Raw genomic sequence first — 72,089 nt, forward strand, 5'->3', positions numbered from 1 at the left:
CTGCAGACCAAATTGTCAAATTTAGTAAAGGTGATCAATTTATTTCCAAGCAAAGTGATTGCCTTGAACTCACCCACATGTTTAATCCATAGTGCTTATCTTAAAAGAAGTTTTCCTAAGTCATCTACTGCTGTGAAGTGCTCCTGTAGTGGGCTCAGCAAAGCTGGTGGAAAGCTACTGTTCCTCATGTTGGGACCTCCCCAAACCTCCTGGCCAGTAACCTCCAGACGCCTGTAACTGTGAAGGCCCGGTTGCAGAGTGCTGCTCCTCAGACTCTGCCGCAGCAACCTGCTGGCACTATGACAGGTACTGGTTGGTAGGGTGATGAAAGAGAAAACATGCTTATATCCTTGGAGAGGAAAACGTGCTGCTCCCCTGTGCCTGCGGCTGATCACCTCCAATGATCTGCGGGACAGCAGACTGCAGAAGATGAGTGGTCCTTTCAAAGTCACTCTCTATTTGGTTCACCAATCAGCCCAGTGTGGAGATCTTGGACTTTCTAATACCTCATACAGCTGCTTGTGTGATACCAGCAGTTATCTTCTCTGGCTGGACCCCTGAAGTCATCACCTGCATCTTGAGCAGAGTTGGGATAGATTGCACTATCTGGTGAGCTCTCTTCTGTGCTGTTGCTGCTATGAGTACCTGCTGCCGCTCACTGGTGCTCTATGACTCACCATGTGCAGAGCTCACAAATTTACTGTCCAACCCACGCAGTGTGTGACTGTGCATGGTGCGTGCATGGGAGGGTTAGGGCACTTGATGAGGCATCCTCCTAGGGATTGTTCTCCTCCAAGATGTCTTTTAGTGCTGGATCCAAAAGAAAGATAAAAGATAAAAGGGAGATGGAAGTTACACATGAGACTCTATCTTGAGAAAACAGCTTGTTGTACAGCTTGCTACTTCTTTGCTGTGGTGAAGGAAGGTTTGTAAGTAAGATGCAGATACTCTGCTTTGGAAAGCTGACTGCCTTCCAGGGGGTCCTGCTCTGCTTTGCTTGGGTGAGTCCAATCATGCTCGATGCTTTTCCCTTGGACTTGTCTCTCTCCTTCATATTGTGTCCTGTTGTGTTCTGCAGAAAGAGAGATTGTGAGTTAGTGAGTGGCTGTTGGAAAAGTATGTGATGATGTGTGGGGCTTGTGCATAAAGCAGATGTGTTGAGAGGCAGGGAAGATGCAAGATGGAATGAGGATGGTGAGGTGCTGAATTTAAGAGAGAGTTGGAGAAATTAAACACAGCCAAGCATCACTGGCTGCTCTTGTGAGCTCATGAAAGCCAAGTCCTGGGGTTTATGTTGGACTCTTTCAATTACTCTGTTCACATCAGTTTCATCCTGGTCTTGGAGTCACTCTTGTGACTTGTGGAGAAGATTTGCTCCCTCCTTTCCCTCACTTCCTCAATTGAAATCTCCAGAGAGGCATCAGAGAATCATGGACCAGCTTTTCTGCTCATTCTGGTTGCAAGAAAGCATTTTCCAACAGTTTACAGCAGCTCAGCAAAAGAAAGCGGGCAATGAAACCTCACTTTAAAAGGTGCCTCTCCACTTTACAAAGAGTTGGAGGTTCTGCTGGAAATTGTGCCAGCTGGGGGAAGAACTGTCTAATTCTGCAGGCAATCAAGAGGGTAGCCCATCCTTAATATTGCACTGAGACCGCAGGGGGCTGGGGGAGTGGGTGTTAAAATGGTCCAGACCTCACACTCAGTTGTCCACAGGCTTCCTCACCCTCTCTGCATGTGCTCCAAGTTAAAATTGGGGCTTACTTTACAGACAGGGAAGTACTTTTATTCTCACTATTCTTTCATGGAGTCCTTACCATGGAGTTCATGATGGCCATTCCTATATACATTTTCATGAGGAAGGAAGAAGTGAGAGAGGTATGCACTATAAGGCAACACCACAGGAGAAGACAACTAACTCAGAGATGTAGACCGGAATTTTACCTCACCCCCCCCCACCCCGGCAGGAGTGGCCTGGAGGCGGGAGGGGTTGTACAATTGAGTGGGAGGTGAGTGGTGCCGCTGCAGTCGGGTTCCCACCCCCTGCTGCAATTTTACGAGTGGCGGCAGCAAGAAACGGCCAACCTGCCCCAGGCCAATTAAAGCCCTTAAGTGGCCAAATGACTGCCACTTAAGGGCTTCCTCCCGCCACCACTGGTATATTACCAGTGGCAGGTGGGTGGCTCAGGACTCCCAGGAGGCTGCCAAGTAAAACCTGGCGGCCTCCTTGCAGGCTGGGTGGGGAAGGACCCACCTGATCAGGCACCCTGTGCCCCACAGAGGGCCCCTCCACTGCACAAGTTGCCCCCACTGCACTACATTTCCTCCCTTCCAACCGATCCCCCTTGCCTTGCCAGGGCCCCAGTGAGGCCCCACCTTCATTCCGGGTCTGGCGGCCCTCTTGCCCTTCAGGCTGGGTGCAGTCCCAGCAGTGGCCATCGCTCCCAGTGGCGCTGCTGGGACTGAGAGCTGCCAGCCTGCTGATTGGCCGGGGACCTATGCCTCAGAGGGGTGGAAGTCCCATCTGAGGCCAATTCAGTGCCTGGGCCACATAAAATCATAGTGTGGCTCCCAGGCCTGGCGGAGGCAGGCTCGGTTATTTGGCCAGTGGGCAGGGCCTTTCGCCCAATGTAAAATTCCGGCCGTAGTTCCACTTACAGACTGTTCCGCTCTCTGGAGCGCATGTTAGAAGAGAAGTGCTTAAGGAAGCAACAGTTTATTAAGAAGACATTGAAGGAGCTGCATATCCCATTGAAAATGACTCCCAAAAGGTCTCTTAAGCTGAAAAATCAAAGTATCTCACTGATCTTCATATTACGAAGAGGTTTTGCTATGCAAAACAGATTCACAACAGGTAATTTCTTGGACTTATTCCACTGGTGTACTTGGGGAAAGGTACATCTGTTCCAATGTGGTGAAGCAGCTGCCAGGTATTAAAGGCAGCTCCTGAAATACAAGAACTTGTAGATCTTTTATCAGAATTTCTGAAGGTACCATTCTGGTAAATTTCCTCTGCACCCTCTCTAAGGCCTTGATATTTTTTCTAAAGTGTGGCACCCATAAATTGGAAACAGCACTCCAGCTGAGGCTTAACCAGTAATTTGTAAAGGTTTAGCATAACTTCCTTGCCTTTGTAATTTGTGCCTCCATTTTCAAAGCTAATCATCTCATAAGTAACATTCGCGCCACACAAGTGCCAGGCAATGACCATCTCCAACAAGAGAGAATCTAACCATCTCCCTTGACATTCAATGGCATTAACATCTCTGAATCCCCCATTATCAACATCCTAGGGGCTACCATTGCCCAGAAATTGAACTGGAGTAGCCATATAAATACCGTGCCTACATGAGCAGGTCAGAGGCTAGGAATCCTGCGGTGAGTAACTCACCTCCTGACTCCCCAAAGCCTGTCCACCGTCTACAAGGCACAAGTCAGGAGTGTGATGGAATACTGTCCACTTGCCTGGATGGGTGCAGCTTCAACAACACTCAAGAAGCTCGACACCATCCAGGACAAAGCAGCCCGCTTGATTGGCACCCCATCTACAAACATTCACTCCCTCCACCACCGACACACAGCGGCAGCAGTGTGTACCACCTACAAGATGCACTGCAGCAATGCACCAAGTCTCCTTAGACAGCACCTTCCAAACCCACGACATCTACCAACTAGAAGGACAGGGCAGCAAATGCATGGGAACACCATCACCTGCAAGTTCCCCTCCAAGTCACACACCATCCTGACTTGGAACTAGATCGCCGTTTCTTCACTGTCGCTGGGTCAAAATCCTAGAACTCCCTTCCTAACAGCACTGTGGGTGTACCCACCCCAAATGGATTGCAGCAGTTCAAGAAGGCAGCTCACCACCACCTTCTCGAGGGCAATTAGGGATGGGCAATAAATGCTGGCCTGGCCAGTGATGCCCAAATCCCATGAATGAATAAAAAAAAAGCTTTTTTAACAGCCTTATCATCTTGTCCTGCCACCTTCAAAAATTTGTGCATGTGAAGCTTCTGCACCCCTTTAAAATTTTACCATTTAGTTTATATTATCTCACCTTATTTTATTTTCTTAAATACATCATTTCACACTTCTCTGCATTTAATTTCATCTGCCACGTCTCGTCTTTAAGAGTGATGTCCCTTTAAGATCTTAGTATGCGAATGAGCTAAGTTCCAGGATGCAGTCACGTGACAAGCCAGCCACTCTGCAACTGTAACACCTAGAAGAAGGTTCTGTAAATAGTTTGCCCTGTACTGTGTGTAATACTTTAGCTGTAATAAACCTATTTGAGATCTTCAACCAACTGGACTCCACGCATCTCATTTATGTTGCATCAGACAACACTACGAATTCATTATATGGTGGCAGCTGTGGTGAAAAAACAAAGTCTAAGTTGAAGACCACGGGTAAAACAGCTCTGAAAATGACCTTTCCTACAGCCACAAGGGGGAAATTTCAAGAGAAACACTGGCCCAAACAGTAGAAAGAAAAAAGGAACTTACCCTCAGCCGTAGTAGACAGAGCACAGAATGACGAGCTGCAAGTAATTTGGATGAGTCCTTGTGCTGACGGTCAAAAGATACTGGTTTTAAAAAAAAACAAGCTTTGAAGTGCTTAAAGATTGATTTTTTTCTAAAGACTTCATGAAAAAAAAGAAAGGTTTTTCGAGGTCAGCATCATTACAGGAGGCGTCCGATTGCAAAATGCGTAGGAAAACCCCCAATCTCTGCAGAGTCTCCCTCCACCCAGCCGAAGCTATAAAAATACCATTAAACCACTCGAACTTGAAGAACATAAACAAACTATAGCAGAAAAAGCAATTGAACTGCCTATTGAAAAGCTATGTAAACAGACAAGCTTATATGCTGCAAGCAAGATAAACACAGAGCACTGTCAAACATCTGCTCCTCTCAATCCAAGCAGCTAGTCTAAATAACAGAGAGTTTCTTAAAGGGGAAACAGTGCAGAGTCATAGAACAAGTCTTAAAGCAAGTTTTAAGCAAAAGAACAGCTGTAAAATCTCCCAGCATCAACTGGAAGGCCATTAATATCATATCCGAGTTCCAACCTTTCAAACAAAGAATACAGTTATGCTTTACAGACCAAGTGATTGTCGAACCAGAGAAACAAGCTGTGAAAATACTAATAGCAGTTGTAATGAGGGGTTGCAGAGAATCAACACCTCTGGCTTATCTGAAGAAGACCAGAAAGATCCTGCAAATAGAAAGTGCTAGAAGATCAACTACGATTAAGAGTGAATTTTAGACTTTACAGCCTAGAATTGATGTCCTACAGGCAACAGCCACAGGAGTCAATAGATCAATTCATCACTAGATGCTGTGGTAAGGGCAAAAAATGCAATTTCTCAGAAACTGAGCTGTCAGCGTGACTAATGGAGCTGATGATTGTATCAGCACCCAGTGAAGCATTTCAGAAAGACCTCTTGGGGAAAATGAAAGGTCACAGCATTGATGCACTGCTCAAAGATGGCAGGAAATATGAAGCCATTGTAGCTGGACAACAGCACCTGCAAGCACTAGGTGCAGCCAACAGTATCGGCAAGATAACCAGGTCGAGAAAAGCAAGCAAGCTGTGTGGTAAATGTGGTTGGTCCCACTCACCGCAAAGTTGTCCTGCATTTCAAAAATTACGCAAGATGTGTGGTGCGAAAGGACACTGGGCCTGCCTATACAAGAAATATGGCTCAAAGACGCAGCCAGAAGTCACAATAGGATACAAGCCAACAGAAGACAGGCGCAATAATATGGCAACAGCAGCAAGAAAAGCATCAGAGACCTGCGTAAATGCAAGCCGATACATGAAGTCCACAATGAAACAGATCTGAGACAAGACTCAGAGAGGAGTAATTCTCAGTCAGAAGATGAACAGGCATTTCACATTGTGAAGCTGAGACATCTTGTTGATGAAGTCAAACAACTGGAAGCTTTCGCCACTATTAACATCATGTGCCCAAAGAAATCTGGCAAACATACACTCAAGGTTAAGATTGACACTGGAACCAGTGCAAATATCCTACCAGTCCGAATCCTGAAGGATATGTACTGGAGTCATTGGAAATCAATGATACAACCAACAAATGCAAAGTTATTTGCATACAATGGGTCACCCATCCCTTGCAATGGCACACTAACAATGCAATGCAGCTATGGTAAGTTCGCATGGAAACCACAAATATTTTACCCGACATACATGAGCGGACCAGCAGCGGCAGCACTACCAGCGTGCAAGTACTTCAACATCATAACTATCCATGAGATCACAAGGTACCCATTACAGCAGAAGAGACCAAGGGTACCTACACTGAGTCACAGTGCCTCCAGGATCTCAGTAGTTCTGGTTTGGAGAGTATCAGCCTCTTCTCAGAGATACTACATCAAGAGGATGAAGATCCAAACTCAGATGGTGAAAGTTCTTCGTCAATGGGCAGTGTTTCTTTGCGCTCCAGCGACTCAGAAGAAGAGATTGATATTGTCACTACTGAGAAGAAAAGGTTGGCAGTGGGGATCATTCCCAAGAGAAAATCTTCAAGGACCGGAACCTGCTTACAGACTCTGACCAGCATCAAACGGTGCAATCTGGAAATCCAGCAACAGCACAGCTATGCCGCGACTTCTGCTCTCCAGAGAATCGCCAGCACCACAACAAGCCAGAACAAACAGGTACCTACCTCCATGTGACGAAGTATTCCTCCCCCAACAAGTCCTCGACCCTGAGCCCCAAGCTTTCAGGTGAAGGACATGCAATGCCCTGAAGAGGCAGAGGAGGAATGAGTTGAAGCATTGTCTGTTGGCTCTTCGAGATGAGGTGCCAGAACTTTCCAAGAATGACAAGGCCTCAAAAGTGGTCATCTTGAGAAAAGCAACAGAGTATGTTCGCAGGCTGAAGGCAGAGCGACAGAAACAGAATGCAGAAAGGGAGAAACCTCAGAAAAAACAGCAACAGCTAAGACACAAATTCTCCGAGCAAGAGTTGTCAAACCACCAAAACGATATATGGGCTCTTATGTCTAGTTCCCTGCAGTTTGAAAAACAACTGTTCACTATACTCTCTGCTTTCTGCCTCTTAGCCAATTTTATACTTGTAAATTTTACAATGTAGATCCCATATAACTAGTTTTGATGTTATCTAATGTTATGTGTTTTTACTTATACGTTACAAGGCATCTTTGTAAAGCAAGGGAAGGTTGTGTGATTACCTTTAAGAGCGATGTCCCTTTAAGATCTTAGTATGCTAATGAGCTAAGCACCAGGATGCTGTCGGGTGCCTACAAGCCCGAGTCACTCTGCAACTGTAACACCTAGAGGAAGTTTCTGTAAATAGTTTGCTCTGTACTGTATATAATAGTTTAGCTGTAATAAACCTATTTGAGATCTCATTTATGTTGCATCAGACAACATTACGAATTCATTACAGTAAATTTCACCAGACTGTGCCCTCTTTAAGTCTGCTATTTTCTTCCTTACTTTTGGCTATATTTCCAAACTACGTGTCATTCGCAAACTTGGAAATAATATCCCCAAAACATGATTCCAGATCATGAATATATGTCAAAAAGATCAGTGGTTCTAATATTGACCTGTAGGGAATGACTGTCTAGTTCCCTGCAGTCTGAAAAACAATGGTTTACTCTACTCTCTGCTTTCTGCCTCTCAACCAATTTTGTTTCCACACTATCACTGCCCCTTTAATCCCAAGGGCATCAATTCTGCTAACAAGTCTGTAATGTGGTACTTTATCAAATACCTTCTTGAACTTCTATACGCACATGAGCTGCATAACCTTTATCGACTGTCTTCGTAAATTCTGACAAATTTATTTGCAGCAGAACATGCAAATACCAAAATATAAATTCCCAACAAGAGCTCATGAAGACAGAATTTCAGCATGTAATTTCAACCAGCTCCTTAACCATTCCGTCTATCAAAACATATGAGCATGAATCAAACTTTCAGGATTATTTCAAAATGACACCTGAATGCTTCTGTGAATCGTTTACCCTATTTTTTCATTGACTTAATCATTCTTATTTCATTTAAACAATTTTTACTCATTGCCTTCCTTTACACTCAGCATCCTAACTTGAAAGATTTAGTCAGTCAAAATCTTGCAAATGCAACTGAAGATTCAACCTTGAATTGTTAATAAATGTTAGAATAGAAAAAAAGGGTTAATTTATCATAGTGCTCTATAAACTATCTTAAACAGCAGCAGCACAGGGACAATGACAATTCGGGATGGGCAAAATCAAATAATTTGCACCCTTTAAGGGGAGAGAGGTCACAATCAAGTTGGTGGTGGCGGGGGAAGAGAGGCTATGATTGGGAGGGGGGACAGGGGATGTGATTGGGGAGGGAGAGGCCGTGATTGGGGGAGAGGGAGAGTTTTTTATTCGTTCATGCGATGTGGGCATCGCTAGCAAGGCCAACATTTATTGCCCATCCCAAATTGCCATTGTCGTGGTGAGCTGCCTCTTGAACTGCTGCAGTCCATGTCATTTAGGTACACCCACAAGGCTTTTAGGAAGGGAGTTCCAGGATTTGGACCCAGCGACAGTGAAGGAACTGATATTTTTCCTGGTTAGGAAGGAGTGTGACTTGGAGGGGAATTGCAGGTGGTGCTGTTCCCATGCATCTGCTGCCCTTGTTTATCTAAGTGGTAGAGGTTCCCATTTTGGAAGGTGCTGTCATATGAGACTTGGCGAGTTGCTGCAGTGCATCTTGTTGATGGTACTCACTGCCGCCACTGTGTGCTGGTGGTGGGGTAGGAGTGAATGTTTAAGGTGATGGATGTAGTGCCAATCAAGCAGGCTGTTTTGTCCTGGATGGTGTAGAACTTCTTAAGTGTTGTTGGAGCTGCACTCATCCAGGCATGTGGAGAGTATTCCATCACACTCCTGACTTGTGCCTTGGTGACAGGCTTTGGGGAGTCAGGAGGTGAGTTACTCATCCAGAATTCCCAGCCTCTAACCTGCTCTCATTGCCACGGTATTTATATAGCCGGTCCAGTTAAGTTTCTGGTCAATGGTGACCCCCAGGGTGTTGATAGTGGGGATTCAGCGATGGTGATGCCGTTGAATGTCAAGGGGAGGTGGTTAGATTCTAGAGTAGCCACGATCGAGAGGAGGAGAAAGGCCGTGATTGGGAGCTGTGAGAGAGGTTAGTAAACAGTACAGCTCTGGGTGTATGGATATGGCTGGCAATCAGATCGGAAGGAGGCTGAAGGCGTCCTTGAGAGGCTGAAGTGAGCATGCTTGCCTCTCTTGGTCTGCAACGATTACTGAGCATTTACTTTGTGGAACCGGGCAGCTCCTGCCTTTCTTTTTCTGGTGGTTTTCTGACACCCACAAAACCTGCGCAGCAACAGTCAATTTTAAACTGGGCTCCCAAATGTACTGTGAGGTCCTGATTTAAACATGTTGATAAAATGCCCTGCCTGTCCACTGTGACACACTGGGATGCACCAGTGCGCAATGTTTTGAAGACCTGTTCATCGTATTTAACTTTTTAACAACTCCCCCACTACCAGGCCCTCTCTCACCCACCATCAGAAGTTAATATTAAGGCCCATTAGTTGATTGATTACTTTATCATTATAATTAGCTGGAAGACAGGTTGTTCATATCATTTGAAATGAAAATAGTGTTTCCTAGCCCAGTCTCATGCACTCAAAAGGGGATGAGACAAAGCAGTCACCTTAAATCTGCCGAGATTTTAGGGATACCGTATTAATTCAAAATTAATCTTGCAAAGGCATAATTTTGTTAATTTTAACTAAATTTCTCACTTACAGATAGTGGGTGCATTGGTGTAACTGTCATTAGTCTATTCTACACATTACACACTGTGGGCTGAATTTTATGAGTGCATCGCAAATCGTGGTGGTGCACTCTGACATTGGTGACGTGCCTGCGCAGGCCGCCGCTGAGCCCCCGCGATATTACGCATGGGGGCTCATTTAAATGGAGAGTGGAGCGGCCGCCCCCAATGATGTAGCAGGGTGGCCACGTCGTCCCTGGCAACGGCATCCGGCGCCACCGCACAGGCGCCGGCGCCATTTTTAAAGTGCTTCAAGCCCTTAGAAGACATTTGAATTTTTAAAGAAACAGTATTTTACATTGGCCTTAAAAAATTAAATGAAAGCTGGAGGCCGTTTCCCACACCCCCAATGTTTTTGTAATTAGCCCATATGCAAAACATCAACTTTATTCCCACCCTGAACCTTTCCCCCCAACCTCGTCACATTTGCCCTTCAACACCTTCCCACCATCCCCAGAGCCAATAATAAACGTTTTCCCCATTTCCCCCCCACCTCCCGCCCTGATAAGTTCACTTCTCTCTCTCCCCACCAGTGTCTCGCCTCAGAACTCCATTCAGAGTTCCGAAGGCACATGAGTTGCGGCCGGCGCCCGTAATATTGGTGTGGGATGGCCGTTGGGACCAGGAAGGTTTATTTGCATCTTGTTTTAATTAAATTTAATTATTAAATGAATCCCCAGCCGGCAAGCAGCGGGGGGATGCACTGAGGCCTCGCCACCGCTGGTAAAATACGGCAGGGCCTTCTCGGCGTCGTGGATTGTGGCGGGCCTCTCCCGCAAGTATTTTACAGCCCTCCCCCCCACCATGACTCCCAACGTCGAGAGGCTGGTAAAATCCATCCCTGTATCATGAATGGGACAGAGAAACTTGCTCTCACACACACATGTTATAGTCTATGTCATCCTGGTTAAGCTGCACCCACAGTTCCCTAATGAAGAGAACACATTGCACAAGTTCGGTTACTACAGGAGGTGCTTCCCTTCACAGAAATTGAGATTATTTCCAACGAGAGCACATATTAACCTGTATTTGACTAGTAAATAAATAAGTTAAAGAAACACTTCAATTCATTGTACTGCCTCTGTGACTAGAGGATTGTTTAGCAGTATTTTCTCATGTAGCTGGCATGAATTTGGTATTTTAATGATATGTAGAGGAAAATTTCCTTACTTGCAGCAAAATCATAAGCATGAATTTAAACAATGGGTTTATAATCTCACTGCAAGCACCAAATGAATATCTTCTCTGATAGTAAAAAAACTGAAGCTTTAGACACAAAGGTAATTATACCTTTTGAGTCAAAATTACGTATAATACAATATTACATATTTATAGTCAGCTATTGAATGAAGCATTCAAGAAAGCTACCATTGCTGTTAAATCTAAGAATATCAATTTGTTCATGATAGGAATAGAGTTGGGTCAGTGTTTGCATCAAACTTATATTGTTATGACCGAGATGGGAAGAGTGCACTGTCTTTTTCTTGTTCCACTTCTCCACAGGTCAAAACTTATATTTAAATGTTTACCCAGTTACCGATACGGCTAATTATATACTCTATTTTTAATTCAGAATAAAATACACCAACCAGGTTTCTTTAATAAACAACAAAATTATTAATTTATTATAAAACAAGACTTATCCAGGAAAGATGCAAAGCATTAACCCACAGATTTAAATATGAAAGTTTCATTTCAAAATTAGCCCTCACACCACACACACACATTAAAGAAAAAATAATGAAGTTTTCTCTGCAGAGATCTTTTTACAAAAAGACAAAAAAATACTTTGGCCAAATACTTGTTAATTCTTGAAGGAAAAGGAGAAGATATGGAATGATATCAGTTGTTCCTTTATTCGGGCATTCCAAATATGCATAGACAGCTGTCACTGGGATTTTTCTGAAGCAGTTCTTTTCAGGTGGCATTGAGGATTATCTAACAGGCTTTCCAGGAGAAATACGGCATCAGTTTTTCTTATTTCCCACACTGGATTCTCAGTGATTCTCAAAGAGATGGAAAAGGATGAGCTGGTGGTGGCTGCTTTCTTAGCAGACTTACCTCCAACTGACTCAAAACAGTTCAAAATGAAACCAATTCTTGACCACCATAAATCTTGACATGTCACTTCTCTGTAAATAACTCCCCTGAGTCACCAAAGCTTCTGTTGTTTATTTAGCTTAAGACATGTGACATCCAGTAAATGTTTTTAAACAGAAAGCTCAAGTCCTTCCAATGACCTTTTTAAAACATAAAACAAGGTCCAGCATCTATGGAATCACTTCAGTCCCAAATCTCCACAATCTTCAACCATGAATCCTCAAAAAAATAAAAAAAATAGAAGCACTTTCATAACAATATCGTGGTAGGGCCTCTGCTGTTCTATTATTGTTATGATATTCTAGTTTGTGCTGTTTTCATTTATATTTAAATACAATATCATAATCAAACCAAGTAAATGCTTCTGGAATAAAAGCAGATATTAAATTTGACAACCTTCATTGGGTGCATTTTGGTAATCATACAGAAGCTTGTAAAAATGAAAAATGCAAAATGCAGCCAATATTTTTGAACTGCTGCACACTCTCTTATAGATGGTGTGAGGTACCTTTCAACTGGCAGCTCTTGCAGATTGCTAATGACTATTCTTTATGGAAGCAGCTGTGTGGGATGTTTGTCCACACATATAACTTTGATGAAGAGTGCAGGAGGACATGCCTCACCTCAAAATGAGGTGTCAACCTGGTGAAGTGACAACCTAGGACTACTTGCATGCCAAACAGCATAAGCTGCATGTGATAGGCAGAGCTAAGTGATCCCATAACCAATGGATCAGATCTAGGCTCTGTTGTCCTGCCACACCTAGTTGTGAATGGTGGTGGACAATTCAACAACTAACTGGTGGAGGTGGCGCCACAAATATCCCCATCCTCAATGGTGAGGATACCCAGCACATCAGTGTAAAAGATAAGGCTGAAGAATTTGTAATAATCTTCAGCCAGAAGTGCTGAGTTGATGATCCATCGCAGCTTGCTCCTGAAGTCCCCAGCATCACAGATGCCAGTCTTCAGCCAATTCAATTCGCTCTGCATGATATCAAGAAACTACTGAAGGCACTGGATACTGTAAAGACTATGGGCCCTGACAACATTCCGGCAATAGTACTGAAGACCTGTGCCCCAGAACTTGCCGCGCCCCTAGCCAAGCTGTTCTAGTACAGCTACAACACTGGTATCGACCCGGCAATGTAGAAAATTGCCCAGGTATGTCCTGTACACAAAAAGCAGGACAAGGCCAACCTGTTCAATTACCACCCCATCAGTCTACTCTTAATCATCAGTAAAGTGATGGAAGGTGTCGTTGACAGTGCTATCATGTGGCACTTGCTTAGCAACAACCTGCTCACAGATGCTCAGTTTGGGTTCCACCAGGGCCACTCAGCTCCTGACCTCATTACAGCCTTGGTTCAAACATGGACAAAACAGCTGAACTCAAGAGGTGAGGCGAGAGTGACTGCCCTTGATATCAAGGCAGCATTTAACCGAGTATGGCATCAAGGAGCCCTAGCAAAACTGGAGTCAATGGGAATCATGGGGAAAACTCTCCATTGGTTGGAGTCATACCTAGCGCAAAGGAAGGTGGTTGTGGTTGTTGGAGGTCAATCATCTGAGCTCCAGGACATCACTGCAGGAGTTCCTCAGGGTAGTGTCCTTGGCACAACTATCTTCAGCTGCTTCATCAATGACCTTTCTTCCATCATAAGGTCAGAAGTGAGGATGTTTGCTGATGATTACACAATGTTCAGCACCATTCGCGACTCCTCAGATACTGAAGCAGTTCATGTAGAAATGCAGCAAGACCTGGACAATATCCAGGCTTGGGCTGATAACTGGCAAGTAACATTCATGCCACAGAAGTGCCAGGCAATGACCATCTCCAACAAGAGAGAATCTAACCATCTCCTCTTGACATTCAATGGCATTACAATCGCTGAATCCCCCACGATCAACATTCTGGGGGTTACCATTGACCAGAAACTGAACTGGAGTAGCCATATAAATACCATGGCTACAAGAGCAGGTCAGAGGCTAGGAATCCTGTGGCGAATAACTCACCTCCTGACTCCCCAAAGCCTTTCCACCATCTACAAGGCATAAGTCAGGAGTGTGATGGAATACTCTCCACTTGCCTGGATGGGTGCAGCTCCAACAACACTCAAGAATCTCAATACCATCCAGTACAAAGCAGCCCGCTTCATTGGCTACCCATCCACAAACATTCATTCCCTCCACCACCGATGCACAGTGGCAGCAGTGTGTACCATCTACAAGATGCAGTGCAGCAATGCACCAAGGCTCCTTAGACAGCAACTTCCAAACCCTTGACCTCTACCACCTAGAAGGACAAGAGCAGCAGATGCATGGGAACACCACCACCTGAAAGTTCCCATCCAAGCCACATACCATCCTGACTTGGAACTATGTCGCCCTTCCTTCACTGTCGCTGGATCAAAATCCTGGAACTCCCTTCCTAATAGAACTGTGGGTGTACCTACGCCACATGGACTGCAGCGTTTCAAGAAGACAGCTCACCATCACCTTCTCAAGGGCCATTAGGGATGGACAATAAATGCTGGCCTAGCCAGTGACGCCCACATCCCATGAACAAATATAAAAAAAATACATAAATTTGTAAGGTATGTGACTGCATCAATGAACAAATTTGGAGGTGTTCGGGGAAACCATAGGATTAAAAACATTGCAGCAGGTTATATCATGGTCATCATGTAGCCAAAACATGTAACTTTCATTACATGATATTGTAGACATATTTACTCATTTTTCAGGCCACAATTATATACTATAAGGGCTGACATACAACTATGATCTATTTAGTAATGCTAATCAACTATTTCCTTTTCAGTTTATGAAACTGGAAGAAAAATGTATACTGGAAATTAGTTTGATAAAGGTACTTGCAACACTTCAAGAGTCCATTGAAAATGTATTTCATGGAGGAGTATCTTCAGACCTGGCCGCAGATACATTTTGACCCACAGCGCAGTATGAAGATCAACTTTTATGACCATGCTTAATCTATTTAAAAAAGAAATGAGCAGATACTAATTTTTCTTCATAATGAAAAACACTTTAATTTAATCATTGAAATAGGTACCTTTGATATCTGTGCTTACTGAGAATGCAATTTAATTAGCAGAAACAAAATAATCATGTCATGTAGGAACATAGGAACAGGAGTAAGCCATTCAGTCCCTTAGGATTGTTCCACTATTCAATTAGACCATGGAGGGTCTGTATTTGCGTTCCATCTACCCATCTTCGTTCTGCAATTCTTAATATCTTTGACTAACAAAATCTATCAAAGTCAGTTTTTAAATTTTCAATTGAACTTCCCTCACAGCTATTTGGGGGAAAGAGTGCCAAAGTTCTACTACCCATTGTGTGACAAATTGCTTCCTGACATCAGCCCTGAATAGCCTAGCTCTAATTTTAAGGGGTTAAGCCCCTTTTTTCAATTCATTCATGAGATATGCGCATCACTGGCAAGGCCAGCTCAGTTGCCCATCTCTAATTACCCTTGAGAAGGAGGTGGTGAGTCAGGTTCTTGAACCGTTGTGGTCTATGGGCTGGATTTAGTAGTCCCGCCATGCGGAACATGGCGGCCGTCCCCATGGGACCTGCGCCGCTGCGATTACACGGCAGGCAGCCACTTTACATGTTGATGGCGGCCACCCGCCACCCCCCCCCCCCAGTCATGTGGCCTGGGCTGCCTTGATGACATCATTCATGGAGTCACCTGTTGAAGGAGCAGGTGCCGGTGTCATTTTTAAAAGGCTGCCAACTCTGCAAACAGCACATCGTAACGCAGAGTCCACCTCTTCCCACCCCCCATACCCAACAGAGTGCAGAGCTCATCCCTTCTCCACCTCGGTGGCAGCAGCTTTCCCTGGACGGGGAAGTGAAGACGCGTGAGTGCCACTCGCGCGCTTAAGATTGGGAACTGAAGGTTAGATCGCTGCGGTTTACATTTTAAGTCCTGCATTCATGTAATTTACATATGTTAACTTGGTCCCATTGGAGAACAGCAGAGGGGCCTCCATGGAGCTTCCCTGCTACTGGGAAGATCGGGCCCAGCAATCCTGGCGTCGGGTTCCGTGGCGGCTGCTGCCACTCCTATTTTCCGTCCCCATCCCACCACGGAACCCAACGTCGGGCTGGGAACAAAATCCAGCCCCATGTGTTGTTAGGAAGGGAGTTCCAGGAGTTTGACCCAGCTGCAGTGAAGGAGCAGAAATATAATTCCAGGTCAGGGTGGTGTGTGGTTTGGAGGGGAACTTGCTGGTAGTGGTGTTCCCATGCGACTGCTGCCCTTGTTCTTCTAGGTGGTAGAGGTTGTGGGTTTGGAAGGTGCTGTTGAAAGAGACTTGGCAAGTTGCTGCAGTGCACTTTGTAAATTGTACGTACTGCTGCCACTGTCCTTCTCTGGACTCCCCCACCAGAGGAATTAGTTTCACTCTATCTACCCTAACAACTTCTTTAATCATTTTAAATGCCTTAATTAGATCACCCTTAATCATCTATACTCAGGAGAAACAAGCCTATTCTATGCAACCTGTCCTTATAATTTAACTCTTTAAGCCTCAGTATCACTCTGGTGGATCTGCTCTACACTACATCCAAAGCCAGTATTTTCTTCCTGTGGTGTGGTGCCCAGAGCTGAATGCAATACTCTAAATGGGGTCCAACTAGGGCTTTAGATAACTTCAACATAACTTCCACCCCTTTGTATTCTAGACTCCTTGAGATAAAGCCCAACATTCCATTAGCCTCTTAAATTGATATTTATATATGTCCATTGGCTTTTGGTGATTTCCCTACTTGGATCTTTAAATCTGTCTGCTCCTGCATAATTCAGCCATTTTCACCAGTTAAGAAATACACTGATGTATCTTATTTAGATCACACTTCCCCACATTGAACTCCATATGCCACGATTTTTCCCACCCACTTACTCAATATCTCATTACAACTTTCTGCTTCCATCTACACTATTTACTATGGCACCTAACTTGGTGTCAACGGCAACTCTTGCTGATGATCCTTTAAAGTTTCACAAGGAGCTAACTCATCACTTAATCTGTATAAATACCAAGAAGTTTGCTGACTTAATTGTGGAGTGCTTGAAACTGAGAGCAATAGCACAGTGAATTGTGAGAAAAGCCAGATTTTCAGTCCACACTGGGTGTTGTGTGTGTACATCTGTAAGAGGTGTGGTTACAAGATCATGTTCGTCATGTAAGAGCTATTATGTAACACACCATGTGATTCTGAGTGTTAAGCAGTCTTGAAGTAACACCTGTAGAGTGAACATCTCAATGAACTAGTTGCTCTCTCAGTACTCAATAAAGAACCCACAATATTATGTTACTGATCCCATCTAGAGTGGTCAGTCTTTGTGCGAAGTCAATATTAACATAGAAGTTCAAGAAACATGCCACACTGGGCACATTGTTCTAAAGGCTAAGTTGCATTCAAACAAAGATTGAGGTTCGGAACATTTGTTGAGCCACAAATGTGAAGCAGGAGATGTGCACAAACTATTGTACTTCAGTTTGGGATGGAAATGTGGAAGATAAGGGTTTTGCAGAGATTAGTGGGAGTGTAAAACCTAATATTATGCACCCATTATTCAGATATTCTCTCTTTTGCATGAAACATTATATGAAAGTACCCACACATAGTAAGTTTGCACAAAGGCATATATTGCATCAATCAGGAACACTTACTTCTATCTAATTAAGGTGTCAGCATCTTCTCTTGACTTTATATTAAAAGAGTTGTTCACAGATTTTTGTTCTATAAGGTGAGCTCCCTATTAATGGGGACTGTATGTACTGAACAGAATGTGTGCACAGTTGTGAAGTATAGTAATTGAGTTTTTGAAACTGTATGATCTAATTTTATATATATCCAGTGGGGGAATCTAGTCAAGGAGGTAATGCTGGCTGAGATGTACGTGGTCAGCAAGTGAGGAACATGTGGTGATAGAAGAAAAGGAAAAATGACAAGCAGAGTGATCTTGTAAAGTAAATGCTTTCTCTTTAATTTTATTCAGTCCCATACACAATTGCTAGTTGCATCAATATTATTTTCTGTCAAATCTTTGGTACGTTACAAATCCCTTTGCTTCAAATTATGGTTCAATTCTATTAGGTTAGATTCCAATATTGGCGCTACCATGGCAACTGGAACATTTGAAGCACTTGAAACAATTAATTTCAAGTCTTGAGATGTTTCTTATTCCATTTCACTGAAAATAAAGGGCTAATTCCTGATTCTGCTGCATAAGTCCAACATACCTTTTTTATTGATTCCTGTAAGTTTAAAGTTCTAATCAGTGCATTGGTTATTTAATCTGTATTTCTTAAAATTGACTAAGACAAGAATTCTATATCTATATTAGATAATACATTTGGTATTGTGGGGCATGGGTTTCATTGAAAGCTCATTATAGTACCTATTATTTCCACAGGGCATGCTGTAATAAGCCTTTTCAATGTTAAAGGTGTCACCCTTTGTGACACACAATAGATGTTATTTTATAGTGAGAATATATCATCCGTGTTTGTGCAATTTGGCCATTGGGTTCCTACAAAGTGCTCAAAATGTTTTCTGAAAATATTTTCCATGCACTATTTTGTAATTGAAATTTCAATAAAAAAGATACAGGTTTAAACAAATTAAACAATTCAAAATTACAAATTTACAAGGCTCTGAGGAAAGAGCAAGGGAGTGGTACTAATTGGAAAGCAATTTCAAAGAGCCAGCACAGACCTGATGGGTTGAATGGCTTCCTTCTGTGCTGCATGACTATGATTCTAAAGAATTACAGATTTCACAATAATATGTTTACATTTCTCAAGAGAATTAGCTTTTATGTCTTTTAATGTCTTCATTAATTTGAAAACATCAACCTCTACAAAAGGTTGGCTTGGGCTTGATACCTTGAACTGTTTACTGGGATTTTTTTTCTTTAGCATATAACAGTTTCTAATATAAGCTAAAAATCTCAATGATTTGAAAAGAAGTCAGAGGACGAATTTCAAAATCATTATTTTGGTAAAATTTGTTTGTGTGTTTGCCTTTTGACTATGAATGATAGCATGAATCATTATTTGCTTTTTTCTAGGAAAGGCAAATAGTCTGATTTTCCAAACTTTAGTGGCTCTAAAAATTAAAGAATGGTCGGAATTTAACGCCCCTCCAAAGAGCGGGATGGTGGCGGGGGGTGGGGGCGTAAAATGGAGTGGGAGGCCGGGTGGCCTGTCCCGACCTGCTCCCACCTCCACTGCCATTTTACGTGGGACGGCGGGGGCGTAAACTGGCCCGTTCACCCCAGGCCAATCAAGGCCCTTAAATGGCCAGTTAAGGGCCTCTTGCCCGCTGCCTTGGGGATTTTACCTGTGGCCAGTCGGGCGGCCCAGGCCGGAGAAAAGCCGCCTGACAAAAGCAGGTGGCTTTCTGACGGCCTGGTGAGAGGGTGGGGGGGGGTGGTGCCCTCATGATTAGGCACCAGGGTGCCTGACAGAGGGCCGCCCCTGATGCCCCAACCGCCCCAACACGCCTTCCCGTCCACCCAATCAACCCCCCTTGCCTCGCCGGGATCCGACCGATTACCCCTGGTGAGGCCCCAAAAATTTAACTTTTCCCAGGGCGTGCTTCCTCTTCTTGTTGATGCTGGGTTGCAGTCCCAGCAGTGGCCACGGTTCCTGGTGGTGCTGCTGGCACAGAGAGCTGCTGGCCCACTGATTGGCCAGCAGCTCCATTAGGTGAGACTTGCTGCCGCAATGAGCTGGAAGTCCCATCCAAGACCAATTAAAGGCCTTGGGAGTGCAAAATGCGGTCCGGATCCCCAGGGCAGGCGGAGGCCGGTTCGCCACCGAATCTTTAGTCGGTGGACGGCTCCTGTCTGCCAAGGGTAAAATTCCGGCCGTTGTTTCAATTCAGTTTCTATCTGGGTTTGGGTATGCACTTAGATGAAGGACTCTTATAACACAAGGCTTAACGTACATATAATATGCTTCAGCTCAGAGCAATTTGGTGATGCCAGTGGTGGCAAAGGAACACTGACAGAATTCATTCATCAAAGAATTGCTATTACTGCATGAATAGCAGTATTCATGTTCGTACAAAGAGTATTTAACCCATAATGCCTCTTCTTTTTACATTAGCATTCCTGTAGTATTTGTCAAGTCATTTGTGCAATATTTTTCTATTTATAATTTATAAATAAATAGAATCACTCAAAGTTACTTAAATATAATTACTATCTATAACTGTACTATTCACCGTTTCCAAATTCATAACAATATACCACTAAACTATGTTTAGTACATAGGTTGCTAAAAATAGTATAATCAACCCTCTGGGGAACAGCCTTGAACCAGTTGATAAAGAGAATCCTGAATTCTGAAATTCCAACAGTTGGGACTTTGTAACTGAAGGATATTATGTTTTTCTCCTGGCAGATGAAAGGAGCTTCGCTATATCTATGATTAACATTACTGATAGGAAAGAAAGAATATGCCTTTCTATTTATATTATTCCATAGTTATAATTGTGTATTTATGCGATGTGATTTTTTTCAAAGTCAAATTGTTGTTCAACCCATGACAAACAAGCTGCTGCTGCTTATGTGATCGGTGCAATTAATATGCAGCTAACATTCAGCGATTAAGTAAAGAAATTCCCTGAAGTGGCTTGCTAGATTTACCAGTTTCATTTGTAGAACAGGAAACATGATTTATTTTACTGGTGGAACAAATATGTGTTTTTCAACACCAGATCATCGAATCGTGGAATAATATAGCATAGAATGAAGTCCTTTGGTAATTTATTCTGCGCCAACTCTTTCAAAGAGCAATCCAATTAGTTCCGCTTGCCCACTCTTTTCCCATATCCTTGCAATTTGTTCTCCTTCAAGTATTTATCCAATTCCTTTTTGAAGGCTACTATTGAATGTATATCCACCACCTTATCAGGCAGTGCATTCTAAATGCCAACCACTCGCTGTGTAAATAAATTTTCCTCATGCCACCTCTGGTTCTTTCATCAATTACCTATAGAATCATAGAAATTTACAGCAGGGAAGGAGGCCATTCAGCCCATCGTGTCCACGCTGACTGACAAGAAACCATCCAGCCTAATCCCACTTTCTAGCTCTTGGTCCGTAGCCTTGTAGGTTACAGCACTTCAAGTGCATATCCAAGTACTTTTTAAATGTTATGAGGGTTTTTGCCTCTACCACTCTTTCAGGCAGTGATTTCTAGATCCCTACCACCCTCTGGGTGAAGAAAGTTCCCATCGAATCCCATCGAAACTTCCTACCTTTGCCCTAAATCTATGCCCCCTGATTATGGACCTCCTCAACCAAGGGCAATAGGGCCTTCCTATTTCCTCTATCTAGACCCCTCATAATTTTATAAACTTCAATTAGGTCTCCCCTCAGCCTTCTATGTTCCAAAGAAGCTTCAGCAGGGGACCCAAGCTCGGTGTGAGGCTTGCACCAATTACAGCCAGCCTGCACCTCTTAAAAGGGAGGCTCATTCTGGCTGGTACAGGTGGTGGAAGTGGCTGGGTTTGAGAGTTTGACCTGGAAGAAGAGTGATGAATGGCACTACTGGGGAGACAGCATGCTCCAAAGTTCTCAGATACAGCACAGGAGGTGGACACGAGGACAAATGCTCCCTATCCACAAGGGGCCAGGAGGCCATCCAGGCAAAATGTCATGAGGCAATGGGAAGGGATACCCGTCGCAGTCAATGTAAGGGGCGGATTGGTGCAGGGCCACAAGAAGTTCCATAACCTCACGCATGATCAAGGCCAGTAAATTTATCTTCAACTGCCATTCCTTACACCTGAGCCACTAGCCTCACACACTGCTCAATTCACGACCCCACTTCACTCACCTACCAACAAGCTCTATCAATCACGACTCATACCTCATAATCATAGCTTCAACTCAACCTCACACACTTAGCACTGCTGTAAACCTTACGCCCACATCTCACACTTTGCACACACTGCCAGCTATTGAACCATGACAGCCAAATCATACAAACACATTGCACCACACTCACTGACACACTTCCATCCCTCTTGCAGGACAAGATGGTGCATGACCACAGGCAGCAGCACCTAAGCAGCGGGGGACAGTTGTGCATGCATGTCCTTAACCGCATCATTGGAGTAGCCACAACTGAGGTGGTGGCCAGCAGTGGGGCTGAAACCATTGAAGATAACAGTATACTTATACTTAATCCTCCTTCTCACATCCCACCTCCCTGTCATCTGACAATCTCTTCTGATTTACAAACTGCAGATGCTTTAAGGAAGCATCTCTTGCTTTTGCCACCTTCCCTCACCAGAACCCTAACCTTCTGCTTTTCTCCTTGGCCAGGCAGTGGTGCAGGAGCAAGGAATGATAGAGGAAGAAGAGATTGATGATGAAGAAACACCGTCACTCACTCTGACACTCACAGCCACAAGCTCAGATACTGCCACTGCTACTTTAGGGTGTAGCTTAGGGGTGGGATCTGCACATGGCGTGACATCAGACACGAGTGGCCTGTAGTCAGGGCAGGGGGACAGGGTAGCACATGTGTCAGTTTGCTGGAGGGCGAGATTGCATTTGAGTTCTGCTGCAGAGAGCTCTGATGAGGACTTCAGTGGAGCAGCCTACAGAGAAAGGCTGATGGGTATACACACACAAATGCTTGGTTCATTGACGGCCTGCCAGGAAGGCTGAGGTCACATTCCAGGAGCATAGAGGAGTCCGGCACCAACTTTGCGCAAGTCTTTGCACAGAGCTTGTAGCCCATCCTTTTCAAAGTGGAAGTGGTGGCCAGCTCCATGAAAGCACCTGTAGACCCAGCCATAACGTCTGATAATGATTTATCAGCATCCATTGCAGTACAATATGAAGCCACGCAATGTCTGATCGCTGCAGTAGCATCTCAGACTGAAGGCATGTCTACACAACTTGGTGCCCTTCAGGCTAAGACTGTTGCCACCATGGCTGCAGATACCAGTGCTCAAAGGGGCTTGTACTATTTCACAGCAGTCCAGAAATCTGTGCTGCAACAGATTACTAGACTTGCTGAGGTGTTGCCCCGGGTGAGTGGCAGTGTCTCCATGAAGCACAAACCTGCTTTTCGCTCTCGAGATGACAGAATACATCCTTCCACCGCTGTCAGTTTGCCAGTTGTACCCTTGCTATTGCCTGTCAGCTTACCCAGACTGCTGCTACCCATGCTGAGGTGGTACAGTCCAAAGCAGAGCCTGCTACAGCCAGAGCTGCATGTGGTCATCCTGCAAGGCCATCTGCAGCTTCCCCCACTTAAAGTCAGTGGCCTTCCGCCAGCGATGCTGCAGCCACTGGGGTAGCACTGTGTAGGAACACTTGACCAGGTAAAGGCAAAGAGAAAACAGAAACTAAGGCCGGGATGTTATGAGGAGGCGGTGGCTCCACCCACCAACTGGAAAGCTGGGGGTGAGCCCACCTGCGCTGGCTCTGGAAGCCACGACTGTATTTTGCATAGCTCAGGCAATTAATTACCTGAAGTTGTTGCATCCACCCCTCTGAGGCAGGATGGCCCACCTCCAGAAGCTGCCAGCAAATCAGAGGGCCGGCATTTCTTCAGTCCAGCAGCACCACCAGGAGCAGTGGCCACTGCTGGGATTGCAGAAGGCCCAAGACCCAGCCAGCGATGGAGGCCGGAGAAGAGGGTAAGTGGGGTCAGGGCTTGCCAGGGCCAATCAGCCAGGCCCCAGTGAGAGGTGGGGGGTGCCATCGATTGCAGGGGATGGGGTGTTCCAATGGGGACGGCCTGTGCTGCTGGGGGGGCCCATCTGAGGCAAAGTGTTCATCCGCCGCTTGTAAGATACAAGCTGCGATGGGAAGAGGCCCTTAGGTGCCCATTAATTGGCACCAGTGGGGGGGTGTAGGCGATGGGCACGGTACCTCCTGCCATCTAAACCAATTTTATGCCTCACCCAGTTCCCAACCTGCTCCTGGGGGGGGGTGGGGGGGTGGTGGTTGGTGGGGGGGGGCGGTGCGGCAGGGGTGGGGGCATAGAATTCCAGCCTAACAGAAAACACAAGGGTGATTAGTTGACTTTTTTGTATGGAATATTGGATAGTTTAGAATGCTTGTTTTATGCTGGCTTTCATTTCAGCACTGCGGCCAAGAGCACACTGTGATGTTCTGTAACAGAGCGGTGGTTAAGTGTTGGGCTATTGGTGAATTGTGGGGAATGTTTGCCACCTGCTTCGGTCCACACTTGCACAACGACCTCACTATGTTAGAATTGGATCTTCAGTATTTTAGTTATTATGTTTCTGGCGCATGTTCCACTTTGATCCATAGTAGATTTTAGCATTTTAATAAGGCCAAAGTCATAGCTGCTCCAATGATTGTAAGCACTGTCTACTCCATCAGAGTAAGGACATGCAGCCATGCCTGTCCCCCACTGATTAGGTGATGCTGCCTTCAGTTATGCGCCACCATGTCCTGCAAGAGAGAAGGAAGTGTGTCAGTGAGTGTGGTGCAATGTGCTTGGGTGATGTGGCAGTCATGTTTGAATAGCTGGCAGTGTGCGCATGGTGTGAGATGTGGATGTAAGGCTTATAGTAATGCTAAGTGTGTAAGGATTTAGTTTAGTTTAGTTTAGAGATACAGCACTGAAACAGGCCCTTCGGCCCACCAAGTCTGTGCCGACCATCAATCACCCATTTGTACTAATCCTACACTAATTCCACATTCCTACCACATCCCCACCTGTCCCTATATTTCCCTACCACCTACCTATAATGGCCAATTTACCTATCAACCTGCAAGTCTTTTGGCTTGTGGGAGGAAACCGGAGCACCCAGAGGAAACCCACACAGACACAGGGAGAACTTGCAAACTCCACACAGGCAGTACCCAGATTTGAACCCGGGTCGCTGGAGCTGTGAGGCTGCGATGCTAACCACTGCGCTATAAATTTTAGGTATGAGATGTGACTGATGTAGATTGTTAGTAGATGTGAAGTGATATATTTAATAGGAAGAAGATGGAGAGACAATATAAAATCAAGGACACAATTCTAAATTGGGTGCAGAAGCAGAGGGACCTGGGTGTATATGTGCATAAGTCATTGAAGGTGGCAGGACAGGTTGACAGAGTGGTTAATAAGGCATACAGTATCCTGGGCTTTATCAATAGGGGCATAGAGTACAAGAGCAAGGAGGTTATGTTGAACTTGTCTAAGACACTAGTTCAGCCTCAACTGGAGTATTGCGTCCAGTTTTAGGTGCCGTGCTTTAGGAAAGATGTGAAGGCTTTAGAGAGGGTGCAGAAAAGATTCACAAGAATGGTTCCAGGGATGAGGAACTTCAGTTATGAAGATAGACTGGGGAAGTTAGGACTGTTTTCCTTGGAGAAGGCTGAGAGGAGATTTGATAGAGGTATTCAAAATCATGAGGGGTCTGTAAAGAGTAGATAGGGAGAAACTATTTCCACTCATGAAAGGATCAAGAATGACAGGGCACAGAACTGAAGTAATTGGTAAAAGATGCAAAAAACACACGAGGAGAAACCTTTTCACGCAGAGAGTGATTAAGGTCTGGAATGCACTGTCTGAGAGTGTGATGGAGGCAGGTTCAATTGAAGCATTCAAAAGGGAATTAGACTATCATATGAAAAGGTAGAATCTGCAGGGTTACAGGGAGAAAGTGGGGAGTGGCACTAGGTTAAATGCTCATTAGGAGAGCCAGTGTAGACAAGATGGGCCAAAAGGCAACATTCTGTGCTGTAACAATTCTGTAATTCTGAGTGATGGGGATGTGGTGAATTGAGCAGTGTCTGAGGCTAGCACTGCAGCTGCTGGGATATGGCATTTGAAGATGCATTCACTGACCTTGACCACTCATGTGTGATCAATGAACTTCTTTGGGCAGTGTATCCAGGTCCTTGGGGATACACTGCTGGCATTGACCTGCAGGGCTATCTTCTCCCAGTGTCTTCTCAGAGTTTGTCTGGAAGGCCTCCTATGTCCCTGTGGAGAGGGTACTTGTCTCTTCCTGTTCACCTCCTGCACCAAGACCTCCAGTGCTGCATCAGAAAATGTTGGAGCCCACTCTTTGCCATGGTGTTCCATTCCTGTGTCTTTCCCAGGTTAAATTCTAGTACATGCTCTAGCCAAACTGCAGCTCCCCTTTAAGAGGTACAGGCTGACTTTCAGTAGTACAGGCTAGCTTGAACTTGTACCAGTTTCTCAGGCATGCAGCCTCTCAGCAGCACGCTCAGCACTAGCTACATGCTGCAATCATGTAAATGAGCATTGGAATGAAAGAGTGTGGGTTAATCATGCATTGCGATCACAGCACTCTCTCAGGTCTTGTCCATTTTGTCCCCCCTGATGTCCCCCATCTTTGGTATCATTCTAGTAAATCTCCTCTGCACCCTCTCCAAGGCTTGGCGGAACATATTAACATTCTTCCTAAAAATGTGTTTGCCAGAATTGAACACAATATTCTAGACTTATCCAGTGATTTATCAAGGTTTAGTATAACTTATTTTCTTCTGTACTCCATTTATAATGCCAGGGATCCCTGTATGCTTTTTTAACAGCATCATCAACTTAACTTGCCATCTTCAAAGATATGTGTATGTGAACCCCCACGTCTTTTAAAATTGTACCATTTAATTTATATTGCCAATTAATTTATATTTAGATGATAGGAACTCTACATAACCCCTGAACATGGCCACCAGCTGTGTTCCATACTGTACAATTAGTCACTTTATAATTTACAGAATCACCTTCAACTTTTCCTTTGGATAAATGTATTGTCGCTTAGTTACACACCCAATAGAAAGGAGTTGCACTGCTGTCTCCTTCAACTGAATGGATAATTCATGGAACATTGGAAAACATATCTGCTTTTGAGTAAGTATTCAATGCTCATCAATGTGTCCCTTGACATTACCTAATGTCCAAGTACCTTTTGCAAAACTTTTAATTCCTCTTGATTTCTAAAGTAGCATTTAAGCTTTTCAGCTGACTTTTCCCTTAAGGTTTGCTTTATGTTCCTTTTAGGCTGACTTTTCAAGATCTCAACATTAGACAATTTTACATCTTTAATGTTAAGTCTGTTATTTTCCAAATGGTTACCTAATCCCCTAATCATGCTTACCATTTTCTTTACACACAGCACGTACACTGACACAGACTTTCATTTTCATACTTATATTGGAATTGCCAAATTAAATTTGTGCAGGCACATGTAGTAGATAAGGAGCAAGTAAATCACAAGCTATTTCATATTTATTTCAACAGTTACACTGGAGATTTAAATATCCATATGAATAATCCAATACACATTATTTTGTGTCCTAGAGTATAAATTATCTATTCCTTTCATAGTCAAGCCTCGAGCTTTTCACACTACTCAGAATTTGACCTCCACCAACATTACAGCAATCCCATAGTAAAGATATGGTGTGTGAGGATGCATAACAGAGAAGAGAATTGCTGACAGTGTGTTAAGTGATCCTTTCTATTGATCTCATTATCTAACAGCATTCTTTTTCTCCTTCTCCCTCCCTTTCTCCAAGCAATATCAAGATAGTCAGTAATGCCCCCTATCTTATTTACCGGAGCTAACCACAAGAGTAAATGGTGGATGAAGGACATGACTGAAACAATGAAGGAGATGGCCATTCTTATCATTATTCTTTTTAATTTTAACTTGATCTTACAGCTTCCTCCCTGAATCATATTTCAGGTCTAAGTGCACAGATTCTTGGTTTCAGTGAGAAGACACTTCAAAAGCCTTTATCAGTTATACTTAGTAAACAGATATGTCTGTTTCAGTTACTGATACTGCTGCAGATATTTAAGCAAAATACAAAGTTTATCCCTTAATTCTTTTTAAACATCGCTACAATCCAAATATTTTTGTCAAGGCATAATTTCTTTAATCATATAAATCATGTAAAGGCACATTAAAAATAAATGTTGTCAACGAGCTTATTTTACAAATGAGATATTTGCCAGCTCTTATTATACAAAACTGGGTGTTTTTTCCCAAGTTATGCCAAAGATAAAATAGCAGCTAAAGGGAATATTTTTGATACTTCCGAGTAGGAACATTTAGCATGCTCAAACCACATTCCTTTATGCATTAATCCGAATAATACATACATAAAAATTTCACTGGCAGGAATGCTACAACACTGTGAATGCTAAGCAGTCATACTTGAATTTTACCATAGGAATGCTCTATAATTGATTAGATTTAAAACTTGTAAAACAAAAGCATTCTGATTTGAAAACAAAGACTGTACTTTGAAATCAGTTTGATGTTATGGGGGAGGTATGTATGCTACCACCGTATGAGACTTGCTTTCATCATTCAGGAAAATGTGTACTTCCATTAAGAAAAATGATGTTCTGGGAAAAAAAGGTAAACAAATGACAGCTCTCCTAAAAATAATTATTGGTACAGCAACAAGAAAACTGGACTACTTCTAGACAGCTTTTGAGTCGTTTGTGTGGGTAATCTTTTTGTGAGATGTTGTAAAACAGACAATAATGACTCAGCAGCCCATTTTAACTCTCTCCCGATTTTTATTTCCATTGATAGGGAGAGATGTAATGAGGGTTGCCAATCATCCATGTCACAATATCGCACAAAGTCAAAATTATCCCCATTCTGTGCTTTAATTAAAATAATTGCTAAATACTGCATTCTCGTGCAAGAAAATCATATTTTCTGAGTGGGGATGAACTTCAAAGTGATTTTTTGAAAATTAATTTCTTGCTTTTCTTTACCAGTTCAGATCAGTTTATACATCAGATTTCACCTCTTACTATTGCAGATTAGTACAGTCACAATACAAAACTGCCTCAAAAATGGATTGCAAGGAAATTCAGATTTTACCTTTGAATTCAGATATCAGAAAAATTACATTCCGTCACTGAATACTAAATTTCAATTTGAATTGTTCAGAAGTCCTTAGCCCCATTACAGACAGTGAGAAGCACAGCAAATTAAGCCAAGTGTATGGTTCGATTGCTATTTTTATATTGATATGAAACAGTTTGAAGTGTTCACTGATGTGAAAATGGCTATACAATACAATATAGTATAAATTAAGATCCAGTCCTGATCAGATTCTGAACATATTAAAGCTGGCACAGGTAAAAGCCCTCTACGAATACCATCTCACACCAATTCACAATGGCTACAGTATAATTCCAACCTGGGAACTGTGGCATTTAAAAAATGCCCAGAGAGTCTATTAAAAGCTATTCACTTGGGGAATGGGACTCTGTGTTCAGACCCAACCACACATGTTCAGAGCTCCTTTCGTGCTGACCTTAATTTCACCCATTTGTGATCTGCAGTTGACAGTATAATTCTGGTCAGCTGGTTGTGTATCATACGCTATGATACTAGTGTAAGACTAGTAGTTGCAGGATATGCAACCTAAATATTGATGGATTAAATTTATAACTGCGTATCTGTAAAAAGATTTGGAATCCTAAGCTGCAAAATTCCTGGGGATTTGCTCTGCTGGCATATGGACAGCAGAGTGGAATTCCCAGCTGTCCTAGTCTAGTTTGGAAATGCCTTCACAAATCCCAGGGAAGGGGTCACAGAGCCTTTGTAAGGTGGCATATTACCATGATATCCATGTCTGATTCACTTGAGGCCCTACTCTACTTAGTGAAAAATATGGACGTGCTGGGAGTGGATAGGGCAGGTTCGGTAGCACATGGGAAACGCAGAATTCAGAGATTTTGGGACAGAAAGCTCATTGATTCCGACATGTTACTTATCAAAGTGGCCCTACATGGAAGCTCTCGAGCCTCACCATGGGAATACTGTCAGCTGGTGCTTAAATTTATGTGCATGCCAACATTTTTAAACTCAAAACACAAACAAATTTTGAGATGTCTTATACTTTCAGATTTTCGTATATCATGAATGTTTGATTTATCACTGGTATAAACGCGCAAATTCAATGCGGTTTCCTTAAAGCTGGGCAGAATTGAATCTAACAAGTGATGCAAAAAGATTTCACGTCATGGTTTACGGGTGTTCATGACCACAACTGTTACTTATTCATAAAACCATCTACCTCAAGGGTGTTCAACCTTTTTACGTGAGGGGCCGCATTACAATTTTTGTCCTACATAGGGGGCCTGTGATAAAATTTCGGAAAGATAAAGGCATTAAAAAGTTATCTTGCTATTAATTAAAACAACAACTAATGTGCATTTTTGTGATGAAGCTTTAAATGAGAAGACTAATTTATTGACCTACTTTCCACCACTATGTTGATCATTAACTTAGTGACATACCTGGCATTGTTTTTGCTTGCATTAGTTGTCAGACTCTGCCCGCACATTTGATGTAGCGATGCGGAGTATTCCAGATAGATGCCCATCATTAGGAGTGATCTTGATCTCTTTCTCTCCCCTCCCTCCCCTCTCTCCCTCCTTTGACCCCCTCTCTTTGTGTCTCTTCCCCCCCTCTCTCCCTGCGCTCTCTCTGTCTCTCACTCCCCAACCCTCAGTCTCTCTCTCCCTGCTCTCTCTCTGCATCTCTCTCTCTCCCCCACTGCCTCTCCCACACTCTTTCTCTCCCCGCTCTCGCTGTCGCCCCTCTCTCTCTCTGTCTCTCTTTTGCTCCCCAATCATGGTTTGCCACTCCTCGTTCCTCGTTCATAGTTCGCTGCTCATGTTTAACCACTCCCTGCACGTGGTTCACCACTCCCTGCTTTCCATTCATGGTTCGCCACTTCCATCACGTAGTTCACCACTCCCCGCTCCCCACACATGGCTCGCCATTCATGGTTCGCCACTCCCCGCTCATAGTTTGTTGCTCATGGCTTGCGATTCCATGCACGTGTTTCACCATTCCCCAGTTCCCACTCAAGGTTTGCCGCTTCCCGCTCATGGTTCGCCATTCCCCACACATGGTTCGCCCTTCCCCGCATGTGGTTCGCCATTCCCCGCTCTCTCTGTGTCGTCCCATCCCCACTGTGATTCGCCACTCCCTGCATGTGGTTTGCCAATCCCCACTCTCTGTGTCACTCCCTCCCTGCATGTGGTTCGCCACTCCCCACTCCCATTCCTACCCACTCACTGAACCGCACGCAAACAGCAGAGGCTCAGCGCACCTGTGCCGTGAACTCCCAATCAGCGCTCACCCTGCCATGGCAGCCCGCTGTCAGTCACAGACAGTGACCAATCACAGACAGGTGTCCACCATCCTTCAGACTCAGGTTTCAGCTACCACTCCGCCTGAAGTACATGTACAGGAGAGCCATGGGCAGCCTTCTGTCAGTCACAGGTGGGCTGGATGGAAACCTTCAGCGGGCCGGATTCTAGCCTATGGGCCGTATTTCGGACAACTCTGATCTACCTACATACCTGCTGCTCATAGTTCTTAAACTGTCATTTATAACAGATGCATGAGCAAGTTATGAACTTCTTGATCGGACAGTCGGGAAAGTCATAAAAAAATCAGAATATTAACGCCAGTCTGAAATAATGGGGGAAAACACCTTCAAAGCCTTAATCTTTAGAATATTTTACCTGATCTTTGAAATATTTTACCTAACCTTTACATATTTATTCCTGCATTCTTTAAACTGCAGGATTACACTCCAGTCACAAAAATGAGGGAACAAAATCCACGTTATATTAAAGAAAGAAGGGAATCTGTTAATTGCGCATCAATGGTTTGAGTATATGCAGGAGGAGGGTGTTAATTGGAGTCTTACTTGAGCACTTACAAGCAGACACTTACTGAGACTGGTGGACGGTTTGAGTGAGGAGCTATATGTAATCCTTTTATTCTGAACAATAAATGTGAAACTGAGTAAAGATAGGCTCCAGTATTATCCTTCCATAACAAGCTTTCTGGAGTTCAACACAAGGTTGCTGGGTCAAAATCCTGGAACTCCCTTCCTAACAGCTCTGGGATGCACCTACACGACATGGACTTCAGCGGTTTAAGAAGACGGCTCACCCCCATCACCTTCTCAAGGGCAATTAAGGATGGGCAATAAATGCAGGCCTGGCCAAGGACGTCTACATCCCGTGAAAGAATATATAAAAAAGTTCTTGGGATGCAATTCTGTCATTAGTATTGCTCATGTGTTATGATGTCAGCAGGGAAGAATCACTGTTCATCTGTCTCCTAATGATGTTACTCTCCAAGGACTTGTGCATTGACATTAGTTAGTAAAAAAAGAAGTGAATTATGCACAGCTCTTTAACTCCAGGGGTACAATTAACCGATGAAATGCTTAGCAATGGATACTTAATGAGCCAGAATTTATTGTCAAAATAACAGTTAGGCTAATGGTGTTCACCATTATTTATGTGCAAATGGTACTGCAACTTCAGGCGAGTGGCAGATAAATGATGATACTCAAAGGTTACTGTCCGAGTTGTGCCACTTTGCTATTAGCGGTGTGAAAACAGAACCTTGCTGTCTGCCTCATAATTGCAATTCATTGAATGACATTAAGTTGCTGTATTGGCACAGTAAATACAACCTAAACTTGCCATAGAAAATTACATCTTGTCATTTCAAATCTATGTACCCTTTTAATAACACAATAAGCATTAATTACTTCCAGTCAAACTCTTTGCCACTGAAAATTAACTGTTCCAAGTGTGGAGTCTCATTCCTTCAGATTTTATTTGTTGTAAATTTTAAAAATACCAAATTTTAAATGAAGTAATATTTTACTACTTTTCTGTCTCTTTTTCTCTCTCTCTCTCTTAATCCAATCTTTCTTTCCCTCTATTTATTTCTCTTTCTGTATCTGATTTGACATTGAATTTACCCACTCTAATTTCTTCTCAGTCCTTGCAGTGTTTATTTCACAATCCTTCAATCTGATAGGTTATGGAGGCACACAGTTGCTTGCCCAGTTCACTCAGCTCCCAGATGCCCTGTTTTCCTCACTGCGAGAAAACACTTGCAGCAAATTGTCACACAAAAAATGTAAAAACCAAACATGCAAGGGCAAGTCTAACTAACAGCAGACACTGTTCGATGCCCTGCTACACAAATTATAGCCCAATATGCACAATAACATAAGAGTCTCCAGTGTGTTCCATGGCAGCAACATGCTGAGCAGATTAAAATAACATAATTTTAATCCTGAGGTGTGTTGTTTTTTCAGAGTGTATAATTCTGTTTGATAACATATTCAAATATAATGATTCCTTGTTCTATGGCTGCCATCTTCCTTTTTTTCTTTGTTTATGGCATAAACCAATCATAGTGAACAGGACTGACTGACCAGGTTTTTTCTTTTGGGCCTCCTTATCTCGAGAGACAATGGATACGCGCCTGGAGGTGGTCAGTGGTTTGTGAAGCAGCGCCTGGAGTGGCTATAAAGGCCAATTCTGGAGTGACAGGCTCTTCCACAGGTGCTGCAGAGAAATTTGTTTGTTGGGGCTGTTGCACAGTTGGCTCTCCCCTTGCGCCTCTGTCCTTTTTCCTGCCAACTACTAAGTCTCTTCGACTCGCCACAATTTAGCCCTGTCTTTATGGCTGCCCGCCAGCTCTGGCGAATGCTGGCAACTGACTCCCACGACTTGTGATCAATGTCACACGATTTCATGTCGCGTTTGCAGACGTCTTTATAACGGAGACATGGACGGCCGGTGGGTCTGATACCAGTGGCGAGCTCGCTGTACAATGTGTCTTTGGGGATCCTGCCATCTTCCATGCGGCTCACATGGCCAAGCCATCTCAAGCGCCGCTGACTCAGTAGTGTGTATAAGCTGGGGATGTTGGCCGCTTCAAGGACTTCTGTGTTGGAGATATAGTCCTGCCACCTGATGCCAAGTATTCTCCGAAGGCAGCGAAGATGGAATGAATTGAGACGTCGCTCTTGGCTGGCATACGTTGTCCAGGCCTCGCTGCCGTAGAGCAAGGTACTGAGGACACAGGCCTGATACACTCGGACTTTTGTGTTCCATGTCAGTGCGCCATTTTCCCACACTCTCTTGGCCAGTCTGAACATAGCAGTGGAAGCCTTACCCATGCGCTTGTTGATTTCTGCATCTAGAGACAGGTTACTGGTGATAGTTGAGCCTAGGTAGGTGAACTCTTGAACCACTTCCAGAGCGTGGTCGCCAATATTGATGGATGGAGCATTTCTGACATCCTGCCCCATGATGTTCGTTTTCTTGAGGCTGATGGTTAGGCCAAATTCATTGCAGGCAGACGCAAACCTGTCGATGAGACTCTGCAGGCATTCTTCAGTGTGAGATGTTAAAGCAGCATCGTCAGCAAAGAGGAGTTCTCTGATGAGGACTTTCCGTACTTTGGACTTCGCTCTTAGACGGGCAAGGTTGAACAACCTGCCCCCTGATCTTGTGTGGAGGAAAATTCCTTCTTCAGAGGATTTGAACGCATGTGAAAGCAGCAGGGAGAAGAAAATCCCAAAAAGTGTGGGTGCGAGAACACAGCCCTGTTTCACACCACTCAGGATAGGAAAGGGCTCTGATGAGGAGCCACCATGTTGAATTGTGCCTTTCATATTGTCATGGAATGAGGTGATGATACTTAGTAGCTTTGGTGGACATCCGATCTTTTCTAGTAGTCTGAAGAGACCACGTCTGCTGACGAGGTCAAAGGCTTTGGTGAGATCAATGAAAGCAATGTAGAGGGGCATCTGTTGTTCACGGCATTTCTCCTGTATCTGACGAAGGGAGAACAGCATGTCAATAGTCGATCTCTCTGCACGAAAGCCACACTGTGCCTCAGGGTAGACGCGCTCGGCCAGCTTCTGGAGCCTGTTCAGAGCGACTCGAGCAAAGACTTTCCCCACTATGCTGAGCAGGGTGATTCCACGGTAGTTGTTGCAGTCACCGCGGTCACCTTTGTTTTTATAGAGGGTGATGATGTTGGCATCGCGCATGTCCTGGGGTACTGCTCCCTCGTCCCAGCACAGGCATAGCAGTTCATGTAGTGCTGAGAGTATAGCAGGCTTGGCACTCTTGATTATTTCAGGGGTAATGCTGTCCTTCCCAGGGGCTTTTCCGCTGGCTAGGGAATCAATGGCATCACTGAGTTCCGATTTGGTTGGCTGTATGTCCAGCTCATCCATGACTGGTAGAGGCTGGGCTGCATTGAGGGCAGTCTCAGTGACAGCATTCTCCCTGGAGTACAGTTCTAGGTAGTGCTCAACCCAGCGGTCCATCTGTTTGCGTTGGTCAGTGATTATGTCCCCCGATTTAGATTTGAGGGGGGTGATCTTCTTGATGGTTGGCCCAAGAGCTCTCTTCATGCCATCATACATTCCTCTGATGTTTCCGGTGTCTGAGGCCAGCTGAATATGGCTGCATAGGTGTTGCCAGTAGTCGTTTGCGCAACGCCTAGCTGTTCTTTGTGCAGTACTTCTGGCTGCTTTAAGTGCTGCGGATGTTAAATCGCTGGGGGCTTTCTTGTAGTTCAAAAGTGCAATGCGCTTAGCGGCTATGACAGGTTCCAGCTCTTCATTATGAGATTGAAACCAGTCTGCATTTCTCTTCGCACTTTTGCCGTAGGTGGTCAAAGCTGACTCATAGATGGCGTCTCTGATGTGGGCCCACTTGGTCTCAGCATCCCCTGTGGGAGTGTTTTGAAGGGCTGTTACAAGTGAATTTAGAAATTTTTGTAACAGCTGTGGGTGAGAAATTCTGCTCGTGTTGATGCGCGGGTGGCCCTTCTGCTTGGAATGATGCAACTTCTTTGGTCTGAGTCTAACCTTGCTGCACACCAGGGAGTGGTCGGTGTCGCAGTCCGCACTGTGGAAGCTGCGTGTGATTTGAACACTGTTTAAGGCGGCTCGCCTTGTGACAATGAGGTCTAGCTGGTGCCAACGACGTGATCTTGGGTGCCTCCATGAAACCTGGTGACAGGGTTTAGTGTGAAAGAACGAGTTGGTGATGCAGAGGTTATGATAGGTACACAACTCAAGCAGTCTCTGCCCGTTCTCATTCATCCTTCCAACGCCATAGCGCCCAAGGCAGGAGGGCCATGAGTCATGGTCGGCCCCAACCCTGGCATTAAAGTCCCCCAGCAGGAATAGGTGTTCGGTGTTGGGGATGCTGCTAATGATGTTATGGAGTTGTTCATAGAACTGGTCTTTAGCTTCAGGTGCGGAACAGAGTGTTGGAGCATAGATGCTGAGTAGGTGTACTGGACCAGAGGTGGTGAGCAGTCGGATGGACAGTATGCGTTCCGAGCCATTTGAGGGAGGCTCTATCATGCTGAGCAAGGAGTTTCTGATGACTGACCAGGTACTGCAATGAAATCATATAACTTGAATAGAAGAGGTTTGTCATTAAATAGCAATAAACTAAAAAAAACCCTGTAATTATTTCAAGGAATAAAATTTGTTCAGGTTATGCAGCTTGCATGTATTATGCATGTGTATTTTTATTTCATTTTAGGAATTTTTTGGCACAACAGTGCTCCAAACTATTAAACTGTTGAATCTGAGTGCTGCATACCTCTCAGCTTTTGGTCAAATGCACTTGGGGTGTGATTTTTGCTCTGAATTTATGCTGGTATCTGGTGTGGAAATTCGAGAAAGGTGCCTTTGAATTTCACAAGGATTCAGCTGAATAACCTCTGCTTCTGTAGCATTTTAGTTGTATTCACTTGTAAGAATATGAAATATATGTTCCACTACTCAGAATGCTTGGTTAAATGCAAAAAATTAAGGTCACCCGGGGAGTTCAGGATTCAAAAGATTAATAACTAGTTAATGGGATTGGATAAATGTGCAAGGTCACTGTAGATCTTTGAACATGCAGCATAACAGCTGGACCCAATGACCCACAATGTAATGTCATGGCTTGCACTGAAATTGCTCTAAAACTACCAACCAGCCTATATACTAGTATGGTGGATTCATGCTTGGATGTACATCTAATCTGCATACCTTGATCAGCATGAGTGAGATGGCAATATTAAATGCCCTCACTTCACTCACTGAAGCCAGTACGATATCAGCATCAATTAGCTGAATTGGATTAATTCCAACAATTTCTTGGATTGCAATTCCAATGGTTATGCTTGGGGCATATTTTACAGTGTCCTACAGCAATGACTCTGCCAGAAGTTTTGGAGTCAATGGCCGGAATTTTACAGGGACGGCTGAAGTCCCACTGCAGAGTCGAAAGCGGGAGTTGCCCTCACTTAGGCCAGTGGCGACAGCAGCCAATTAAGTGGCCGCTACTGGGGCCAAGGCCACCTTAATGGCCGAGGCAACTTGAAGAGGAGTAAGTTGGGTTGGGGGTAGCCGGGGCCTGGCAGGGTGGTGGAAGCAGAGACAATGAATGACTTCAAAAGGAAATTGGATAGGCACTTGAGGGAAATAAAGTTGCAGGGTATAGGGTTAGAGTGGGGCAATGGGACTGACTGGATTGCTCTATCGTGAGCCAGCATTGACTCAAAGTGCCGAATGGCCTCCTTCTGTGTTATAATGATGCTATGACTCATAATGCTGTGAGGAAACTCCAAGCATAATTAGGTCTCCACCATTTTCCTGGGGTTTCCTCTGGTCTACCATTGGAGTTGTGTTAGGTGACCTTAGAACTCTTGTGGAATTTCAGAATGTATAAGAATGTAGGATTGGAGATGTAACTATACATGTTGTTATGACTGGGTGAGGAAGGGGTCTCAGGCTCCCCTCTTGCTCCTTTCCTGGTTTGGCCGTAATGCGGTTTATCTTTTAAAACACAGTGTTTTCAGCTTACCGCCTCAGTGAGCCCTTGCTCACTGCTCTCTAATTCTAAATGCAAATTAACTGATCAGACATGTTTTCTTGGGTTTAAACAAGAAAGTTGTAAGTTTATTAGACTTATCACTCTAACTCGGTTAAAATTACTAAAATATGTACTAACATACATATGAGAGAAACATACACAGAAATAGATACAGAGGGGAGGAAAGAATTGGGGAGGGGGAATTGAAGTAGAATTCATAATAAAGGAAATTCAGTTACTGGGTGGAAATGTCCTTGATAAAAACTGAAGTCTTGGAATTCTTGCTGGGGCCCAGTGCACAATTTCTAACTTGCTGCTCTGGTACCAGAAGGCTGAAGAAATGCTCTGTCTTGAGGCTGAAGCCGCTACTGTGGGTCCCTGGGACTTTGCCAGAGAGAGGAACAGAGAGAGAGAGCTTCCTTCTCTTTTCTCTTCAAATTGCAGTCTGTTGCCTTTCTGTCTGTCATAATTCAAACAGTCCCCAGTTTGGCCAGCAGGTAAGTCATGTGACCATCTCTGTTTGAAATAGCAACTTTTCCGGGGTTTGCTGGACTTCCGAGTTTTCTACATACTCTGTGGTGGTGGTGTAGGCTGGTGGGGGTGCAGTATGTGGGTGGATCTTACATAGACAAGATGTGAATCATCACTATTGCCCAGACCAATCTTTATTAACTGGATCAGTGAGCACTTCCATTGTCTCTCTATTCAACTGTCTGTCAGAATGCAAATGTTAGCCATGTTTTCAGCTGCTCCGTTCTGTTTTTTTAAACAAGTTCTGTGCAATGTCCAATAAAAAAAAAGTTCAAGTAGTGTCCCATGTGACAAAATTAATATATTTCCATTTGGCAGGTGTGATTTCCATCACACCTCCACCCTCGCCAAATGAAATGCGACATTAGGGGAGCATTTCATTGTAAATTAGAAGAGAGAGAAAGTACAGGAAAGCACACATGCATTTCTCTCATTCATTCACATTCATTCAGAAATCTTAGAAATTGTTTCAGCCTGTCTTTCCTTGTAGCAGTGCTCTTTAAGCTACCCTTTTTCCCTTGAGGTGGGTCTGAGATAGTTATGTGTTGCCCAAGGTATTTAAAGTTTCTTCACTAACAGGCTGCAATACGTTGGGATTGGGCAACACAATAAATATGTGATTTTTGGGGAGGTTTGGGGTTTGCACATTTCCATGATTGTCTAGAGTGCCTTTGTTCCTGTTGGGGCCTGCAGGGAGATGGTTAGATTTAATTATCCCTGGTTTGGAGCTCTGATCATGGGAGATGGCAGTGGGTGGATCTGCTTTGATCTCACTTTCAGTGGTCTGCTGAGTCATGCAAGTGCTGTTCACTTCAGGGGATTGTTGGTTCCCTTTTCTCCTGACTGTGGAGGAGGATTCTTTGCTAATCTTTCCTTTATCCTCTAGGACATTCCTACATTCAGGTATTTGTCCAAATTCCACTGCACTCCCCTGCGGCACTTCGACTAGGTGAGGCATCACCTTCACTGTTTCTCTGCCCTCTTGAGGACTTTCTTTTTTCCTGCAGGTTTCTACAAATGTTGTTAACAACCTTGGTAGGGTGCTTCTGGTGTCTGCATTTACATAATGTGGGGTCTAATTTTTCCAACATTTCGGGGTTGGCTGACCGGACAGTAGGGGTTTTCATTTGGCATTCCTCCCGGACCTCCTTTAACCGGTCCTCTTTGTCCCTTTTCTCCTTTCCTCTCTAACCTTTTGCCAGATCTGTGCCTGTCTGTCCCCTTTTGTTCCTGGCAGGGGTCTCTTACAATTCACTAGCCCTCTGCTGGAGGGTCCTTCAAATGCCGGTACAGGAATTAGGGGTGCGGATTTCACTGCAGGTTGAGGTTTCCCCTCAGCCTGACACATGTGGCAACTTCTACAGTATTCCTTCACACCTTTGTGGTGTTTTGGCCAGTCAAACTGCTGTCTTATGTGTGCATTGGTTTTTCATATACTGACATGTACAGCTATTGTAATCTCATGGGCCATTCTTAATATTTCTTTCTGGTACCTCTGCGGCACTAACTGGTGAACGACTGTCCACTGTCCTCAGGTCTGTGAGGAGAACTCCATTTTCTCATCAGTACCTCATTCTTTAAATTGTAGCAATCAGGGACTCCTTCTGCTTCAATGTCAGTCTGGGCAGCCTGTGCTAACTCTCACAATACTGGGTCGGCTCGCTGAGCCTCAGCCAGGGAAGATCTGTTTAATCTGTTCCCTGGGTCCTCTAATTGTCCAAAGAAAGTTTCAGGCAGACAGACAGCATGGTCATCTGCCTACAGTGCCACTTCAGTCTCGTCTGGGGGAGCTGGTTTGGTCATGGCCTGATTCACTACACATTAAGGGGAACTGCAGGGAACCATCTCCTGCCACTGCTCTGTCTCTCTGACCTCCTTCGGTCTCTCTTTCACTACTAGGGGAGCTACCACCGTCGCCCCCACCTGATCATTACCTAGGAGCAGGTCAACCCCGTCCACAGGCAAACTAGGGACAATCCCTACGATCACTGGTCTCAAAACTAGGTCGCACTCCAAGTATACCCGGTGTAAAGGTACGGGCGTTCACTGTCCTCCAATACCATTCACCACCATTCTGGTGTTCACTGCACTCTCTGGGGGAAAGGTCAGGCCTTTTACCAGCAAAAGGGATCTGGTGGCCCCTGTATCCTTGAGGATTACTAGGGGCTTGCTTGACCCGCTCGAAGGGTATGGGGTTACTCTCCCTTCAGATACAAGATCCTGATGACCTTCAGGGATCCTGTTAAATTTTCCTGTACCCACAGCAGAATTTTTTCTGGGTCTTACTGCTGCTGCAGTTAAAGCCACAGCCTGCTCGGCTGCACTTTCCATCAGAGTACCTTCTCCTGCACTGAGCGAGTGTGTCCTGATTAACCCTACAGACTTTCCCCGTAGTTTCCAGCAGTCCACTCTTAGATGACCTGCCTTATTACAATGGAAGCACACAGGTCTCCGGGTCTCACTCTTATTTTCAGCACTATCCTTTTTGGCTGGAGGAGGGCCCCCTGTGTGTCCAAACTTTCTTTCTCTCCCAGGACTGCTTGGGCTTCCATCACCTTCCCACCCTTTGTCCTTTTGAGGTTTGTGGGGGTAACTAGGAAAGGTTTTCCCCTGGGGAACCGACTTGTATATTAGAGCAAACGCATCAGCCAGAACTGCGGCTTGCCTGGCTCTATGAACTTTTTGTTCCTCCACATGAGTCTTTATGGAGAGGGAGAGAGAGTTTTTTAAATTCCTCGAGGAGAATTACCTCTCTGAGGTTTTCATAGCTAAGCTATACTTTAAGAGCCCTCAACCACTGGTCAAAAGCTGGCTGCTTGCTTCTCTCAAACTCTAAGTAAGTATGATCAGCTTGTTTCCGGAGGGTTCGGAACTTCTGGCGGTAGGCTTCCGGTACTAGCTCATATGCCCCAAAGATAGCATTTTTTGTCAATTCATAATTTGATGAACTCTCATCTGGCAATAGGGCATAAATCTCATGTGCTTTTCCTGTTAGCTTACTTTGTAACAGTACTGTCCAGCTCTCGGCCGGCCATTTTAACTGTCTAGCAAGTTTTTCAAAAAATGTTTCCACATCTTCCTCATTGAATTTTGGAATCAATTGGGAAAATTTTAAAAACTCAGCACACAGCCCTGCATTACTTATATTCTCTATGGTTTCACTGGGGTTACTCTGTCACCCCTTAGCTAATTCAAGCTGCCTCAGCTCCCTTTCCTCCTGTTCCTTCCAGAAGGTTCTTTCTCTCTCTCTGTCTTCCAATTCAAGTTTCCTTTGTTCCAATTATATCTTTGTTAATATTACCCTGTCTGACTCTAATTCTAACCTTGTCTCTGATTCTTCAGGTTTGAGGGAAAAATGGTTGGCCACTGGCTTTGGAGTTCTGATTTCCGAGCTTTGGCATGGAAAATGATCCCACACTGCTCAGCCATATTCCTCAACTCTTCCAATAGATAGTGTATTTAACTTATCCCAAGTTACTTCACCCTGGCTTGGGAGTGTACTGGCTTCTGTCACTGATATGTTAGTATTCTAGCACGCACAACCACAAGAAAACCTGCATTGAAAATCTTTTCTCTTTTTTGATTGGGATCAATTTGATTTCCCACTTCCAATTTCTCATTTGTCTGTGGGTGATGCACTCTCTCAGATGAGCCCCCAAATTTCTGTTATGACCGATTCAGGAAAGGTTCTCAGGCTCCCCTCTTGCCCCAATCCCGATTTGGCCGTAAGAGGATTTATCTTGTAAAACACAGTGTTTTTAGCTTAACCCCGCTCAGTAGGCCCATTGCTCACTGCACTCTAATTCTAATTGCAAATGAACCAATCAGACAGGTTTTCTAGGTTTAAACAAGAAAAATGTAAGTTTATTAGCCTTATCACTCCAACTCGGTTAAAATTACTGAAATACACGACACAACCACGCTAACCTGCATACGAGAGAAACATACACACAAATAAATACCGAGTGGAGGAAAGAATTAGTGGGGTGTTGAAGTAGAATTTGTAATAAAGGAAATTCAGTTACTGGGTGGAAATGTCCTTAATAAAAACTGAAGTCTTGGAGTTCTTGCTGGGGCCCAGTGCACAATTTCCAGCTTACATCTCTGGTACCAGAAGGCTGAAGAAGTGCTCTGTCTTGAGGCTGAAGCTGCTACTGTGAGTCCCTGGAGAGAGAGAGACAGGGAGGGAGAGCTTCCTTCTCTTTTCTCTTCAAATTGCAGTCTGTTGCCTTTCTGTCTGTCACAATTCAAACAGCCCCCAGTTTGGCCAGCAGGTGTCATGTGACCATCTCTTTGTTGGAAATAGCAACTTCTCAGAGGATAGCTGGACTTCAGAGTCTTCCCGACACTCAGTGGGAGGTGGGGTGGGTGGGGGGCTGGAGTGCTGGCTGTTACACAGACAGGATGTGGATCATCACTGTTGCCCAGACCAATCTTGTTAATTGAATCAGTGAGCACTTCCATTGTCTGTCAGAATGCAAATATGCAACCATGTTTTCAGCTGCTCAGTTCTGTTTTTTTATTAAGCAAGTTCTGTGCAATGTCCAGTAAAAGAAAAGTTCAAGTAGTGTCCCGTATGACAAAATTAATATGTTTCCATTTGGCAGGTGTGATTTCTGTCACAACACATTTGAAGGAACAGCAATAATGCCAGGGCTTTATATACACTTAATTGATATAAATGCTTTTACATAATCCTGCAAGACTAGTTACTATAAGCCAACATTTAATTATTTCCATTTTGATTTTTATTCCGTCGTTTGGTGCATGATATATTAAAGCACAGAAGCCCAATAAACGCCTTTGTTGTTGATTTATAAATTATCACTGCATACTAATGAGTAAATTATCACTCTAATACAATGATAACATCAACTTAATACTAAACAATTCATAGATCATATTTTGTAACTATTTTCTATTATGGTTATTATTCCATGACTAATTTAAAAGCAACTAATTATCATTAAGGTTGTTAAGAAATTGATACAAGTTTGAAAATAATTAATGTATTGAAATATAAAAGAAAGAAATAACAAATGGAGCTTGATGTAATTGAATGTTATAGACTTTGACTCAGTTGCAGAAATTAATTCTAATGCTTTCATCTTCGCTAATAAGAAAACTCATATTGTAACATTCAGTTATTACATACCAATTTAATTTTCGACCAACTAATGTCTCTAACTAAATGCCATCCAACTGGCCTCCAGGATATGCTTTAAATTAATTTAAATCTATGGGTGGTGATGAAAGTTAGCTAGGGAATCAATCGATACCTAGAGTGAAGACAAGCCCTCCATCAACTGTATAGAAGCACTCACATATTGTGGCTAATGAAAATTTTATACCACAACCTCCAAAAAGTAATGATTATAGTTAACTATATTCAGAGGCCAATTAAAGATAAATGTTGATGCAGTGAACATCAACTAGAAATTTGTTTTTACATTTTATTAGTTTAAAAAAATACTATGAAGATATGCTTCTCTCACCAAATCAGGACCAGAACAAGTTTACATCAGTTTCCCAGTTCTTCTGTGTTTTGTATATCAGGATATGATTTAAAATTTATGAGAAGTGACATTATACTGGCTTCTCAGATGTTTTTGGAATTTCATCACTTTTGTATTGAGGTATATTTTTTAAAAAAGTTTTATTTTGTTTCCTATGAACAATCTCACCTAGAAATTGGGCTGCAACCATTTCTGGGCATATGGATAGTTTGTAGCATCCCCACCCCATACTTGACTGCTGAGACCTGAAGCTCTCCAAATATTGGGGCTTGTTTGAATATTGCTGGTGAAGCACGAGGAGCATGTCTGTGAAGAGGACTTAAACCTTTGGCCACTGCTAGTAATACTCAATAACAACAACAGCAACAAATTGCATTTATGTAGCATCTTCAACATAGGAAAATATTCCAAGACACTTCACAGTGATGTAATCAGACAAAAAAAAATGATACTGAGCCATAGAAGGAGATATTAGGACAGGTGACCAAATGATTGGTCTAAGTGGTAAGTTTTAAGAAGTGTCTTAGAGGATAGCGGTGCAGAAGTAAAGGTGTTTAAGAAGGAAATTCCAGCGTTTAGGGTCACAAATGATGAAGCAAAGCAAGTTGGGAATATACTAGAAACAAAGTTGGAGGAAAGCAGATCTCTTGGAATGTTGTAAGTCTGGAGGAAGTTACAAAGATAGGGAGGGATGAGGCCATGGAGGGATTTAAACACAAGGATGAGAATTTTAAAATTGAGACCCTCAGGGATCAGGAGCCAATGCAGGTTTGCAAGCACAAGGGTGATGGGTGAATGGTATTTGGTACTAATGGGCAGCAGAGTTTTGTGTGAACTCAAGTTTATGGAGGGCGGAAGATGGGAAGTCGTCCAAGAAAGCACTGCAACAGTCAATCTAGTCGTAGCAAAAGCACGGATGAGGGTTTGAACAGTAAATTGGTTGAGGCAGGGGCGGCGACTGGCAACATTATGGAGATGGAAGTAGATGGTCTTAGTGATGGAGAGTATATGGGATTGGAAGCTCAGCTCAGGCTCAAAGAGGCCGTCAAGGTTGCAAACAGTCTGGAACAGCCTGAGACTGTGGGCAGGGAGGGGGATGGAATCGATGGTGAGGAAATGGTGATAGTGGTGGTAGCTGAAGATATTGGCTTTTGTCTGATCAATGTTTATTTGGAGGAAATTTCTGCTTATCCAGTGCTGTATGTTGGACAAGCAGACTGATAACAGAAATAGTGTTGACTGGGATTGGGGCCAGGTTTGAGGATCACATTCGGTGGACGGGTGCCGTGGATCTGGGATCTGGAGTTGGGAGAGGAGCCATTAATTTTCTATGTAAGGCAATGTACTAGGAACACAAATTTATAGTTTTTAATTATTTAATTTATAGTTAATCGGTCAAAATATTATTCAAATGAAATATAATTTAATTAAATTAAGCCTCACAGCTCCAGCGATCCGGGTTCAATTCTGGGTACTGCCTGTGTGGAGTTTGCAAGTTCTCCCTGTGTCTGCGTGGGTTTCCTCCGGGTGCTCCGGTTTCCTCCCACATGCCAAAGACTTGCAGGTTGATAGGTAAATTGGCCATTATAAATTGCCCCGAGTATAGGTAGGTGGTAGGGAAATATAGGGACAGATGGGGATGTGGTAGGAATATGGAATTAGTGTAGGATGAGCATAAATGGGTGGTTGATGGTCGGCACAGACTCGGTGGGCCGAAGGGCCTGATTCAGTGCTGTATCTCTAAACTAAACTAAAAATCATGTCACAGTGGCCCAAAATTTCCTATGGCAGGGCAAGGTTTGGCATCCACTGTTAAACTTTGGTCAACCAGTACTTGGCCATTTAATGGTGCATAAGTAAAGCAGGTACATAAAGAGAGATAAAGAGAATGAAAGAAAGATTGGATTACGAAAGAGAGACAAAAATAAACAGAAAGATAAGTTAACAAAAGATAAACTTAACTTTTCACAACAATTAAAACCTGAAGGCAAGGACTCCGCATTTCATAATGATAAATTTTCAATACCAGAGAGCTTAACTGGCAGTAATTAATACTTAGCATGTGATTAAAATGCAATTTAAATTGAAATGACTTGACATAACTTTCTGTGGCAAATTTACTTAGTACAGCTACTGGAACTTCATGCTGCTCAATTAATTTGAATGGGAGCCACACAGCAAGATGCTGGAAAGTGAAGCTAACAGAGCTTGGGAAAGAGTAGGTGATTTGGGGGTTCTGGAGTGGGAATGAGGGTGGTGGCACATCTCTGAACGAAACTTTTCAATTTTAGCATTTAATCTGTCATCTGCCCTTGCAGTGGCATTTCCACATAAGGCAAGTGCTCTTCACCGTGCTTGATTTTAGGCAAGTAATGTCTCCAACCTACTTGATAAATGCTAAAATATTAAATGTTACATACATCATTTTCATAAAATTTACAGTGCAGAAATGGGCCATTTGTCCCAATTCGTCAATTCCAGCATTTATGCTCCGCATGAGCCTCCTCCCACAACTCTTTATCTAATCTTATCAGCACAGCTGTCCCACAGACTAGTCAAGCAACAGCGTGGCATTTTCATGTTCACAGAATACTACCTTACAGCCAATGTCCATGACTCTTCCATCACTAACCCTTCATATGTCCTGTCCCATCGGCAGGCCAAGACTACCAGAGGTGGCAGCACAATTGTACAGGGAAAGGTCCTGGGAATCCTCAACGTTGACTCTGGACCCCGTGCAATCTCAAAGCATCAGGCAAGGAAACCTCCTGTTGATTACCACCTAACATCCTCCCTCAATGGATGAATCAGTTTTCCACCATGTTTAACACCACTTGGAAGGAGCACTGAGGGTAGCAAGGGCACGAGAATGTATGCTGGGTGGGAGATCTCAATGTCCATCACCAAGAGTGGCTAGGTCGACCTGCTTCTGACCGAGCTGGCCAGGTCCTGAAGGACATATCTGCCAGACTAGGCCTGCAGCAGGTGGTGAGGGAACCAACAAGAGGGAAAAACCTGCTTGACTTTGTCCTCATCAATCACCTGTTGTAGGTGCATCTGTCCATGACAGTATTGGTAGAAGTGACCACCACACAATCCTTGTGAGGACCTTCCATCGTGTTGTGTGGTAGTACTACTGTGCTAAATGGGATAGATTCAAAACAGATCTAGCAGCTCAAACTGGGCAACCATGAGGTGCTGTGGACCATCAGCGGCAGGAGTATTCCACCACAATCTGTAATCTCATGGTCTTGCATATCCCTCACTCTACCATTACCATCAAGTCAGGGGGCCAAACCTGGTTCAATGAGGACCAGGTACATCTAAAAATGAGGTTCTAAGCTTGTGAAGCTACAACATGGGACTACATGCATGCTCAACAATAGAAGCAGCATGCTATAGACAGAGTTAAGTGATCCTACAATCAACAGATCAGATCACAGCTCTGTAATCCTGACATATCCAGTCGTAAATGGTGGTGTAAAATTAACCAACAAATGGGAAAAGGAAGCTCCACAAACATCCCAATCCTTAATAATGGGGGAGCCCAGCAGGTCAGTGCAAAAGACAAAGTTGATGAGTTTGTAACCATCTTCAGCCAGATGTGCTGAGTGGATGATCCATCTCTGCCTCCACCTGCGATCTCCAGCAACACAGATGCCAGTCTTCAGCCAATTAGACTCACTCCTCGTGATATCAAGAAATAGCTGATACTTTTGGATACAGCAAAGGCTATGGGCTCTGACAGCATACTGTCTGTAGTACTGAAGACTTGTGCTCCAGAACTAGCTGTGCCCCTAGCCAAGGTGTTCCAGTACAGCTACAACACGGGCATCTACCCTTCAGTATGGAAAATTGCCCAGATATGTCCTGTCCATAAAAAGCAGGACAACTCCAATCTGGCCAATTACTGCCCCATCAGTTTACTCTCGATCATCAGGAAAGTGATGGAAGGTGTCGGCGACATTGTTGCCAAGCTGCACTTACTCACCAATAATTTGATCACCGATGCTCAGTTTGGATTCTGCCAGGACCACTTGGCATTAGACCTCATTACAGCCTTGGTCCAAACATGGACAAAAGAGCTGAATTCCAGAGGTGAGGTGAGAGTGACTGCTCTTGACATCAAGGCAGCATTTGACTGAATGTGGTATCAAGGAACACTAGCAAAATTGAAGGCAATGGGAATTAGGGGGAAAACTCTCTGCTGGTTGGAATCCTACCTAGCACTAAGGAAGATGGTTGTGGTAGTTGGAGGTCAATCATCTCAGCTCCAGGACATCACTGCAGGAGTTCCTCAGAGCAGTGGCCCAGGTGCAACCATCCTCAGCTGCTTCATCAATGACCTTCTCGCCATCATAAGCCTGGAGTGAAAATGTTTGCTGTTGACTGCACAGTGTTCAGTTCCATTTGCAACTTCTCAGATAATGAAGCAGTCTGTGTCCACATGTAGCGGGACCTGGACAACATTCAGGTTTAGGCTGATTAGAAGCAAGTAACATTCATGCCACACAAGTGCCAAGCAATGACTAGCTCCAACAAGAGAGAATCTAACCATCTCCACTTGACATTCAACAGCATTACCATCATTGAATCCCCGCCACCAACATCCTAGGGTTACCATTGACCAGTAATTTAACTGGACCAGTCACAGAAATACTGTGGCTACAAGAGCAGATCAGAGTCTGGGAATTCTGTGGCGAGTAACTCACCTCCTGACTCCCCATAGCCTGTGCACCATTTACAAGGCACAATTCAGGAATGTGATAGAATACTCTCCACTTGTCCGAATGAGTGCAGCTCCAACAACACACAGTGGCAGCAGTGTGCACCATCTACAAGATGCACTGCAGCAACTTGCCAAGGCTCCTTTGACAGCACCTTCCAAACCCATGATCTCCATCAGCTTGAAGAACAAGGACCGTAGGGCTCTTAACTGCCCTTTGAAATGGTCTAGCAAGCCACACAGTAAAGGGCAGTTCAGGACGGGCAATAAATGATGCTCACATCCCATGAATGAATTAAAAAAAAGGCCAACTGCAAGAGTCCTCCAAATCACACTCCATTCTGTATTGGAAATATATCACCGTTCCTTCACTATCATTGGCTCAAAATCCTGGAACTCCCTTTTTAACTGCGGTTGGTGGGTGTACCTGTACCACAAGGACTGCAGAGGTTCAAGAATGCAGCTCACCACCACCACCTTCTCAAGGGCAATTAGGGACGGGCAGCAAATGCTGGCCTTGCCATCAATGAATAATAAAAATCCTATTCCTTTCTCCCTCATGTGTTTATCTAGCCTTGCCTTAAATACATCTATGCTATTCACCTCAACTGCTCCCTGCAAATGATATTGATTATGTTAAATGATATTGATATTTTCTGTTGACCCTCTATTAATAGGATGTGATTGAAAAACATTTCATTCTCGCATGAGAGGGGGAATAGGTCATTTCCAATCTTTCTCTCAGAGTTAAACATCTTGTTATTTCACAAGATAATTATAAGTGAAAGTGGTGATTCCAGTAAGGAACTGTAGATACAGCCACAAGATATTTTATATGACAACCTACTTGTTATTGTGTCCATATCAGAACAAGAGCCGAAGAGTTACTCAGAGATCTCCACTGCAGCCCACAAGGGAGGCAAACATTAGCTTGAGATTCATAGAATCATATAGCACATAAGGAGGCCAGTCAGCCCATCGTGTCTGCCCTGACTCTTTGAAAAAGCAATCCAATTAGTTCCATTTCCATACTCTTTCCCATAGCCCTGCAATATTTTCCTCCTCATGTATATGTCCAATTCCCTTTCGAAAGTTATTATTGAATCTGCTTCCACCACTCTTTCAGGCAGTACATTCCAGATCACAATAACCCGCTGCGGAAAAGGAATTCTCTTCATCTCAATCTGTGCCCTCTGGTTACCTTCCTGCTAGTGGAAGCATTTTCTCCTTATTTACTATATCAAAACCATTCAGAATTTTGAACACCTCTATAAAATCTCTCCTTTTAACCTTTTTTACTCAAAGGAGAACAATCTCCATTTCTTTGGTCCATCCAAATAACTCAAGTTTCTTATCCCTGGCATCATTCCAGTAAGTCTCCTCTGCATGCTGTCTGAAGTTGGGAGTCCAGAGAAAAAACTGGTGGCCCGGGATCAGGGATTGGGAGAGAAGGCCAGGGTCTGGTGATGGTGGGGGTGTGATTGAAGTTTGGAAGCGGCCCAATAAGTGGGGTGGGGAGGTAAAGACCTGCCACCCGACCTGAACCCGATGGGATCCGACGATATGTCGGGTTCGGGTTGGGTCGGGTCGTGTTTCGGGTCCGGCATTCGGGCTCGGGTTGGGTTGGACCGGATCGGACCACCTCAGGTAAGTGACTTTAATGTTAATTTACTTTTTGGACTTTAAAGGTGGTTTTGCTACAGTTATTTTAAGCTTGTGCAGGTGAGGAACAAAGTGTAAAACGGAGGTTAAGTTAGCTGATGGTCGGGTCGGGCGCGGGAGAAAATGGAAGGACTCAGGCCGGGCCGGGCTCGGGTTTGGATGGGGCTCTGTCGGGCTTGGGTCAGGTCTCACTTGAAGACCCGAGCAAGCCTTTGGTGGGGGGTAGTGTTGGTGGTGTGCATTGAATGTGGCGTTTGGAGGAGCAGGAGTGCTTACTGACCTTCTTTGTTGCAGGAGATCCCTAGGATAGTTTCCATGAATGTAGCCCGTAATAGTGTTGGCTGCCTCAGATCAAATTAATCCTGGACAGAACACTTCATGCAGCCTCTTATTTGCATACGCAAAGGCTTAACACCTACTTCAGGTGAGCGTAAAGGGTGCATCTTGTTTATCCTTGGGTGGGCAGACCACTTCCAGCTGGAAACGCCCAAGTGCTTTCTACCCAGCATATCGGAGCCTTAGTAGTCCGAATAATGCCCAAAAAACAGCATTTGATTGATTAGGAATGGGGAAGTGGTTTGTATCTTCCAGATCACTGTTGTGGAAAAGTGACAAATTTGGAGATCTGTAGAGATTATCTAGAAGCTTCTGCTAAATTAATGATGTTAAACATTCCCAGTTCTTGGACTATCTACTCAATGACAGTGCACCTGCTTTACAGATATTCATGCTCCGCCTGACTCCCACAACAGTAAGATTTTTAAACTCCTTGGACTGTTGATAAAATGCTACTCTTCTGGCACTGGTTGCTACTGTTGAAAGGGGCTTCCAAGGCATTCCAGCAGTCCAGAAATCTGAGATACTTCAGAGGAGCAAATGGGTAGACAAAAAAGCATGAAAGTCAGGATCTAAGGGAATGTACAAATGAATAGTTTAAATTTATGTAAAGTGTGAGATCATTAGTTTGATAAATGTTGTTTTGGATTTGGTGTTTTTATATTGGCGGTCAGGTGAAGAAAAAATCTACTGTGTTGAGTGAAAGAGGACGATGTGATGGCAGTTGTAAGGAGAATTTTAAGCATTGTGGGACCACTAGTGAATGGGGTCTGAGAGTTGTGGTTAGTGGAATTACTCCTCAATGAGCTGATCTCTTAGAAAGGTGCTCTCTTATTTTCTGTCTGTCCTCCTTTTTCTCTTCCTCGTCTTTATCTTTCTCTTCCTGCTCCCACATTCTCAATTTCTTAATGTGCCAGTGGTGGTAAGGGCTGATGCCTCAGAATGGTGAAGTTGTGCAGCATTCAACAGATCATCACAAATCTGGATGGCCGTTGAGGCTGTAGTGCAGAGCTCCTCATGAATGGTCCAGACAGCAGAGCATTGTTTTAGGCTGCCATTTTCTGCTTGATGATATTCCTTATGGCATGATGATTCTTACTGTAGGCTTGCTGTGCGCAGGTTCCTGACAGGAGTTATGAGCCACATTTGCAGAGGATAACCCTTGTTATGCGATAGTCAGCCTTTAATTCGGAGGCCAGCTGGAAATATAGATGGCAAAAAGGACTGATGTAGAATGAAAGAGTCATGACTTCTGCCAGGATAGTGGGTACAGACCTGCATGGTGCATAGCCTGTGGGACATAAACCAGTTGCACTTTGAGAAATTGGAATCCCTTTCGATTGAATATTGCAGGATTCTCATGGGGAATACACAAGGCAATGTGCATGTAGTCAATGGAGGCAGCCAGAAGTAGTGAACCAACAACTTGCCTGTAAGACCTGCATGATCATTTTAAATACCACTGGCGAGGGGGCCTTCATGCCAGTTACCATCATGTTCTGCTGAACGAGGTCAGCATGTGGCATCCAATTCAGTGGGGCTATCTGAAATGGCAATTTTGGAAACAGCATTGCAACCTCATCCAGGTGATTATTTCCATCCCCTGAATCTTGCCGCTTTGCGATTCTCTCGTAAGCTCTTATTTGTACTCCAGAATGGAATGACATGCCTGTTGAAAGTGTGTGCACACATCTTGGATACCATTTTGGGGTCCTGGATGGCTCTACATGGCCCAATTTCTCGGCCAATTATTTTGTCACTTTTTCTATTGACCAACAACAGCAGTGTGAGAGCTGCTCATAATTATACAGAACTGCTGGCTTTACCAGAATCTATGCCTGACAACTACCAGCATCCAGCCTATGCGTTAGAGTTTGAACCCTTATGTCAGCTTGTTAGCCTGTCCCAAAGGAAGAAAATGCACTTTTTCAATGAGATTGAAGACTGCCAGTAACGACAAATTGGTTAAGTAGAATGGGACTGTTCGCTGTCAGGGCAAATCAATCAGATGTTAACTTTCTCCCACTGCCAGTTATACACAAATTGAAGCTCGAAGAGTTTTAAGTAAGTCATTTATTTCTGGAGGGCATTGCTTTAAAATAGCAGACAAAGAAGTTAAACTTGTGTTGTACTTAACATTATTAATGCCCAACAGTATTTTTGGTCTATAATAAAAACAAGAAATGCTGGAAATACTCAGAAGGTCTGGCAGCATCTGTGGAGAGAGAAGCAGAGTTAACATTTCAGGTCAGTGACCCTTCTTCAGAACTGACAAATATTAGAAATGTAAAAGATTTTAAGCAAGTAAAGCGAGGGGCGGGGCAAGAGATAACAAAAGAGAAGGTGTTGATAGGAAAGAGGGTCACAGAGAATAACAGACCAGAAGGTCATGGAACAAAGGCAAATGGTATGTTAATGGTGTGCTGAAAGACAAAGTACAGAGAGGGTGTGAATTGACTGTAAAGCACAAAGCACTCCAAGCACGAACATTAAAATTTTTTTAAAAAACAGAAACAGTGGGTAGGCACAGTAGAAACAAACAAACCAAACTAAAAAAAACTAAAATAAAATAACCAAATAATAAAGAAAAAAAGAAAAAATAATTAAACATAAAAAGGGGGTGCCCGTCATGCTCTGAAATTATTGAATTCAATGTTCAGTCCGGCAGGCTGTAGCATGCCTAATCAATAAATGAGATCCTGTTCCTCAAGCTTGCCTTGATGTTCGCTGGAACACTGCAGCAATCCCAGGACAGAGATGTGACCATGAGGTTGGGGTGGGGGGTGGGGAAGTTGAAATGGCCAGCAACCGGAAACTCAGGGTCACGCTTATGAACTGAGCGGAGGTGTTCCGCAAAGCAGTCACCCAATCTGCGTTTGGTCTCCCCAATGTAGAGGAGACGACATTGTGAGCAGCGAACACAATATACTAAATTGAAAGAAGTACACGTAATTCGCTGCTTCACCTGAAAGGAGTGTTTGGGGCCTTGGATCTTGAGGAGAGAGGAGGTAAATGGGCAGATATTACACCTCCTGAGATTGCAGGGGAAGGTGCCGTGGGAAGGGGACGAGGTGGTGGGGGTAATGGAGGAGTGGAAGAGGGTGTTGCGGAGGGAACAATCCCTTTGGAATGCTGACAGGGGATGGGAGGGGAAGATGCATTTGGTTGTGGCATCACGCTGGATGTGGCGGAAGTGGCGGAGGATGATCCTTTGGACCTGGAGGTTACCTTCTGCGACAGTGCTTCTGATATGTCTTCTTTTTTCCTCAACCGAGGATTCCCCCCCACTGTGGTTGACAGGGCCTTCAACCGTGTCCGGCCCATTTCCCGCACCTCTACCCTCACCCCTTTCCCTCCCTCCTAGAACCGTGACCGGGTTCCCCTTGTCCTCACTTTCCACCCCATCAGCCTCCAGATCCAAATGATCATCCTCTGCCACTTTCGCCACATCCAGCGTGATGCCACTACCAAATGCATCTTCCCCTCCCTTCGCCTGTCAGCATTCTGAATTTACTTTAGTACTTTTGGTCTTGTGTTTTAAGTTTTAAAACCAGAAATTGTTTGAAAAGCATAGTTGATCGGTCATCTAAAACGAGAAAAAATGGGTAAAACTCAGGTGTGCCTCTTTATTAAAGCTCAGTTGTAAGCTTTTATATTGGTGACATTGTATTTTGATGATATCATGCTTAGTCCTCTAAAAACTACTTCAAAATAAACATTGCATATTTAAATTAGTTAATCCAAGTAACTCCCATTTTTTTCAGGACTGTTGTAGGGTCAGATGGAACAAATTCTTCTCAAGGGCAATTAGGGATGGGCCATAAATGTTGGTCTTACCAGCAACACTCACACCCATGAATGAATTAAAAAGAAAGGTTACTGGCAAGGCAACATTTAATACCCATTCCTAGTTCCTTGGAGAAGGTGGTGGTGGACCTATTTTTTGGAATCACTAATAGCCGTTTGATACAAGTACTTACTAAGCTAAGAGGGCAGTTAAAGCCAACCAGCCTTAGTGTGGAACTGGAATTTGTCAAAAACAGTAAAATATGTCAATGGTAGAGATTATTCTTGGTCTGTGCTGTAAAATAGTTTCATTTCTGAAATTTGCACCATGTATCTGGGATTAGATGCCCAATGAAAAGGACCCCTGTAAAGTTGATTTGAAGTCCCTGCAACTACTTTTATTTTAAAATTTAAGATAATCTAACTCTTCCAGGAGGAATTGTTTTTGCCTTGAAAGGCAGAATTACAGTAGACTCCAGAATGCTGGAAAATGTACCAAATAACATACCAAAGTTTTACCCCCAAAATAAATGTTACATCTTCATTGTTTACATTCAGTAACTCTAAATCTATCATTGTTTCAAATGCTGCTTTGTGTACCCTTGTATATCCATAGTTGAAGTTATGACAAGCTTTTCTATCTAATTTCTTTGCTTCAGGTTTTATGGAGTCTATTTTAATATTAAAAGCTGTTTTGTGAAGTGGCAGCATTTTTGTAACTGCTGATGGCCCAGCAATTGCATATAAGAGATCATTGTTTGAACCCTTGTTGCCATTCAAGCCTCCGCGAACAATGATGTGCCCTATATGACTCAAAAAAGATTGTTAAAAATCTCATGTGAATGGTTTGTGACCATTAGAATAGAATGAGGCAGGTCAATATCTACTTCTCTGGAAGAGTTTACAGCTTCTAGCTTAGAAAATTGTCTTTCATCATGACATATCTCCTAATTCTGTAGCAATTTTGTTGGAGAAAATGAATGATGTGCTTTCAGGTGCTTGCGTCCTCCTAATTGCTGTTCATAGCTGATTTACAGCATTAGGCCAGCTTCCTTGTCATTGGCTGGCCCAATATGTTGAGAAAAAGCCCATAGACTATTAACAGTGAACTTGTGTGCTCGGCAGCAGGGGTCAATTCTACTAAACATTTAATGATACAGCTAACCCTCAACAGAAATATTTTTGGTCGATATCTGATTATTGATTTGGATCTTCTGTTACTGTTAGAACATGGCTTTGTTCAGGGTAAGTTTTTCCTGATTAATCAAATTGAATATTTAGAGGAGGTCACTAATAAGATAGAAAAGGAAGTTATATGGATGTTATCTGAATAGAATTACAGAGTGATACAGCACGGAGTCCTTTTGGTTCATGGGGCCTATGCAAACTCTTTGAAAGAACGATATAACTAATCCCATTCCCCTGACCTTTCCCTATAGCCGTGAAAAAATTTCCCCTTCAAGTATTTATCCAATTGCCTTTTGAAAGTTATTATTGAACCTGCTTCCACTAAGCTTATAGGCAATGTGTTCCAGATCATAACAATTCGCTGTGTAAAAGAAAAAAATTCTCATCTCGCTTTTGGTTCTTTTGCCAATTATCTGTGTCCACCAGTTACTGAAATTTCATAGAATCATAGAAACCTATAACACAGAAATGGGCTATTTGGTACATTGTGCCTGTGATGGCCCTTTGAAAGAGCAGTCAGTCCCACATACTCGCTTTTGTTCTGTAACCCTGTAAGTTCCTCATCCTCATGTAATGTTCAACTCCCTTTCAAAGTTACAAAAGCAAAATATTGCAGATGCTGGAAATCTGAAACAACAATGGAAAATACTGGAAAAAGGAAGTCAGGCAGCATCTGTGGAGAGAAAAACAGAGTTAAAGTTTCAGTCCTGTGACCTTTCATCAGAGCTGGCAACCGTGGTTGACAGGATCCCCAACTGTGTCCAATCTATTACATGCATTTCTGCTCACAACCCTTCCCCGCTCAGGACTATGATAGGGTTCCCCTTGTCCTTACCTTCCACCCCACCAGCTTCTGTATTTAACAGATCATCCTCCCTCATTTCTGCCACCTCCAGCATGATGCCAACACCAAACATATCTTCCCCTCCCCGTCCCTTTCAGCATTCTGAAGGACCGTTCCCTCCACAACACCCTGGCCAACTCCTCAGTCAATCCCAAAACCTCCTCCCCCCTCTCCTATGGCACAGTTGCAAGCATAGGAGATTCAATGCCTGCCCTTTTACCTCTTCCCTTCTCACAGTCTAGGGCTCCAAACATTCCTTCCAAGGTAAACAGCAGGAGGAATTCTATGCTCTACCCCGTGGCGGGTTTGGAGGTGGTATACAGCCTTCCCGCCCCACCACCAAATGAGGCCCTTAACTGGGCAATTAACCCCCAACTAAGGGCATCTTCCCACTGCAGCCACAGTTAGCCATGCAGCAGCACGGCACATAAAACCATGCGGGCTGCTTCCCAGTTCTGGGGTTGGTGGGGTGGATTTCCCTCATTAAAAGGCACTTAGTTCCTGAACGAGGGATCCGGCACCGGGAAGGGGGGACCCACTGAGGGCCACCCCCCTGCCCTTCCTGCCAACACCCCTCCCACCCCTCCCCACAGCGCCCTGACCCCCACCCCATGTGACCCCTCCCACCCTGTCCTATCTGAGGCCTGGCTCCAGCGATGTTCCTCAGCCTCCAGTAGGTGCTGTCCAGCAGCCACCACTGCTTCCATGGTGGCACTGCAGCTGCGGGACTCTGATTGGCCAGCAGCTCTCCAAGGTGGGTCTTCTGGCGATGGAGTCATAGATCCTATGGAAGGCCTGCCACTGTCCACTTAAATGCCTGATTGGCACTAAATTCAGCAGGCCTTCTGGAAAAGAGGTGAGGCAGACGCGAGGATCTCGGCTTCAGTTCTCCAGAGGTTAAGACTTCCACCGCCAGAATAAAATTCCACCCAGTGATTTACTTGAACTTCTTTCAATTTTGTATATTGTAGTTGCTACTCACAATTTGATCTCCTGTACACTGGGGACTCTAAATGCAAACTGGGTGACTGTTTTGCAGAACACCTCTGTTCAGCCTGCAAGTGCGACCCCGAGTTTCCTGTCATTTCAACTCTCCACCTTGTTCCAGCTCTGACCTTTTTGTCTTTGGCCTGTGACATTGTTCCAATGAAGCTCATGCAAGCTCGAGGAATAGCACCTCATCTTTCTATTGGGCACTTTACAGCCTTCTGGACTCAGCAATGAATTCAATAATTTTAGATCATAACCTCTGCCCCCATTTTTTCCTTTTTTTTCCATTCATTCATGGGATGTGGGCGTTGCTGGCTAGGCCAGCATTTGTTGCCCATCCCTATTTGCCCTTGAGAAACTGAGTGGCTTGCTCGGCCATTCCAGGCATTTTAAGAGTCAAGCACATTGCTGTGGGTCTGGAGTCACATGTAGGTCAGACCAGGTAAGGGCAACAGATTTCCTTTCCTAAAGGATATTAGTGAACCAAATGGGTTTTTACAAAAATCGACAATGGTTTCATGGTCACGATTAAACTAGTTTTTTTTTAATTCCAGATTTATTAATTGAATTCAAATTACACCATCTGCTGTGGTGGGATTCGAATCTGTGTCCCCAGAGCACTAGCCTGGGCTTACGAAGATAGGAATTAGGAGCAGGGGCAGGCTATTCGGCCCTTCGAGCCTGCTCCGCCGTTCAATAAGTTCATGGCTGAACTGATTACTCCACATTTCCACCTACTCCCGATAACCTTCAACCCTTCTGGGATTACTATTCCAGTGACATTACCACTACACCAGTGCTAGTTTTTTTTTTTGCACCCCCTCCCCCCACCACCCTGTCCCGTTTCTTTCTTAATCCTTTTATTTTGTGTTAGGATGGCTGCATCCTGCCATTTACACCTCATCCACACACATCTTTTGTTTCTTTACTTGTCCCATTACCACTCCCCTTGGCTTTGTGCCATGAAACTTTTTGTCATTTAATCTGTTCTGCCCTCCACCCTGTCACAGATCTTCCCTCTTGTTCTTCTTCCCTACTCCCCTCTTTCACTTGCTCAAAACCTATTACATTTCTAACTTTTGCCAGTTCTGATGAAAGGTCACAGACCTGAAACATTAACTGTTTTTCTCTCCATAGATACTGCCTGACCTGTTGAATATTTCCAGAACTTCCTGTTTTTATTCCCTTTCAAAGTTATTTATGGAATTAATTTCCAACACATTTTCAGGTAAAGCGTTCTGGATCAGGACAACTCTGAGTGAAAAATTTCTTCTCATCTCCCCACTGGATTCTTTGCCAGTGAGCTATGACCTGTAGTTATTGGCCCACTCACCAGAGGGAATAGTCTTTCTCTAGCTATTCAATCAAAACATTTCATCATCTTGAAAATCTTTATTAGGTCATCTCTTAATCTTCCCTGTTCCAAGTAGAACATTTCCAACATTTCCAACCTGCCCTCATAACTGAAGCCCCTCATCCCTGGTAACATCCTGGTTACCTTCCTCTGTACCCTTTCTAAGGCCTTTACATCTTTCCTGAAGTGTGGTGCCTAGAATTGTCCACAATACTCCAGTTAATGCCTAACCAGTAATTTATAGATTTTGAACATGATCTCTTTGCTTTTATATTCTATTCCCCTGTTTATAAACCCCTATTTTTTTAACTATCTTTTCAACTTGTCCTGTCACCTTTAAGGATTGTATATTTGGATACCAAGCTCTCTTGAGGTGCAGGTCAACTGAGATCCACTGAATGGCAGACAGGCCTGAAGGACTGAATGTCCCTCTCCTATTCCTAATGCTATTATGTTAATCTTGCAAGATTCCCTAAGGGGTTGAAAATATAGGCTCACAAAATCAATGTTAAATTCATTCACAAACAAAGAACTCATTGGGCTACATGAACTGTGTCCTCTTGCAGCCCGGCTGTAGACTGCAGTAAAGCCTGGCTCGGGTATAAAATTAAAACCCTACCTGGGCCTGACCTGTCCACAGCCAACCCGAACCCGACCCGAGCCCGAACCCTTTAATTTTTTTTCGCGCCCGACCCCATACGAATCTCCTTCATCTGTTCCGGCAGCAGGCAATTCCTGCAGCTGGAGTTGTGGGGAATCATAGGTAAGCCTGATCACGTGACTTCTTGGAAACAGTGTCCAGCCTGACCCGACCTGAGCCCGAATGCTGGACTCGGAATTTCGACCCGACCCAACCCGACCCGACCCGAACCCAACATATGTAGTCGTGTCTAGTTGGGTTCGGGTCGGGTAGCCAGGCTTTAGACTGCACCATCTCGGTCTGAGCTGCAGGAGGTAAGGGCACTGACAGAGTAGCTGGTTGGTTAGCAGGTGTGTTGTCATCCTGATAGAGGCCAGCAGGTTCCTCTTCCACGGAGCCACTGCCACCTTCTTGGCGTCTCCAAGACTGAAATTTTTTTCTTGCCTTGATAACGCTCACCAGATCATTAAACCTCTTCCCGCATTGCTTCCATGTATGAGGAGCCATAACCCTTCCATTTACCTCATCAGTGACTTGCCAAGTCTCCAACTCCATCACAATCTTGCAATTGCTCCATGATGAAATGACTGCAACTGTCTTGAGTGGGAGATCTGAAACAAACACCTTCAAAATCCTAACCAGAATCAAGCAAGACTGTGTGATAGCCCCCATACTATTTACTATCTACCTGACAGTGGCTATTCATCTCATCAAAGATCAACTGCCTTGTGGTGTGTGTATTAAATATGGCCCAGATGGAAAACTCTTTAACCTCAGTCGTCTCCGTGCCAAAACTAAACTGACCATCATAGACATACATGACATACAGTTTGCGGATGACTGCAGTGTCATTGCCCACTCTGCACCAGATTTACAAGCCACTCTCGATCTTTTCAATTCTGCATACAAGAAACTCGGCCTGTCCTTTAATGTTGCCAAAACAAAACTCATATATCAAACCACACTTGGTCAGTCAACTATATTCACCTCCCATATATGTTGAAAGAGAGACTCTGGAATATGTTGAGGACTTCCCATACCTTGGCAGCCACCTCTCTCAAAAGCCACCATTGACTAGGAGATCCAACACCGGATCAGCTATGCCAGCTCAGCCTTCTACAAACTATGGCTGTGGGTATTTGACAACAAAGGCAAGTCAACAAAAGTCCTAGTACAGAGCAGTTGTTATCACCACACTCCTGTACTGCAGTGAGACCTGGAGTGTGTATCAGCAACACGCAAGACCACTAGAGAAATTCCATTGGCAATGTCTCCGCTGCATCCTCTGGATTCAATGGGAGGACCATCAAACAAAAACCTGTGTCCTTCTTGAAGCCAGCTTCACAAGCATTCAGGCAAAACTCCCGATGGACTGGACACTGTGTCTAGATAGTGGAAAACCATCTTCCCTGCCTGTTTTCTCAACTCTCAAATGGCCAGCGTTCCGGGGAAGACAAAGAAAACACTTCAAAGACACTCTGAAGCTCTCTTTGAAGTGTGGCAGCATTGACATTGATGACTGGTAGGAGCTTACTACCAATCGTTTAAAATGGCAACAACTAGTCTGTCAAGCTGCATCATGCTTTGAGTCCAAATGCCTTAATGATGAGGCAGAGAGACAGCAGAGAAGGAAAGAAAAGGAAGCAAATCCTGTACTCCGGATCCCACTACCATGTGGGACGTCCTGCCCCATGTACCCAAAGATCTGCAGGTCAAGAATCGGCCTATTCAGTCACCTGAAGACCCATGGCAGACACTTGCGACCCTGAGTAGATGTTATCCTTGAATTGAGGGACAGCCGTCAATGACCACCTCCTGCCACTGCCTCCTCATCAGGTGTTTGGAAAGCTTCCTGTTCCCTTGTCCTTTCTACCTCCTGCACCAAGGCCCCCAGTGCAGCATCTGAGAACATTGGTGTGCAATATCTGCCAACTTCTGCTGTTACTTAACAAAAGAATATTTTCCATATCACTTCCAATCACAGCTCCCCTTTAAGAGGTGCTGGGTGCCTTTTAAATAACTCTGCCCCCTCCGATATTAGGCTCTGTCCTTGTGCATGCAGCTAATCGAGGGATAGCACTGGCTGCTCCCAGAAATGTATTGGAGTGGGCAGCATTACTTAAATTGTGAAAATCGTCAGGGTGATTGGAGTTGGGGCCATGTGGTAGAAAGAATTGAAAGATAATTACAAAAGAGGAGATAAGAGTTAAGGGATGTTTCTGGTCTGGATAAATAGTGGGAAATGGTGTCCCGCAGTGCTGTGACCAATATTGTCCACCATATATAAAATATATGCCCATCTACATACATAATGATTTGGTCTCAGAAATTAGAAGCATGGTGCTGAAATCTGCAGATGATATCAAATTGGGGTATAGCTAATGATGTGGATGACTGTAGCAAAATAAAGAAAGACATTACCAGACTTGCAGAGTGGGCAGACGAATGGCAAATGAGATTTAACTGAGTGAAATCTGAGGTGGTTCATTTTCATAGGAGGAGTAAGGGTGCCACTTGTTCCTTGAAAGGTCAGAAACTAAATGGGGCAAAGGAGCAAAGAGGTTCTGCAGGGTTCAGTACTAGGTCCCTAGCTGTTCATGGTATATATCAATAATTTAGATGTAATTGCAGGGGCATGATTAATAAGTTTGCGCATGTTATGAAAATTGATCATGTGTTTGATAGTGAGGAAGAAAGCTGTAGATTACAGGAAGATATGAATGAACTGGTCGGCTGGGCAGAAAAGTGGCAAATTGAATTCAATCTAGAGAGGTGTGAAGTGATACATTTGAGGGCTGCAAACAGGGCAAGGGGATACACAATAAATGGTAGGATACTGAGAAATGTAGAATAGAGGGATCTTGGAGTGCATGTCTACAAACCCCTCAAGGTAGCAGGACAGGTACATAAGATGGTTAAGAAGGTATAGAGCATACTTTATTGGCAGAGGCATAGAATATAAGAGCAGGGAAGTTATGCTAGAACTGTAAAAAAATTCCTGCTGGGCCACAGGTCAAGTAATATGTACAGTTCTGGTCACCATATTACAAGAAAGATGTGATTGGACTAGGGATTACAGAAGAGATTTATGAGGAAGTTGCCAGGAATGGAGAATTTTAGCTATGAGGAAAGATTGGGTTGTGTGGGGTTGTTTTATTTGGAACAGAGAAGGCGGAGGGGAGTTTAATTGAGGTGTATAAAATTATGGGGGGCCTAGATAGAGTGGATAGGAAGGACCTGTTTCCACCAGCAGAGAAAGGTCAATAACCCGGGGGCCATAGATTTAAAGTAATCGGTGGAAGGATTAGAGGGGAGTTGAGGATTAATTTTTTCATCCTGAGGGTGGTGGAGGTCTGGAACTGACTGCCTGAAAGGGTGGTAGAGGCATAAACTCTTATTGCATTTAAAAAATACTTGGATATGTACTTGACATGCTGTAACCCACAGGGCTTTGGACCAAGAGCTGGAATCAGGGATTCGGCTGGATAGCTCTTTTTCGGCTGGCATGTGTGTGACGGGCCAAATGGCCTCCTCCTATGCCGTAAATGTTTCTATGTATCTTATGTTCCCAGATGATTTCATGGCAATGATTATGTCGCATTCGTCACTTTTATCAAATTCACACTTGGATCTACCACGTGGTTTCATAAGAGATTCTGAGTAGGCTTTCTCAATATTTCATTGATGTAGGAGCTGTCTGAGCAGGTCACTGGCTGCATGGATCACTAGGTTGATCCCTCACATTTCTTGCTACAAGGCGGTGAGGAGGCCCTTTTCCTTCTGTTGCTTCATCCTCATCCCTATTGTTCAAGGAGGTCAGCTGCTGCTCTTCTGGCTCCTCCAAAGGCATACCTCTCTGTAAGGAAACATTATGAAGTATACAGCAGCATACAAATGCTACATGGGAGGCTCTTCTTTAGGCATAATGCAGGGAGCCCCAGACCTGTCGAGACTCTTGAACCTCAACTTCAGCATTCCTATAGTGTGCTTAATTATAACTCTGGCTCCATAGTTTATGTTATATGCTCAGGAATGATGGGGCTGTGGAGAGGTGCCACCAGGAACATCACTGGGGACGTCCCTGGTCTCCCAACAGTCATCACGCCATGTTCCCTGTAGCTTTCAATACTGGTACGGATGATGCATTGTGGAAGCTGCCTGGGTACTGTGCAGAAACTTGTGTGAGGCTGTTTCTGTGAGCAGCCATTTGGCAGCATAGTGGCGCAGTGGTTAGCACCACAGCCTCACAGCTCCAGCGACCCGGGTTCAGTTCTGGGTATTGCCTGTGCGGAGTTTGCAAGTTCTCCCTGTGTCTGCGTGGGTTTCCGCCGGGTGCTCCGGTTTCCTCCCACCTCCAAAGACTTGCAGGTTGATAGGTAAATTGGCCATTGTAAATTGCTCCTAGTTTAGGTAGGTGGTAGGAGAATGGTGGGGATGTGGTAGAGGATATGGGATTAATGTAGGATTAGTATAAATGGGTGGTTGTTGGTCGGCACAGACTCGGTGGGCCGAAGGGCCTGTTTCAGTGCTGTATCTCTAAGAAAAATAATAGCAGCTGTGAAGATGAAAGAAAGATTTCTGAGGTAAAGCAAGGCAGAAAAGTATGAGAAAAGCGATCTGGGATCTGGAGAGTCGCAAGTCGGAATGACTTTCTGTTCTGCTGCTGTTTGCCCCTTTCATCCAGCAAAAGTGTGTCCGTAAGGCTACAATCCCACTAGGTTTTACTCACAGTTTTCAAGCTGGGCTGACTTCCTATTTGTGCAAGGTAATATCGCATTGTGGGGCAAACACAACATTGACTTTTGTAGGTCAAGTAGACCTCTGCCAGCTTGGGACAGGCTGTCCTCACTAACAGGTTTTCTACACAGTCTAAATTCTGTCAGGTGGGAATGCTTCAGGAATGTGGTGGAAACTCCCCGACTGCCCTTTTAGCTACTCATTTGCCCTGTTGGCGTTGAGCAGACTGGGTTAAAATCGGGGCTTTGGGTCAAAATGCTGAATCTTCAAATCATGGTTTTGCTACACCCTTTTCACAAATTACAGGATTGAATAGTTTCCTTGAAGTGACCAAGTTAACATTAAACTAGCCATAAACAGCAAGAGGAGAAACATAAATCGAACGATCCATCTGGGTGTAAAAATCCCAAATTTTAAGCAACTATAATTTAAACAGTATTTTAAATGAGAGATCTTGTTATAAAACATTTCACCCTTACAAACCATCCGCTCAATTGCAATATTATGCCTCCCATTGTGACCTTTATCTGTCTCTTTTCAGGTTAGAATAAGGACATTGCATTAGAGCGAATTGTGGTACTGACAATTTGATCTTTATCCATGGCAACCGCTGATTTTAATCTTATCTGGTACATTTCTGTGGCTGCATTTCTCCGTGAATACTGATGGATACATTATCGAAGAAGCATAATTGAAACCACTGTAGCACTACCTCAATTATCAGGTTTGATCTTGCAATAAAGCTTATGTGATTAATATAGTTCTTAAATTAAATGGTAGAAATCATTTCTATTAACAAATGTCGTATTAACTTTTGCAATTTAGATGCATCATTTTAGAAAAATAAAATATTCTTTCCACTGATCAATTAGTTCAATTAAATGCTGACATATTAGGAAGTTTTCAGGCTGACATTTTTCTTGAAAACAGGAACAATCTTTACCAAAAATGTTGTAGAGCAGCCATGTTGGACATTGCAGTACATTCAAGCTGTCAAAATTTAAATAGTTCAATCTAAGTTTAAGGCTGGCTCAGGTTCAACCAGACTGTGCTAAACTCAAAGCTAAACTTCAAATCTCACATTCTATTCATCACTGTGTACTTCCACCTCCACAACATTGCTGAACAGCCCACCATATTCTCTCTGCTATAGAAGCACTTATTCACAGGTTTATTACCTCTAGACTTGATTTCTGTAATATCCTCCTCACCAGCCATCCATTCTCAACCCTCCATAAAGTCTAACTGTTCCAAAACTTCCAAGGAGAGAAGAGAATTCCCAAGGAAGGAAAGAAGACCACAACCCAGCTCAGCTTTCCAGCATCTCTCTAAAAGAGACTGAGAAGTCCACTGTGTCAATTCATCACATGTCAGATGTTGATTTACCCTCAAACAGCTGCCCCCAATCTAAATTCTTCAGTTCCTGCCTAATATTGTGATAATTAGCCTTCCCCCAATTTAGCACCTTCACCCGAGGACTAGTTGTTGTTGGCGATGTTGTTGATGATGATGATGAAGAATTCAAATTCTCACACCGCTATGGTGGGATTAGAGCTCAAATTCTCTGGATTATTAGTCCAGGTCCAGCAACGTAATCACACAGTGCTTCAGTGCACTGTGTCCTCAACTCTATTCAAACGAGCTCTGATTGTAGTAGAGGTATTTATACATACACTGTTTACAAATGAACTCTCCCTGTTCTATAATGACTTCAAGATATTTGTTCCTTGCTCTAATATGATGCTTTAGCCACTTTGTTATCAGATAGTGTTACCATTCCCTTGTTCCAATTTTCTATGTAAAGACTATGGACTAGAAATTCATCTGCTCCGAAGCCGGCAGCAAGTACACGCTTGTTATGAGCCAGAAGTGTACTGGCAAACATTTATCCCCCAACCAACCTCTATAGGCTACTCATTTATTCCATTGCTGTTCATGGGTGCTAATTGTGCACAAAGTGACTGCCACATCTCCTACAATATAACAATGACTACGGGGGGGAGGGTATTTTATGTAGGCGACGGGGGTCTCGGCCACCGGCTTTAAGAGTCGGCGAGAGCCCCGCATCGTCTCCTCTGGGTTTGCCTGCTGCATTACATGCCAATTAGGCACTTAAGTGGACAGCGGTGGACCTTCCACAGGATTAAGGACCCCAGCGACATAAGTCCCACCTGATGAGAGCTGCTGGCCAATCAGAAGCCTGTAGCTCTTGCACTGAGCAGTGCCACTGTGGAGGAGTTGGCTGCTGCCGGTAATGCACCCAATGGTGACCTGGGATTGTCGAGGGACCCAGGCCACAGGTGAGTCATGGCAGGTGGCGTTTCGCAGGGTGGGGGTCGTGGGGGAGAGGGTTGTAGGGGGGTCGGCAGCAAGGGCATAGGCTTGCCCTCAGCAGGCACTCCCCCCTTGCTGATGCCAGGTCCCTCGATCAGGCACTAAATGGCTTTTAATGAAGGACCACCCCCGGTGCTGGAAAGCAACCTGCACAGGTTTGCTTGGCATGCTCCCCGTGTAGTGACAGGCCCCCCCTGCTGATGGGTAGCAGGATGAGGCCCTTAATTGAGCATTAAATGCCCACTTAAGGGCTGCAATTGGCAGGGTGGGAAGGCCGTTCATGGGCCTTCCTGCCATGGACCGAATTGGGGTTAAGGAAGGAAGATGGCATGGGGAGGGGAGTGGTCCCGCCTCTAAACTTGCCATATTTCAAAAAACATACTTCAATTGTATAAAGTACTTTGGGACATCCTGAGATCATGAAAGGCTCTATATAAATACAAGTTATTTCTTTCTTTCTACAATGCTAGGCAGCAGCCTGATCTTAAAACACACTTTGCCAGATGAGTTGCCTCTTACTCTCTACTGCTCACTGACTTCATGGAAATAAGGCCCAAAGTCCAATGTTGGGGAGGAGTGAGCACCTTAAGCTTCATCATTGTACCTTACAGTCCCCGTGCACCCAAAAATAAGCACACCTGAATTTCTAGTTCCACCTGTTGATTTATCGTCAATCTATACAATTGTATAAACATAAGCAAGGATGGTTTTATAAATTACATATACAAACATTATTTAACCTAAGATGACATTCTGACTCTAAAACTACAAAAAGGTCAAACTGGTAGAGATGCTCGATAATTCTCCATTGTAAGCAAAAAACATCAGCACAATGGCTAACTCATCAGACTGTTCTGTTCCGAAGCATTTAAATTTGAGTCATTGGCAACCAGAAGCTGATACAGAGCAGCGAGGACAGGATTGCAGGGTGAGTGGGACTTGGCACAGGATAGGATACAGGTAGGAGAGTTTTCGATGAGCTGAAGTTTATAGAGGATGGGAGGCTGGGCAGAAGAGCATTTGAAAAGCTGAGTCTGGAGGTTGTCACGGAACTGTATTTATTTTCTCCTCGGATTAAAACAGTGTGCCTTTAAGACTATGTTTAAAAACAGTGTGCTTTCAAAAAAAACTAAGAGGCACAGTGTGTCAGCTGTACCTGTCCCTAGGCCACAGCAGGAGAGGGAAGTCACATGGTGTACTGTGACAATTTAACTGTGTGTAAAACCCAATGAAAACCAGTTTTGAGAGACACCAGCGAAGCGTGCTACTGAAGAAAAGAGCTGCCTGTTTCTCGCAGCAAAACTTCCACAAGGAGCTATAGGCCAAGTTAATTGCCTAATGAGGAAATAACCCTTTGAAGAGACTATTTGTGTTGCTGAAGTAAAGTTTCGACTGAGAGACTGTCGGTTTTAAAATTCAAGTTGACCTATTGCTGTGCTCATTGTTGAAAGAACTGTTTGATGCCTGCTGCAGCTGAAGTGTTTTGGATGCCTATCTGCTAGGAGATTGTTTCATCGGATCCGTGTGGAGACTTCGAGTGGCATTTGGTTGTTTTTGCATTGGAGTGCCTCACCCACCAGGAACATAACCCACAAAGACTTATATGCCAGTTATTTATTTATTCTTAAGAAACAGCTAATTTTTTTGACATAATTGTGTGTGATTGGGGGAGTCAGGTTAAAATAAGAGGTTACAAGGTCTTTAGACATAGGTTTATCTTAATAGTGTTTAAGATTTAGTTTTAATAAGTAGTTAATTTGTTGTTGTCTAAAGATATCTGGTTTGGTCTGTTTTATTCTGGGGGTTACTAGAGGGTTTAATTTGGCTGTTTACCGGTTGGGTGGGAAAACTTTAATAATATGCTGTGAGTTGTGGAGTGATGGGACTGAATTGACAGTGCGTGGCTCCCGCCGCAGTCGTAACAAGCTGATCAAGGCAATAATGAGATTTTCAGCAGCAGGTGGGCTGAGGTAGAGATGAAGATGGGTAATGTTATGGATTTGGGGGTAACAGGTCTTTGTGATGCAGAGGGTGTAAGGTCGGAAGCTCTTTTTGAAGCTAAATAAAATACTGACATTGTGAATAGTCTGGTTCAGCCTGATCTAATGGCCAGAGAGGGAAATGGATTTGGTGATTAGGGTACGGAGATGTGACAGGGGCCAGTCGTCCCAATGTTGAGATGGAGAAAATATTCACTATTGTCCTTTAGGGAAGGAAATCTGCTGTCCTTACCTGGTCTGGCCTACATATGACTCCAGACCCACAACAATGCGGTTGACTCTTACATGCCCTCTGAAATGGCCCAGCAAGCCACTCGGTTGTATCTAACCGCTACGAAGTCAATAAAAAGGAATGAAACTGGACGGACCACCTGGCATCGACCGAGGCACCGGAAACGACTACGGCAAACCCAGCCCTGTCGACCCTGAAAATTCCTCCTTACTAACATCTGGGGGCTTGTGCCAAAGTTTGGAGAGCTGTCCCACAGACTAGTCAAGCAACAGCCTGACATAGTCATACACACGGAATCATACCTTACAGACAATGTCCCAGACAGTGCCTTCACCATCCCCGGGTATATCCTGTCCCACCGGCCGGACAGACCCACCAGAGATGGTGCACAGTGGTATACAGTATGGAGGATGTTGCCCTGGGAGTCCTCAACATTGACTCTGGACCTCGTGAAATCTCATGGCATCAGGTCAAACATGGACAAGGAGTCCTCCTGCTGATTACCACCTACCGCCCTCCCTCAGCTGATGAGTCAGTACTCCTCCATGTTGAACAGCACTTGGAGGAAGCACTGAGGGTGGTGAGGGCACAAAATGTACTCTGGGTGGGGGACTTCAATGTCCATCACCAAGAGTGGCTCGGTAGCACCATTACTGACTGAGCTGGCCGAGTCCTAAAGGACATATCTGCTGGACTTGGTATGCGGCAGGTGGTGGGGGAACCACCAAGAGGGAAAAATATACTTGACCTCGTCCTCACCAATCTGCCTGCCGCAGATGCTTCTGTCCATGACTGTATTGGTAGGAAGTGACCACCGCACAGTCCTTGTGGAGACGAAGTCCCTCCTTTACATTGAGGATACCCTCCAATGTGTTGTGTGGCACCACCACCGTGCTAAATGGGATAGATTTTGAACAGATCGAGCAATGCAAAACTGGGCATCCATGAGGCGCTGTGGGCCATCAGCAGCAGCAGAATTGTACACAACCACAATCTGTAACCTCATGGCCCGGCATATCCCCCACTCTACCATTACCATCAAGCCAAGAGACCAACCCTGGTTCAAGGAAGAGTGCAGGACGGCATGCCAGGAGCAGCACCAGGCATACCTCAAAATGAGGTGTCAACCTGGTGAAGCTACAACACAGGACTATCTGCGTGCCAAACTGCGTAAGCAGCATGAGATAGACAGAGCTAAGCGATCCCATAACCAACAGATCAGATCTAAGCTCTGCAGTCCTGCCACATCTCATTGTGAATGCTGGTGGACAGTTAAACAACTAACTGGAGAAAGTGGCTCCACAAATATCCCCATCCTCAATGATGAGGGAGCCCAGCACATCAGTGCGAAAGATAAGGCTGAAGCATTTGCAACAATCTTCAGCCAGAAGTGCCGAATTGATGATCCATCTTGGCCTCCTCCGGAAGTCCCCAGCATTACAGATGCCAGACTTCAGCCAATTCGATTCACTCCGTGTGATATCAAGAAACGACTGAAGGCACTGGATACTGCAAAAGCTATGGGCACTGACAATATTCCGGCAATAGTACTGAAGACCTGTGCTCCAGAACCTGCCGCGCCCCTAGCCAAGCTGTTCCAGTCAAGCTACAACACTGGCATCTACCCTGCAATGTGGAAAATTGCCCAGGTATGTCCTGTACACAAAAAGCAGGACAGTCCAACCCGGCCAATTACCGCCCCATCAGCCTACTCTCAATCATCAGTAAAGTGAGGGAAGGTGTCATCAACAGTGCCATCAAGCGGCATTTGCTTAGCAATAACCTGCTCAGTGACACTCAGTTTGGGTTCCGCCAGGGCCACTCAGTACCTGACCTCATTACAGCCTTGGTTCAAACATGGACAAAAGAGCTGAACTCAAGAGGTGAGGTGAGAGTGACTGCCCTTGACATCAAGGCAGCATTTGACCAAGTATGGCATCAAGGAGCCCTAGCAAAACTGAGGTCAATGGGAATCAGGGGGAAAACCCTCCGCTGGCTGGAGTCATACCTAACGCAAAGGAAGATGGTTGTGGTTGTTGGAGGTCAATCATCTGAGCTCCAAGACATCACTGCAGGGGTTCCTCAGGGTAGTGTCCTAGGCCCAACCATCTTCAGCTGCTTCATCAATGACCTTCCTTCAATCATAAGGTCAGAAGTGGGGATGTTCGCTGATGATTGCACAATGTTCAGCACCATTCGTGAATCCTCAGATACTGAAGCAGTCCATGTAGAAATGCAGCAAGATCTGGACAATATCCAGACTTGGGCTGATTAGTGGCAAGTAACATTTGCGCCACAGAAGTGCCAGGCAATGACCACCTCCAACAAGAGAGTATCTAATCATCTCCCCTTGACGTTCAATGGCATTACCATCGCTGAATCCCCCACCATCAACATCCTAGGGGCTACCATTGACCAGAAACTGAACTGGAATAGCCATATAAATACCGTGGCTACAAGAGCAGGTCAGAGGCTAGGAATCCTGTAACTCATCTCCTGACTCCCCAAAACCTGTCCACCATCTACAAGGCACAAGTCAGGAGTGTGATGGAATACTCTCCACTTGCCTGGATGGGTGCAGCTCCAACAACACTCAAGAAGCTCGACACCATCCGGAACAAAGTAGCCTGCTTGATTGGCTACCCATCTACAAGCATTCACTCCCTCCACTACCGACGCACAGTGGCAGCAGTATGTACCATCTACAAGATACGCTGCAACAATGCACCAAGTCTCCTTAGACAGCGCCTTCCAAACCCGCGACCTCTACCAACTAGAAGGACAAGGGCAGCAAATGCATGGGAACACCACCACCTGCAAGTTCCCCTCCAAGTCACACACCATCCTGACTTGAAACTATATCGCTGTTCCTTCACTGTCGCTGGGTCAAATTCCTGGAACTCCTTTCCTAACAGCACTGTGGGTATACCTACCCCAAATGGACTGTAGCGGTTCAAGAAGGCAGCTCACCACCAACTTCTCAAGGGTAATTAGGGATGGGCAATAAATGCTGACCTAGCCAGCGATGCCCTCGTCCCATGAATGAATAAAAAAAAAAATTGTGTGTCGTTCAAGACTGGGTTTGACAGCACGAGGCAGTGGAAGGGCAGAGAGAGCTGGTGCGGAGGTACAGCTGGGCATCATCACCATACCAGTGGAAGCTGACTCCATATCTAAGGGTGCATTTCCTAAAATACAGAATGTAGATGAGGAAACAATATGATTTTTATATTTTTACAGTCTCCAAATATTAAGGAAAATCTTTGGTTAACAATTTGAAGTCAGGAACTTGGCTTGTAAACATCTGAGCAATGATGCATCTGAGAAGTTGTTTCTCAACTACCATCAGTATTTAAATTCTGTAAATAGGGTAAAGGTAGAGCATTAGGATCCCAAACATATTACTGACCTGCTTAATGTTTGCTTCAATCCCACTGATGTAATATTTGAGTGGTGTACTTAGCTGATGCCAGTCACCAAGGTTAGAAATAAATGTGTTCGTTAAGCAA

This window comes from Heterodontus francisci, chromosome 24, assembly GCF_036365525.1.
Source record: "Heterodontus francisci isolate sHetFra1 chromosome 24, sHetFra1.hap1, whole genome shotgun sequence".
In the NCBI taxonomy this organism is placed as follows: domain Eukaryota; kingdom Metazoa; phylum Chordata; class Chondrichthyes; order Heterodontiformes; family Heterodontidae; genus Heterodontus; species Heterodontus francisci.